A 72,089-nucleotide genomic window follows, 5' to 3' on the forward strand; every position below is an offset into this window, starting at 1 on the left:
TAATACATATGCTAAGTGCCGTAGGGAATTAAGCAAATTGACAATTTAGCCCATCGATTAAATTAAATCTTTAAAATCACCCGCCAACTAATTAATCATAGTTCTCGAATAGTCCAAAATTCTCAATTTAAATTTACGGAAAAAGTCTTTTATGAAAAAAAAAAAGAATAGTTCTCAAAATGACCTAACAGGTCATTACATTTTCATGAGCATTTTCATCAAAACACCATTGCTAATATGAAATTTCTAATAAAATTCGTCAAAAACAATTTATGACAAGCACATTTTTGTTAAAATTGAATTTCCGAAAGAAAATCGCTTATTTCTACAAGTGTATTTTTTTTAGTTACACATTATTGAGCGCAATTCGATCATGCCAGTCAGATTTTGTCTCAAATTATATATTATGTTTATCTTTTACAAGCACCTCAAAAAAATACTAAATCTTATGAAATCTGGAAAATATTGCAATGTCGACTCTGCAAAGATTTGAAAGCACTGGATTTGTCGAGAAAAACTTAAAGAATGTGCTTAATGATTTTCAATAATTTGCATATCAACAAATTACCTAAGATTACCATTGACCAATGGATTTTGTACACGTGTCCATGATTTAGCTTAAACTTGACACTTGTCATATTTTATTGGATAACACGTGTCGTATCCTAATTGAGTGACCATTTGTTCAAGCACAGCTTAACCATCAGTCTATAATATCTATCCTCTTTCTGATTTGTTGAATTTGTTATTCTATAGCCTCATTCGTGAAAAATAGATTTGTTTAAATTTCAAACACTTCACATTTGCTTAAATAAATTTCTTAAAAACGATGCTAACTCGACTAAAGTCAATTAGTGTATTTATTAATAAATAATATTTAGTGTTAAACTTTTATTTGTGTCCCAACAAATTTTACTTGTCCTTTATTAAACCAAAAAAGTTAATGTAAATAACTGCAGCAGAAAGGTTTTAATTATTAAAGTGCTAGTAATTAATAAACGCAGATGCTTCCAGAAAATCAAATTAAATATAATAAAAATATATATTAGTGCTTCATTTTGCCAGAAATGCACATGCAAGAATTACTAAAATATGATTCCTTAATTTGCTTCTGTTGATAAACTGTCTAATAGTTCCAAGACATTATAATTAAGCCCATATGAATACAGCTTGGTACCTATCCCTTATTAAGATTCCTGTTTGATATAAAAATCTTAAAATTGAAAAAAAAAAACGTTTAAAGATTAATCGAGACTGAACATCAATTAAGATTCTTGATTAAGCTAAATTAAAGTATAAGTAGAACTACTATATTATATTATTGCCAGCTAGCAGACAAAATTTAATTCATTAGTGAAATTGCTTTGTTAATCACAATACACATGCTTTAATCTTAAAAATTACCCAAACCTAGCGTTGCTATTAAGTATCCACATGTCAGATTTATGTAGCAAATTAAGCAAACACGTATTTAATCTACTTGCATCTCCAATTCAAAATAAATAAAATCTGAGGAAAAAGGATATGATTGCTTAATACATCGACAGTATCTCAAACTTATTACTAATAAATTTTATTAATTAGGCATTCAAATTTCAATTATAAGTATCGAAATGCACGATAAAGTGTATTTATTAGACATTTTTAATGACTCCGAAAAACATATTCCAATTTTAAATTTATGAAGCAACACATATTTGATTAAATTAATAAATGAGAATAGCCTCGTGGAAAAAGCCATTTTTCAAGTTGATTAATTATGTGAGGGGTATAGAGTTTAGGCAATCACCAATTCCAAAGGGAGTTTCCTGATTATTTATTATAAAATTGGAATAGTACTGCTATGTACATAAATGTAAAGCAATGAAAATTCGATACAACTCAATCTCGAAAGTTAGTTTAAAAGTAGAATTATTAAGTAATATAGAAAGATCACTCATTTCATCATTGGGGAATGTAAAACTTCTTCAATAATAACATGCCTCCTAAGCTGAAACTTCAATAAATTTTCTTAATATAATATTTTTACTAAGATATTAAGATGGATAAACTATATTACAAATTAGAATTGAAGAAATACATTTCTTAAACTTCCATTCAAATTGGCATTAAGGAAAATCAGGGTGAAGTACATTTGCTCTATTAACATTACTAGATACAAGAGTTCGGGCAAGCACAGGTTCAATATATATTATTTTATTTATCTGAATTTATGTGACACGGATAAAATTTGAAAAGTCAATTAAATTCTTATTATTTTGTTGTTAATTATTGTGATTTACCTTGGTAGGAGTAAGGTGTGCGTACACTCTACCCTCCTCAGACTCCACGTTGTGGGATTTCACTGGGTTATTGTTGTTGTTGTTGTTAACATAATTTTCAAATAATATATGTTACTCACTCTGTCCCAATTATTTATGTAGCACGTATGAAATTTTCAGAGTCTCAAACTTTTAATATATTTTTAAATATATTTAAGTTGTTAAATTATTGTGATTTAAAATATTCTTAATTAACGTAATTTTTAAATATTTATGTGGCACATGTGAAATTTCGAGAGTTAACTCAAGTTTTATATTTTTAAAAATCTTAAGTCGTTGTTGATTATTGTAATTTGCAGTACTATTTTTTAAAAATTCTTAAATACATAACATACTAAAAAAAGTATGACAAATAAATTAAAACAAAAAAAATATTAAATATAAATAGAAAAAATTGAATGAGAAGGGCAAATCAGTCAATTGACCGACGGACCTTAAGCTCCTCTCATTCCCTCTTTTATTATATAGTAATATTATGTTTGTAGGATCAATGTGTATCATTACAAGAAAACAGGGAATTGGTGATTGATAAAATTTTACAGCTAAATTACAAAAAATTTCATACTAATTTTATATAACTATGAATTAGCAATAGAAAAATTCAATTAACTAAAAGCTTTTTAACAACGGATATATATACTAGTATATAAGATGTGGATGTTGGTGTTCATGAAAGCTATGTCTTTGGACATGAAAGGTGTGATACTCTCTCCGTTTCAATGTACGTGAACCTATTTTTTTTTAAGTTTGTTAAAAATAATAATTTGAAAATGGTTTAGTTTAAACTCTTTATTTTACCTTAATGACTTAGTTTACTTTAAAATTTATTTTACCTTAAAGAAATTTTTTATAGTCACATAAATGTTATGATATTTCTAAAATTACTAATTTTAAAAATCTTAAAATCATATAAATGTTATAATTTATTTAAAATTAAAAAAATTATATATATTTAAAATTTTGTCTCCACTTAAATAGATTTACATAAATTAGAACAGAGGATATATTATTTTATTATTTATAAACGGCCACTTCCAGGCCAGCTTAATATAATATTTTCAATATAACATTTTTTTTAAAAAGAAAAAATAGAGTTGCTTCGTTGTCTATTATTCTTTCGATCTCATTTTGGTTGTCATGATTTTTTTTTTGAGAATCAAACTAACATTTTAAGATATATTTTTTATCATATTGGTATAAAAAAATTATAACTTATAGTACTTTTCGTATAGTTTTTAAATATCTAATTTTTTTATTTTATAATATTGAGTTAAAGTAATATAATTTAACTTTAAAAATTAGTCAAATTGACTTTTGAAAATCACAACATGACAACTAAAATGGAACGGAGGAATACTACCTCATTAATTAATTATTAAAATATAAAAATGGAGTACATGTCATTGGAAGAAAATTACTCATTTAAAGGACCCCACATCATAGCATTGACTACATTGACAATTTTGACATGACAATATATTCTCTCTGTCCAATTTAAGTATCTTTTAGTTTAACTCGTCATGTAATTTTTTTTTAAAAAAAAATGAATGGTTTTTAAATTTTAGGACTTTAAATTAAAGAAGTATATAATTTATCGTTTTAAAAATTTTATGATCTAAACTTTTCATGTAAGTTATTAAAATCCAAAAAATTACTAAATCTAAAAAGAAATGTTTTGGGGGGATAAATCAAAAGAAAAAAGCAAGACACATAAATTACACACATACTATGTAAACGTGCCTTTTAACTTAGCTTCATCTGATATTTATGTTCTCCAACTTTGAGTGTGTCGAAATAGACACATAAAATTTGTATAAAATTGGACAAGTAGATACATGCATTCTACGTGGTGTAATACGTAGCGATTCACATCCTACATGTATTATGTCATGTAGAATTTATGTGTCTGCTTGATTATTTATATAAATTTAAGTGTCTAATTATATAAATTCAAAATTCAAAAACATAAATATCAGCCAGATCTAAATTAAAATACACATTTATATATTCTGTCTAAATTAAAACAGAATAAGTATGATTTAGTGAGTCTCTGACCCTCCTTGATTGGTACATACACAAGAATCTTGAGGATGGTGGGGCACAATATAATAGGATTTGGCTGTACATTTTATTGACCTTTGGGGATAGTCCCATATAGACTATACTTTTAAGGCAGAACATAAATAGGTCTTTTAACTTGGTTGAATTTTTCTCTCAGGCACCTCAACTATTCTTTCTTCTTATTAAATCTATGAACCATACATAATTTGTACCTTTTAAACATTTATAATTGACATGACATAAAACGTATTAATACGTTTTAAGAGTGCATGAGAGGATGAAGAAATACTGATGTGGAATCCATTTACACATTGCAACAGTCTTCTTCGTCTTTTTAACCTTAATTTTCCCCCTCTTTTTCTTATTTCTCCTCTTTTATTTTCCTTCTCTTTTCTTTCTCTTCTTCCTTACAATTACTCACGTATTTTCAACCATTTTCCCCCTCTTCTTCCATTTCACGGCGTTGCTCATCAAGTGAATGTCGAAGATATCTTGTTCATCGATTCCTTATTTTTCATCTGCAAATGTAATGTGTCACTGTGGGGTGATTGTGGAAATGAAGACATCATGGACGCAATTCAACATTGGACGTAGGTTTCTTTGTGGTAAAATTTTAAAGGTAATTAATATTTTTGTCCAATATATTAAAAATTTATTTTTCTGTAATCTAATTTAATTTTTTGTAGTCACAAGGTGGATGTGGATATTTCCGATGGTATGACGATGAAATGTCGGCTCAAGCTAAAAGGGTGATATGGGGTTTGTTGAATCGAGTCAAAACATATGAACTAGAAAAAAATCGATCAACAAAATATCGAATGATGTTTATTGTTGTAGGGGTGATCTTGGCTATTTGCATCTATGTTCATAAGTGATCGAATGTGTGTATGTTGCAGTATGTATGTTGGATTGTAGTCTACTCTCCGAGGATAATTTTGATGTCTTTGTCTTTTATATTGTAATTGCCTTCATTTATATTTTGTTGTACTGATTTTGGTTGAAGGATTTGAAGGAATGAAGACAATTTATATGTATCTCTTTTGTTTTCTTAAACACAATTCACTTCTACACAAAATGAAGTAAAGCACGATTATAAATGATGACTAACTTTCATTTTCAATTAGTGTAATGACAACACAAACATAACTAATCAATCATTCTATTAATTTGCTCTATTAGCTTCAAACAAACATACCAATTCATGACAACTAATCATCAAGACAAATCAGTTAATGTACTTAAAATACACAAAAAGACATTCAAAGCAGTCAATAGATTTTTTTGCTGCTGATTACATATCCAAAAAAATAAAGTTGGTGCTGAAATTAAGCATCCATAGGTGCACTAGATGTTGCACATTAATTTTTCCTTGATTGACTCAATATGCTGCAATTGTGAAGTTGTGACAGTATCTCCACCATTCCACTTCAATCCCCGAGGCTTATAATCAATATCAATATTTATTGAAGATGCATCCTTATAAGCTCCTCGAGTGATAACTCTTTCACTTGAAGTATCAGGCTGCATATAAATGTACTAAAATGAGCGTTATATAGTAGAGTAAGAAATGAATAAAAATATGTAGACACTTACATTAAAGGTTTGACTGTCATTTGTATCAGTGAAGATGCCAAATTCTACAGTCTTTGCCCTCTTTTGTCTTCCTGTTGATACACATCCTCTTCCTCTACTAGTACCTAGAGCGATGTTACTGACAGTGCCTCTATCAGTGCCTATACAAGTGCCTCTACTAGTGCTTTTACTAGATTGTTGCTCTCTTCTAACACCTGAAGTATCAAAGCATATAGAACTGTCATGCTGGCTTGAGCTTAATGGTTGTCTAGGCATTGTTGGCTGGCTACTGAACATTGGTGGCTGGCTTAAGCTTGATGGTTGGGTAGATATTGGTGGCTGGTTACTGAACATTGGTGGTTGGCTTGAGCTTGATATCCCATCCCATCCTGTCACTAGAGTAAAATTAGTCATTTACTGCAAATAAGTGAAGCTAATTATAGATGAATTTAAGTAACTTACCATGAGTTGAGAAATTTTTTTGTTGTAGCTTACTTGATGACACTTTGAGCAAGTCATTTTTACTCCCTTCTTGGATAGTTTTTCATACTTTTTGCTTGGCTCATTTTTTTCTTTTCTTCTGCACTTTCATGACCTATCAGGCATGACTTTTGGTTCAAGAGGCTCAATCACTATACCACTAGTGTGAGTCCACATTTTCAAGTTAGATATTGATTAGAGAAATTAGTCATAACTCTTCAAGAATGTCTCGTTCCTATACCAATGTACCACTTCATGTTAAGGTTCTATGCCTTGGTGCTGATATGCAAGCACTGCATGTTGACATGGTATGCCCCTCAATTGCCATGTTCTACATATACATGTCTTCCTCCTTATATCAACAATATGTCTATACTCAACATCTTTGATTTCATATCCAATATCACCATTGAATCTAATCTCACAAAATTTAGCAATATCTTTGTGCCCTTCAAGTACTAATCTAGCCATATGAGAGATACCTAACTCTATATTCACAAGAATAGAGTGCAAGAATTTTTCTAAATTGTTCAGCACTTTCAAATATCATACCAAGCTTAAAAATAGCTACAACACAATCAGGATCAAATCTTACCTTTTTACTCTTTCTTTTTGCTGGTAAATCAACTCCACTTACAACATTTGGATCTAACTCATCCCTATTGTCATCATTGTCCAGTTCTGACCTATCTATATTCTGTTCATCACCTCCTAATCTTTTACTATATCTAGTAGTTTTTCTCCTTCATATATCTTCAAATCCTCTATCAATACCAGCAGTTCTAAGCCTTATTTCCTCCATTTAAACAGATTTGTCCTTCCTTTTCACTTTGTTTCTCCTTTCATTTCTAAGAGATCTCAAACTCTTCATCAACCTCAGAGTCATCCTCATCAAGAATAGCATCCTCTTGAGAGTCAGTACTGTTTTCTTGATTTGATTCAGCCCCTTCACATTCAAGATTTGATATATTTTCTAGCCTAACTTCAATATTGACATTTTCAGATTCAACCTCATCAAACAATGCTTCACTTTCAGTCGCATTTATATCTTGTAAGTGTTCTTCACCAACCACATTACTATTTTCCTCAACTTCAGGCCCACAAAGAAAATCAATTGGGGCCTCTTTTGGAACTTGAACTTCATCCATCACATGCTTCACATAAATGTCTAAATAGTCACCATCATTTAGGTCTTCTAAAAGTTATAGTAACTTGAAATCATTTTTCACCTCAATAAAGTCATTTTTGGTGGAGTCTTTAACATAGAAGCCACCAACAGATACCCTAATTCTTTAATATGATAAAGTAATTCGATTAATGAGAAGTGGTCTTTGTCGATATTAATATATTCGACCTTGTTTTTCCCAATATAAGTTACCCCTTTTTTTGTCTTGTTTAAAATCACTACCATGATGAAAACGAGTTATACTAATGCAATTCATAAGATTTTCTGACAATCAAGAGATACTTTATGAATAAAAATATCCTAATTTTTTTTTCCGGATTTTAATAATATATAATCACATTAATAAAATACTAAAATGCACTATATATCATGTTAAAACAATAAAAATGACATAGAAATTTAGGAAATAAACTTACCTCAGTAGATCAAACTCTAAAATAGTGATTGAACTCTAAAATCTTATGCAAACTTCGTGAGACCTTCGACAAACACCCAAAATCACTTTGAATTTTGAGGATTTTACTTCTAAAAAGCTTAAATATCAGTAGAATCACTAAATATAGGATCCATTTTTAGGGTTTTCTCCTCACACTATCGTTGATGAAATCAAGTTCAAAATTGTGTTTGGTGAATATGACTGTGTATTTTGAATTTTTATCTAAAATGAGCTGATGTGAAAAGGAGGTGTTTTTTGATTGGTTGCAAATTTCATGTGGGAAAGGTGGATTACACGCTTCATTTTTTTAAAAAATCGTGACGTTTCAGTCATAATTGTTTAAAAGGTACAAATTATATATGGATCAGGAGTTTAATAGGAAAAAAAATAGTTGAGATGACTGAAAGAAAAATTCAACCAAGTTAAAGAGTCTATCTATGCGTTCTGCCTACTTTTAATTTTTAATAATTAGAGGAGACAATAGAGGACCCTTTTCTGTAAATTCAGGAGCTTTTTTTTTCTAGCTGAATTTAGAATTATGATCAGTGGAAGACAAAGCACTTCCTGGAAGTTAAATGGGACCTAAAAATAAATAGAAAATTAAGTGCCCAATATTTTCCCTTTTAAGTTCCCTTTACAAACCCTAGACTTTCTCCTTTTATCTTAATCTCATGACACTATTTTATTTTTATTAATTCATCTAAAAAAGAATAATTCATTTTTGAATTTGAAAGTACTTTAACTTGAGTTGACATTCTCAGTATTTACCTTAATGAAAATTGTTTCTAATTACAAAAATAGTACAACATATTTAAAATCGTAGTTTCAAAAAAATTATAATTATATAAATTCTAAAATATATTTAAGATGATAAATTTTAAAAAAAATGATTGCAGTATACCGTAAGGTTGATAGACAAAAGATAGTGAATTTGATGTTTGAGTTATATTTGTCCTTTAAGCTTGAATTCCACCTGCCTATGTGGTCTACTGCTTTCCTGTCATATATTAGTTATCCACGCCATTAAAATAAATTATCTTAAATTATTTATCAATTTATAAAATCAAGATGGAATTAACACAATTTATATTATTTTATTTTAACAATAAGAAAAAAAAATCAAAGTTAAACAGGTTTGTAAAGTTTCAAAAATTATTGTAACAATAAATTAATAAAATTATCTTTTTTATTTGTAAATTTTTAAGAGACATATAAAAAACAAATGTACAACTAATATGGCACTGGAAAAATACTATCAACTCTGACTCTCTGAGCACTGTCCTTGAAACTTTTCTCCTGTCTTTTTTTTTTTAGTTCCCTTTTGGGCATATTTCTTGATTCTCTTTCCCCTTTTGGGTATTAGTTTCCTTATATTGTTATTTAATTGAGGATCTTTTCGCATTTAGCCGCAAAATGCTTTTTCTAAACAAGCTAAAGAAGTAACCATGTTTATTTGGTAACATAACTAAAATATTTTTCTGATACGTAAAGAAAAACTTTTTCTTCAAGAAAAAAAAACAAAGAATTTGTTTGTGTGCTTTGAATGAATAAAATTTTTTGTTTGTTCTATTTGATGAGAATTGTGAAAAAGAATTTTCTTTTACGAGGAATTCACGTTTTCAATGTATTTTTTGTAATTTTTTATATTTTGATCTATTTTCTTGAATATGACGTAATTTTGAAGGTATAATAAAACGTTGTTTTTTATATTTCACCCGGCGTTCAGTAACCGTATTTTGAAATTCGACGAAGGATTTGCGTTGGATAAGGCCCGAATGAGGGTAGCCCTTCCTACGAAGGATTTTTCTATACCAAAGCTTCAAATCCGAGACCTCTAGTTAAAGGAGGAGCAACCCCATCCCAGCAACACATCCTTTGGTGATAAATATGGTAGAATGTTTCTAGTATTTCTGGTTAAATTTTATTTTTCGTAGTTTCCTTTAGACGCAACAGATAGAAGTTAAACCGACTCAATTTTAATAACTTTAAAGGACCAAATTAAAATTGTTCACAAGTATATTTAAGCAACAACTTTAAACCATTCTTTGAAACATTTTTTGGAATCCAAACAAGTACTAGTATTAATTTTCTAAGAACTTTTCTTATTCCAAAACAGTCAGCAAAACACAAATTGCTTTTCAGATAGCATTAAGAAGACCTTTTCAAAAATATTCCTGAAATTCTTTTAGCAGGAATATATGTGCAAAAACCAAAGTCCTCACGTTAAACTTAAATATACCAAAAGAATTACAAATTTAACACCACAAACTCCTTGGCATAACTACAGAGAGTGACATAGAATACTCTTCATCAAAAATTTATATTAAATCTTAAACACACTTAATGTAATTTTAATTTCGCCCCTCACCGAACTAAAGGATTCATGTCACAAATATTTTTGAAAATTTTGACTTCACCAATCACCAATGAGCTAAATTAGGTAGGTTGATGTCAGGTAGAATTATTAGGAAACTATAAGATTATTCATGTATGATTGATGATGGAGTATCACTATTAACAAACTGATTGGTTGATTTTTATTTTTATTTTTTTTAAAAAAAAAAAGAAGCAAAGAGAGTTACTTCAAATACACGCCAGGGGGAAATAATTGGTGAATGGAAATGGACAAACAGCTACTATAACTGGAAAAATAAAACTGGAGAAATGATGCATTCAAGAGAACAAACTTATAAAACAAATATGCGACATAAAATGTACTCTACTGAATTGACAATCATCAATTGTCTTTATACGCCATCTAAAATGGTAACACTTTCCAATATAGTGAGGTCGGTAATAAGATATACGTATTAATAATCCATTGTCAAACCCCAAATGGCAATAAAAAGAACAAGTAAGAAGAGAAAAGAACAATTTCTTTTTTTCTTGGTATGGATAATTCACATTTTTATCTGTGCCTCGCATCACCATCACCTCCACCTCCGCCAGCTTCACGTGCCAAGGTTTCAGTAACGGAAGCCAATTTCTGAAGATTTAATTTCACAACTGTATCAGCGAAAAGGCGTGTATCTTCCTCCGTATTCCCTTCTGGTACATCCACCACGTACGATTCCAAAACAACAGTCCAGATCTCCCCATCGCGTTCGAATCCATGCACCGTCGTAACTGACCGGTAATTCCTCAACCGGTGTTCCCCGCCAATGATACTAAATCCGGTCACGTGCCGGTCATCGTCCAATATATCGAGCCGTTCGGTACTGGTAGCGGCCGGTAGACCGGAGATAACGGTGACGTCACGGGTGGATCCCACGGCCATACGGAAGTCTTCACCCACCGTACAGCTCTTGATGAAGTGCTTGTACGTTTGAGGCTTATCGAACCGGCGGACGACGGTCCAGACGATATCGGCCGGCGCTTGGATTCGCTGCGCGAGTAGGGTAGAGCATTGGCCCGGGTTGATTTGGTAAGAGTGGAACTCAGCGACGGATGAACTTAGCTCTTGGAATTCTTCCGGAGTTAAACCGGGTGGAACCGTTAAGTGGTGAGTTGTGATTGTTGATGAAGATGAACGGGTTTGGGATTCCAGTTCAGGTTGTTGATGAGCCGCGGTTTCTAATGACGTTTCCGGTTTATTATCCATTGAAGAAACAGAGAAAGGGAAGAAGATTGAAGAAATGGAGATGGAGAAAGAGAAAGGCAACGTGGACGAAAGGAGAAATATTATTTGCTTGTATTTATGGGTGACATAATGGGAAACATAAAGGGCAAAATGGGAAAATCAAGTTATTTTAGTATTTAAAATAAACAAATATAGATGCAATTTAGTTTTAAATGATTTGATAATACAAATTCTTTTTTCATTATTGGTTATAATTAAGATCTAATTGGTGGATTAAAATGTAATCATATTTTGAAGATGCAAATTGGATAATTTGTTTTTGTGTAATGTAGTATATTTCTATGTTCACATAGTAGCAGTTTTTTTTTCTTTTTTTTTTTGGGGGGGGGGGGGGAGGGAGGGGGAGGGGTGTTTAGATAGTAGCAGTTTTGATCCTTAGGGTGTGCATTCGGTTTTGTATTATTCGATCCCGGTTTTACGATTTTTTATTTTGAAAAAGTGTAATTCAATTTAAATAAAAAAAAATTGTGTTGGTTCGATTTTTCTCTTTTCGGTTTGGCTTTTTTCAGTTCGGCTATTCGGGTATTTCAATAATTAATAGCATAATCAAAGTTATATTTACATGCATTAAAACACAATAACTTAAATTAAAACTAACTCTAGTTTTAAAATGTTATAACCTATTACCTATAATTTAAGAAAATAAGAATGGCCAGTGAATTGGGCTTAGTCTTAGTGCGGTAAATTACTAATCCTACTAAAAATCATCTAACTAAAAAACTGGGGATGAAAGAGGTTAATTATAACTTTAATTCTTAACCTAAATATTATATATGTAATAATATACATATATAATTCAATTTTTTTGGTTTTACGATTTTTATTTTTTAAAATCCTAACCTAAATCAAAAAACCCAAAAAAGTAAAATTTTAAATCTGAAACCAAATTAAAAAATCAATTTAAATTAAAATTCGATTTAATTTGGTTTGATTTTTTGGTTTAATCCAAATAATGCACACCCCCACTTCAACCAGTAAATTTTGGTTCGTGATATCTAATCAAACATATGAAGTATTAAATTAGTTGAAGTAGGAGTATATTTATTTATTTTATCATTCTACTTACAATAACAATATATTCAATATAATTTTACATGTGGAATCAGAGAAAAATAATGCATATCTTATCTTGTGTATATAATTGAAGTTATTATTGCTAAACTCTCAACTTAAATAACACATATCAAAATCAAATATATATAAAAAATACAACGGTGAAGAAGAGAACAATAGCATCGTTCCGCTTGCAACTCTTTTCAAATTAACTAAATTATCAAACGTTGCACTATTTAGACCATCTCCAACCCACCTCTATTTTACTCTTTGTTTTCTATATTTGGAGAGTAAACTAGAGAATGGACACTCTAACCACCCTCTATTTCATTTTTTGAATAGTTTTTCATTATTATATTATCTTTTTACTTTCTATTATACAATATTTGTAATTAATATATTATAAATCATATAGTGCCATTAATTAAATCTTTAATTTTTGTAATTCTTTTTAATGTAATACAACATTTTAAAAAATATATTATTTAATATATACTACTATCATTCTAGATTAATAATATTTTTTAATTTTTTTTTTAAATTTTGTCAGTTTAATTTGAAAGTGCATTCGAAGTTTTGCCCTAAAAAATCGTGCCGAAAAGATGTTGAACATGCATTCGGAGTTTTGCAATCATCGCAGGAACGTTATGTTTTTGGAGAAAGAAAGTGCTACATAATATAACGACTACATGTATTATACTGTACAACATATTGAGGATGAACGTGATCTTAATGAACTAATTCAAGATGTCGTAGAGGCTCCAACTCCAACGATAAAAATGGTGATAGATGAAAATCTCCAGTTTGAACAATTTTTAGTTAGATATAAAAAAAATTAAAGATAAAAATGCTCATTTTGAACTCCATAATGCAGTAATAGAGCATTTATGGGAACAACGTAATAATCTTGAAAGTTGAGTATTTATGTAATATTTACGTAATTGTGTTTCATTAATGATATTACTTTTATTTTAATTGTCCATTAATATGTATATTATTTAATATTTCCTTGCAATTTATGTTATTTAGAAATTTAAAATAAAAAATTAATTTTATATTAAATATTAAGAATTTAAAAAATGATTTTTATATTACACATAAAAATTAAATATGGTGATTATTTGAAAAAAAGAAAAAAATGATTTATATTATGAAATAAGAAAATAAAAATGAAATAAAAATAATAATATAATATTGAAGAGGGAAGGAAATTCCTTTTTAGAGAGTAAAATAGAGAATTAGATTGAAGTTGATTATCTCTAAATACTCTCTATTCTTTATATTTGAAGAGTAAAATAGAGAGTGGATTGGAGATGCCCTTAATCGACCATACATAATGTTAAGGATGTGTTGTTATTCAATTTTCGAGGCTAATATAGTTTAATATTAAGAATCAAAATAAAAATTTACAAATAATTGAGAGATCAAAAAATATTATTCTTTCGGTCTCAAATTATATTTCGCTCTTTTCTTTTTTATTTGTCCTAATAAGAAGTTACCTTTTCTTATTTAGTGACTGTGTATCTAGTGGTATCATCATAATTTAATTTTATTTAAGTCTTACTTAATATTTTATTGTGAAGAAAAAGTTAACTTAAAGTAATCACTAAAATAGCTTTAATGTGTAGGGAATATCTAGTCTAGTCTTTAATGTGGTAGCCTCAAGTCAGAGTTGTAAATACTAATTGTGAGGTGCGGGAAAATTTGTTACATAACAAAATAGAAAATAATGAAAAGCCATGTGGGTTCCTGCCATTCTGTCTGAAACAAATTGATTGCCAGCTCAGCCAGTTGCAAAGTCAAGCCCAGAATTCATTCTCTTTTACGTTTTTGTTCAATTTTGCTTTTGCATAAGTCAATCGCATTAATTATCTTAGTTTACTTAGAGGGCATTGACTTATAAGTTATCTATAAATTATTTTTAATTTTTTTAAATATTTAATTAATTTATTTAAAGTTATTTTATATTTAAAATAAATTTAATAAATAATTGAATTTATTTAGATAAATTTATTTTAAGCAGCTTATAAATTAAAAATAATTTATAAATTAAAAAATTAAGTTGGGTTGCATCTATTTTTTTAAACTTATAAGCAATTTTTATTTTATAGTCTACTTAAAATAAATCTATCCAAACAGACTCTTATTTTCAATAATTATTTGCTTATTTCTTTTTTATTTTATTTATTTATATTTAGAAGACTTTTTTTTGAACATTGGCTTCAAATAATATTTTTTCTGTTTTATTTTATGTGACAACCTTTGATTCGGCATCGTATTTAAGGGGATTTTTTTTAAAAAAAACTTATAATCTAAAATGATTTTAGATAAAAATAAATTATATTGTTTTTAATTATAGTAGCACAACATTTTTTTTTTTGTAACCGATTAAAAAAAAAGACACATCAAATTAGACATAGGGAATACAAAGTTTCTCCATGACGAACTCCTTTTGACTTTTAGGAGATAAAACTCCACTTTCTCTGCTATTATCATAGAAGGGTTGTTCGGTAGTTGGTTAAAATATATATATATATATATATTAGTAATATAAGAATTAGTTATGAGAAAATTTATGTATTATTTATGCAGATATTAATCATGAAGAATTTAATTATTTATATATTAATTATTCTACTATTTATCCTGCATAAAATAATACATAAATTCTCTTATAATTTATGCATACTTTACTGATGTGTATTTCTAAATTATAAACTAAATACTGTATTAATTTTATATCTTTAAACTAGCTATCAAATATGATACTACTTATACAAAATTTAATACTTACATAACTCACCTCCAAATCAACTATCGAATATCCCGCCCATACTTGATAAAATAACTTTAAAATCATGAAGCTTATAATTCAATAAAAGTAAATGCTTTAAAGTAAGGTAGACATTCACCAATCAAACTATATCTATCAGTGTTTGCTAATAAGTATGCTCATCCATCGCTATTTATTTGGGGGTATGAATTTATATTTTTCATCGTGAAGTATAAATTTATATGTAAAATATTATTGAATTTTAAAAAATAGTACACATAAATTTATAACTATAAAATATAATGAGTTTAATATTAAAAATTTCAAAAAGTTAAACGTTAACTTATAAAATTTAGATCTTGAATTCGCCAATCCATTTATTTTAAAAGTCTATTTTTCTGTTTTCTCTTATCATGTAAATTGTAATCAGCTAATTTGAATCTAAATATACACGTAGGACCTATCTAACTCATCACTATGCTATGTTTCTTTTTTAAATAACTAAATAAAAAGAGATCATCCTCGCCAAACCCCTGACATACCCTCTTTAGCTTGGATTTAATTAATTTCCCTTTTTTGTAATCTATATAATTAATTATTTATGATTATCGCTACAAAAGAGGAAAAAAAACTAAAATCAATTGTGAACTTCGTCTTTAATTTCCTCATAGCTAATAGAAAATTTGATAATCTATCATTAAATACAATTGACGATGAATCTTAATATTTAACTACAAACTTAATCTGTCACTAATTTATGTATTTTTAGTGGTGCATTGTGAATGCACGTACCACTAAAAATCTGTACCACAATATAATGAGTTTAATATTAAAAGTTGGCATCCACGTCACTCCTCGAATGCTCCAGCTAGGCAAACCACCTTTAGCTTAATTCTCCAATCTCCAGTACTAAAATTGCACAGTAAATTCCAAATAATAATTAAAAAAGAAGAAGCATAAAAGCATTAAACTTTCTCCTTCATCCAAAAGCTAATTAATAAATTTATAATAAGCAAATAAAAAAATCAGACATTTGGAATTGTTTCCCCATAGTGATTGATTTATGCAATTAATTCAGCTTTGGCCGTAAATTTTAAGAAAGTGAGGAGAAAAGAATACAATATCTTCATCCATTAAAGTGTAATTGTCCAATGTTTGTTCTTTTTCTGTATTTATATAGTATTTCTTTCTTTGGCTTCGAATTGGTGTCCATTATTTTTTCTTAGACTATGTAAAAAGTGATGAACGGATATTGAATGTGGAGATGAATAAAATGGCCAGTTGATTGAAAAAAATAAATAAATATTGAATGTGGATGCAAAATGCAAAATATATGTCTTTCAATTACTCCCTTCAATTCATTTTACTCGTGATATTATATTTCGTACATGTTCTTTACAGAAATATTAATTACAAAAAGTAATTTAATTAAATTGTTCTTTCTTTTTTCTTTGTTACAATTTAGTTCTATTCTCTTTTTCATTGCATTCATTTCTTTCTATATTTATTAAGGGTAATGTATAAATTAAAATTTAATTATATCTTGATTTTAAAAATAACAACTATTTTGAATCAGTTATTTTTACTCTATTTGTTCATTACTTGCCCACAATAAACTTTGCATTTTCTTAAAGAAAATAATAAACAAAGTGAATATTTTACTATAACATCCATAACTATTCAAAAAGACTTTGGAAAATGATTTGAGAAATTAGTAGTATATATTATGGGTAAAACATAAATTTCTTTTGTCTTTCTCTTCATATGCTAAAGTGAACACTAAAAAATGATTATTTTTTTATAATATAATAGATGAATAAAAATATATCAAAAAAATAGTAAGTACGACAACTAAAATAGACTAGAGGAATAGCATTTAGGGCCTAATTTTATAATATACTTAATGTATTAGCATATGATGAAGATCAACTTCCAGATGCATTAGCCAAGTTAGATGGATTAAGCCGGCATGTATCGTTAATCATCTTAATTAGTCAAGTTATTTTCTCCTCCTTCCATTTATTTATTACGGTTTCTCTGCCAATTGCATGCTCTCCAATTTAATAGTGATAATAGATAATGAATTAATACATGCTTCATTTGCTGATAAAAAAATATGTGGTCATTGAAGTTAGACACGGAAATTATGTAGGTGTCGATTTATATTGAGACCTGATTAAATATAAAATTTATTTTAAAAAGTTTCAAATTAGAAAGTAAAGTGCTTTCAAACAAAAATAATTACATACCTAAATCTCACATTAAATCTAAAATAATTTAATTTAAAATAAAAAATTACTTTCCATGCAATCACAACTTTTATCCGTACCCAATTAGCTTTCTTACTATCACTTGGAGTGGATAAGGCTAGCTACCTAATACAGATAAATGATAAGCATTGACAATCACTTGTACTTCATTTTTTTACTTATATAATTATAAAACAAAGTCAAAGATTTTTTCTTCACTTCAGCTTAGAAAACTGTTTGACAAATAAAATAATCAAATCTTCATATATAATTTATTTTCTCGATTGGACGACTACTATAGAGAGATACAAATATTTTAACTCCCAACCCTCTTTTAAATTTTTAACGTACACTTTCCCTTTAACTAAAAATCTTTACTTAAAAACATTTGTCATGCATAAAAATAGCGTGAGTTTTTTTTTTAAATACACAATCAATATTAAAACTATTGAATTTTATCGAACCTTTAGGCGGAAGGCTAGCCCCTCGCCTCCTCCAACCCCTCAAGCAACTCATTTTGACGTTGTTGCCAAATAATGATATTGATCAAAATAGCGACTTATAATATTGAACAGAGTATGTAGTTGCTAGAACATATTATTGCCAATATATATATATAGTTAATATCAACATCAACATTAGTTTCTTACTTGTTTATTTTAGAAGGTGCGGTCATGCATGACAAAATATACATATATAATATAGACTTAATTAAATGAAATTGGTCCACGGAGATTAATTAATATAAACAGAATATTCCACGATGACTGTTTAAAGTTCTATTTGGTTTTAAATAAATATATAGTTTAACCCCCAAATATAAAAAATAAAAAAAAAGGAACTTAGGAACTACAATAACGTAAAACTGTGACATTCATAATGGAGGGCAGACTAACGAAGGCGGGTCACAATGAAGGACGACAAACTTCTAATCTAGCACCATATACTAGAATTTCCTTCATGAATTGCCAACCAATGTGATTTTCAGTTTTTTTTCTCTAATTTGAAGGATGTTCTTTCAGGAGTGGAAATTGCTAGAAGCCCAATTTTACATACATGCAGGATGAGCCCTTACAAAATACTTTTATTGTATGATTTAGAAATATGGCCCAGAGGAATGAAATGTTATTATAATCTCCTAAAAATCCTCCAGCTAAGAATATTTTCTTAAAAAAAATATCAATATGCCAAAGATAGATTGTTAAGAAAAGTTTTTCTTGATATGAATTCCTAATAATATGCCAATTGCCAAGCACTACTGGATGAGTATCTTTTTTGGAAAAACTATCTAATTACATAAATATTTCTACCATATTTAATTACTAATTCTTCTCATAGTCTGAAATAATTACACATTGTCTCACTAATTAATAATTTCATACCAAATTTCAAATCAGATACACCTAGATACATGTATGTGGAATATCATATACATTCTAAAATACGGAGATACATAGGAAGAGAGGCAAGGGAGATATGAGAGAGACGGGCGAGAAAGTCTGAGCATCCCATATACATGCAAACCCACTTGAATATAATATATCTTAAATAAATTACACTTAATTTTGATTCATGTATCCGAGATACATATATCTGGACGCGCCAGATACATGTATCTCTGGGGACCAAAATCTGACACAAATGGTAATTTTAAAAACTGACAAAAAAAACACATAATTAAGTCCTAAACAAGTAAACTTTATGTTGTTTGCCCTATTTTTTGATCGTGGACAACCCATTTTCACTAACAAGGAAGCATTAATTTTGCATACCCTTAGACATGATCCGCGTCACCAGCGTGAACAAACTGCAACTTAGTTAGATGCAGTGGCGGAGCCAAAAAATTCATTAAGGAATGTCAAAATATAAATTAAAAAAAAATGTTGCTAGCAGGGATAGAATAACACATAACTTCAAGCAATTTTTGCAACCCCTTAATCACTACACTAAAACTTCAACTTGTGTTAAGAGGTGTCAATACTTATGTATGTATTTATTAAACTAAATTTTGACCTATATATATAATGTAATTTTCCGACGAAGGGGTGTCGCTTGACACCCCTCGGGCAAGGATAGCTCCGCCTATGGTTAGATGAGTATAATATAATATAGTAATGAAGAAATTTTGTGTACCCTTAAACCCTTGAATTTGACCGAATCTGTATCAAAATGCTAGCTAAGTAGCTATCTTCACCCTTGGCGCATTTGTAAAAATAAGGTTTGGTTTAAAAAGCCATCTAATAATTGAAATTTGTGTAATTACAATGATCTGTTTGTTTGTCAGAATGTAATTACAAGTGTAGTATTTGATTGCATAAGTGCAATCATAAGGTTATATTAAATTTTAAAAATAAAAGTTAATAATTTAAAATTTAAAATTTATATTAGATAAATAAAGACCTTTATAAATGATATTAAATTAAATATTAATTGATAAACATATATATTCTTAACTAATATTATACAAAATAATCTATTTATATTTTATAAATTAGTATATTTTAATTAATTTAATCAAAAAACCAAAAGTATAAGATTTTTATGAACATCATGAAATATATATTTGAAAAAAATGTTAATATTACAAATATAATGTCATAAAATTATTAAAACATTTGACAAAAAAATAATCTATCAGTTTAACTAAAAAATAAATGGTTTGCAATGTGAAATATCAAGTCAATACGACCAAAACAAATAAAATTGAAAATATGACATAAATTCTAAATCCAAAACAAAAAATTTAACATAAAACTCTTATATCAAATTTTAACACAACGTACATAAATATGATTTAAAAAATTAGAATACTAACAAAATTATACAAATAAAAAAATAGAATAATAAATAAATAAATAATATGAAAATTGCATGAAATCACGTGAAAAAGTAAAGGTTGAGAATGAGAAGAAAATGAAATATAAATAATAAAAAATAAAAAATATTTTTTTAGAAAATATTAGATATAAAAATATAGTCACTTTATATAAATGAGTTAAAACCTATAATGACAATATAACACTCTTTGTAGATGTGTATAAGCGAATCTCTGCTGAAACAATGTCTAGAAGCAACTCGACATTGTTAAAAGCAAATTGGATGCTCAAGGAGAGAATAGAGCAAACTATTTTCACAAATCCTGAGAGCGCAATACTCCAACCTCGGTGACTATAGGAAGACTAATGACAAACAAATGATACCATAATGCTGGGGATTTACTTTTAACAAGCTAAAATTGACTTCAAATATAAGTACAAACGTCATCTCAAGTAGTTAGATTAGTCACAGATTCAACATAGAACTAGCACTATTATAGCAGGAGTCATCAGCGAGAGCTACTTTTCATGTATTATATCAAGAACCTTATTCTGTCAACCAGTCTCTGATTATCAATCTTCCAACTGTGAGATGACGCTTGCAAAGACCCGGTAACCTTGACACATGTCAGACAGTAGACAATATTCATTCTTTGCATGGTATGTAGCCATTAAGCCTGCATTTCATTATTATCAAAAAGTTCACATTGGAACAAAAATTTATTAGACTCAATTAATAACAAGAAAGAAGAATCAGACAATATTAACAAGGAAATGAATTACAATCTATGAAGGGTCTTAGCTATAGGCTGAACAGAGCTCTACGAATGAGTTGGAGCAGGGGTTTTGTAGTTGGAAATGATGTGCAGGGTACACACATACTCATGCTAGTGATACCTCGATTCTATGAGCTAAAGATACCTTGGTTCTTTGTGATGAAGTTCAGAACACATAAGGCACTGGAGGGTGATTTTTGAAGCTATATCTAGTCTATAAAAATACGGTAAAAAGTCATATCTTCCCAATCAATAATATTCTGGATGTACAAGGGAGCTTGCCAAGCATATATATATTTGGAATATCCATCAGCAGCTGAATCTAAATCTGAAGGGATATGAAAGAGATGGTGTTAATTTTAAGAAGCTCTCCAGGTGGGAAAACGACTTCTGGTAATTTCTCTTTTGAGGAAAGGGAAACTTTGATTAAGAATAGGCCCTGCATCATCAATTCAGGATATCCTTATATCCAACGCTAAAAAAGGTGAAGAGAAAGGTCAAACCAGACCAAAGGGAAAACGAATGTGGTAAAATGCATCCGTATCCTGCGTAGAGTTAGGCATGCAGTTCAATCAATATTTGCAACCATTGCTAATTTACTCCTCAAGCTTGTCAGCACCAACTACTTGGAAGTTTGAAACTGTGCTTCCAAACAGAAAAAGTCAGAAGGATTGGTCACACAAGCTTGCGTCCAAGTTGATAATTGCGAGTAACGTTTTCATTGTATACCAGGAAACTTACCCAGTCCTGATAGTATTTGTCTTATTCATTCAGAAAATCACTAAATTTCCGTCTAACAAAGGGAAAGAGAATGATGAAAATACAAAAACGGAAATTGTACCGTAGCCAGAAGTTTGAACATCAAAACCCTCGTCCTGCAACAAATAATGAATAAGATATTGCAAATTCGAGTTTTGAGAGCCCAAACAAGTAAATTAGAAAGAAGTTACGCACCTGCAGATCTCTTATCAATGGCAAAGTACCGGTTATAGAATATGGTTTTACATGCCCAACTTCCTCTTTGGTAGCTTTGCATAGTACATGAAACCCCCGAGAATTGAGATCACAAGCAACTCCAGAAGAAGCTTCGTCGAAACTTATAGTGATTCTGGTGGGGATTAAAGTGGAACATTAATTATTAATGAATAGTTAGAAGAAAAAAAAAAGGTAAGATGAACTACGGAAGAAATTTATGGAAAATTCCAAGTAATCGTATGATTTCTCATCTTTCCAAAGAGGACTATAGCATACCTGCCCCTTAGGTTCTCATCCGGCAGAACATATTTTGAAACTGGACCTCGACAATCAAGTTTTTCAATGTTGGCATTCAAATCATCAACATATTCTTGTAATTTCTTCATAGCATCTGATACACTGAACAAGGATGCATTGTTAGAATCCTACTATTTTCAAGAGATTCAGCTGTTTTGAAACAGAAGCTCAATTTTTTTTGATTTTGCAGAGATTGAAAAAAGCCACATCTTCCTCATAAAAAAAGAGGAACTGATGTGCAATAACGTATGAGACCACTATGATACTTCCTATTAAATTTATCATCTTTATGAAGAACAGAAAAGGAATAATATAGATCAAAACACATACCTGTAAAATGGAGTCAACCTGCAAAGAAACAGATATGATTAGATATCATCATTTGATGAAAGATCTCAAGGAGTCTTTGAAGAAGATACTTACCTAACATCTCCAGAAACCGTGCACTCACCAGGAATTTGGTTGATTCCACCCCCAGGATCTGCATGAGCAAATAATTTTAGCACATAAAAACAACTGGAGAAGATAAGCTCAAAATTTTCAAATTCATCTTACAAAGACTTGACAACTTACAAAACCACTGAGTTGGTTTCATGGTCGATGGTGTAGCAAATTCATAGACTTGTTCTTTAGGATGGGCAGGGAAATCTCTATAGAAGCGGGACTGAATTTCTTTGAGTGCTTCCATAGCAAGCTCCAGAGGATTGATAGCCTAACCATTTGCCATAAAGGTCGAACAAAGTTACAAACACATTGGAGTATTAAAAGGCTTCTACAAAGAGAAAAGGTATCAATGTTTACTGTATTCCAGAACATAAAGTTGTATTGAAACAAATGGTTTCGCGAGTAAAGTAGATAGGCTAGAGAGAGAAGAGTAGCTCTCCCTTCTCTCTAGTTCAAACTCAACCGAAGAGCCTCTATTTTTGGTCAATTATTCAACTCTAGTGATTGAGTAAATAATACTTAGTCGCTGCATTAATGGATAGCAGAATTTATTTTCATTGCAGGTTACAAGTCTTATGACATCACAGAGAGCCAGTCCAAGTCAGAATTCAGAAAGTTGGTATGAGCAGGTGGAGCACGGGTATAAACTCAATTAGCAGATTGAATATTACCAGAAACTTGATTCTCTGGTTTTGTCAATTACTCCACTTGGCTTCCGTAGGCCATGGCAACATACTCAGAAAATGGAAGTTCAAGGAACAAGCATACGTATATTTCTGCTCCTAAAAGTTTAACAAATATAGGAGCTTCCTTAATTTTGTGGCATTACAAGGGTCTAGATGATCATCCCTCTTACTTCAAGAAAATGATAGCAGATGGGATGACCTAGCCAACAAAACTGAAAAATTCATGGATTACAAGCTAATCACTTCCATCAGAGCCTGATTTCCCAAATTGTAGAGCACATATGCTGATGCTGTAAGTGGCTATGTACAGGAGGACAACATAACAAAAATCAGAGAATCATTGATCCATGAGAGGGAGGACCTTCTGGGAAGATGCATTGGAGGTAGATTTGATGGTGAGGATAACATAGGTACCAACCAGTTCAGATGTGAGCAGACGGATACATAACAATTGGTACTCTCCAACAGGGATTCAAGTTTATGGAAGGAGTGGATGTCAATTTCTATTTCTTCCGGAACAGTGTTGTGAAAGGCGATCATCTCGTTGCCAATGGCGAGAGGCGAGGCGACCCTTCATCGCCTATTAGCTTTGTGGCAAGGCAATCTTCAAAAGGCGACGGCATGGCGACAATGGTTTTCTTTCCAAATTCGCACAGTTGCACTCTTAGACTGTGACTGCAACTCCAACCAGTCGACTCGACTATACTTGTCCGGCGACCAACCAGACTTTTCTGGCGACTCCAAATTCCAACCAATACGTATTTTTTCTTCTAATTTCTTCTACCTTTGATCCTTTCTTCTTCTTCAGACTTCAGACTTATTTCTACCTCTGTTTATTTCTCACTGTTTTGACTTTTATTCTGTTCTTTTCTCATTCAAGTTCTAGACTTTTAGTATGTACTATCTATTTTCAGTTTTTGAATTGAAATATTTGCCAATATGTTATTGCTATTGAGATTTTGATTATTTATATATGCAATTAAATGTTTTAATTTTTTTGTACTAATTGGCGCCGCACTTCAAAAAGGTGAGCGCCTTGCCGCTCGCCTCACCACAAGCCCTTGTCGCCTTTCGCCGTCCAAAACAATGTTTCAGAAAGAGAAGCTGATCACTTCTATAGGAAATGGGGAAAAACTCATTCGAAACTCAAGTTTTAGACATCTGGGTGTGCTCCGGTAGAATTTGAACCTGAATGGGTGTAGAAGGCCTTTTCTTATTGGTGGATTAGAGTACACGGACTTCCACTCCATTTATCTTCAAATGATATTATGAAGGCAAGTGGGGACATATGGAGAGGATGGCTAGAAACAACAAAGTCCGATGGGCCCGAATCAGAGTGAGAGAATGCAAAAATTATTCACTCAATTCCTTTTTTGGGACTTCAAAAGTTGATTTGAATGCAAAAACTAAATGTGGGGGAGCAATTGTTAAAGAAAGGTGAAAACGCGATTGTTGAGCTTATTGTTTTCTACAGAATGTTGTCAAGTGAGTTAAAGAACAAAATTGTTGTCTTGAGGTCTGAAAAACAAGAGAAAAGCAGCAAAGAAAAAGTTGACACACACATTTTGAAATCAAACACGGAAAATTGTGAAAAGGGTTAGAGAAAGGTTGTTGTGCTTAAGCGTTAAAGTACTTGAGTCACTCTTATCTATATGTATCTCTAAGCCAACATTACAACCTTAAAAAATTCCTACATGATTCTCATTTAAAGACTTCTACATTAGTGGAGAGCCACATTATATATAAGCTTATAAAACATTTCAGCAACATGAGGTACTTCTTATTTGAGAATGAGTATATTTTCTTTCGACACCTTTCTTTGTTATATATACATACAATATATATATATATATGCGCGCACGCGCGCGCGTGCACACACATAAAAAAATTGTGGGCATCTCTCTTCATGTGAGACAAACTTGGGATAAGAAAACATTGTGATTTCAGTTTTTAATAGGTGAACATGAGTACATTTAGAGGGTGTTTAGATTTGTGGGTTGTCTTAGTTGATTCTTGTTTACTTAAAGTTGCATAATTTTGATTAAAGTGTTCCTCTAGTATGTTTTTTGTTTCCTTTGCTCGAGAACAAGCAAATATTTAAGTGTTGGAGAATTTGATGCATATAAAGTATTCATAATAATTAATAATATAATGTTTTCATATAAATCAATGCTCAAATACCACATTTTCTAATAAAACTTCCTGGAAAATTGTAAGAGAAGACAAAAAGAAGGAAAAGTAGAGAGAATAATGAAGTGAATCAATAAAAGAAGGAAAAACCAGATGCGTCGGAGGAAAGCCTTTATGCATCTAGCTTCTACCCCACAGATTCTTCTAAAAGAACAAGAGCCTGATGCATCTAACCTTCTATTCCCTGATGCATCTAGGAGAACAAGAGCCTGGTGGATCTACGCATTTACCCACAAATGCATTTGGGCAGTTACCAACGAATGCATTTGGACTTTCAGTTCTATAAATAGGGTAGTATGTCGGGCAGAATAATCATAAAAACTCTGAATCTTCAGTCAACATTCTTTTAAGGAAAAACATTCCTCTAATTAATTAGTACTTCAAAATGGTGGATTGCTATTCATAACAGTGGAGATAAAAGGAGCTGATGAAATTAATACCAGCATATGCAATAATGTTTCTATTGTTTTTCCAAAAGAAATTTGTAAAAAAGAGAATGCCAGGATTTATCACACAGATACAAGTCAACATAATACTATAATCTTGTGCAAACAAATTCCTGTATGGATAAATACTTTTTCTTTTCCAATTTCATCATCTTTTATACTGCAATGGAATCTCTTGTTAAAACAACAAGATGGGGTATTAAGTTTAAAAATAAGTTCAAAGAGCTTAGATGTCAAGCAGTAGAAAGAAAAAAGAGTACCTTGTGGGGCAGACCACTGTGGAAAAGCTTTCCGGTTACATGAAGTTTCCACGGTATACTGCCACCAGTACCAATGCATGGTTGTTTATCTGCTGTGTCAATCCAGAATCTATGTAGAGGAATAAACTATACAAATAAATTCGCTATGTCTCTGCAATGTAACTTGATACCATAGCATACAGTTACTTACAGAGGGCCTTGCTTTAACTTATCAAGCAATCCATCCTTCACTAATGCATCCACCCCAACCCCAGGGATAGATGAGTTCTCTTCACTGGCTATGAATACAGCAACTACTGTGGATTTCAACTGTGGCTTTGTCTCTCCCAGGTGCTTCATAAGCTCGGAGACAAGAGCCACGTGACCTAAACAATCAGTAGTTCCACGTCCTCGAAGTTTATCACCATCGATGCTCAATGAGAAGGGGTCAAATTCCTGAATACAGAATTGTTTTACCGTTATATGAGAGATCATTATCATTGCCAACTTATAAAGGAACATAATTTACAAAAAAATGTTAAGTCAAGCAAAGGCAATGGTTATCAAGTCATTCAAATTTAAACTAGCCCATTGAATACGCACCCATCAGTCATAGTAATTGAACAGGAGAAGTGTGTCATGTGCTCCACCTACTGAAATTATGGTTACTTTAGAGTAGTACAATCTAAGAGATGATGACATTATACGAATGAAATAAGCTACAAGCAACTGGTCTCAATCAGCATCAACAATGACAGAAATCATTTTCCTGCTCTCAACCACACGCATAAAATCCCCTCCCCGCACCCTCAACTTCCCAAAGCAAATCTGAAGCAATATATGTAATTATGCAGCACAGGCACATTCAAAATGGATCTGGTTGTGAATCTTTTTAATAAACATGTCATGGTGAAATTATTAATGGAGGAAACAGGATAATCTAATTGTTCATCTTTCTAGATGACTTTACATTCCTCATACAACCTAAATTCAAAAATCTCCAACCTCTAAAGGAAACAAATACAAAAGAAAATGGTAACAATAACTAACCATTCATGTAAATTCAATATCACTTTTGTTTTTCTCTTTTCTTGCATCTGGTACAGTTTTAAATTACGTACAAGGATGTAACTTTAGTGTCTGATTAAAAAACTGGGAATGCTGCTAAGAGTATTTGGATTATCTGTGTTGAAATGCAGAAACTGCCATGTCATCTTTCCATCTTCCATGTTCCTTTCCTAAGTTTGACAACTTGAGTTTTTCTTCAAACCTTTCTGTTTCAGCCATCATATTGAAATTCCACGCAGAAAATTTTCTGAGCTATGAAGATCCACATGGTTAGATAAAGGGTCACTCGCTGGCTATTTTACTTAATGAAGATTCACCTTAATGTCTCTGTGCCAAGAAAAGGAAGAGAGTATTATCTAATACCTTTCTCAGCCATTTTGTTAACATCTTACAGTTACAATATTTCAGCTAATTCGTTAAGGGGGAGTCATTACGGAGAAAATTCTCAAACATAATAGCAGTTCAAGTGAAGGGGAGCCTCGGAGTAACTGGCAAAGTTGCTGCCATATGACCAGGAGGTCACGGGTTCAAGCCTTGGAAACAGCCTCTGGCAGAAATGCAAGGTAAGACTACGTACAATAGACCCTTGTGGTCAGGCCCTTCCCCGGACCCCGCGCATAGTGGGAGCTTTAGTGCACCCGGCTGACCTTTTAATAGCAGTTCAAGATGCAAATCTGTGAATTAATTATCCTAACTTGTCACTTACTCTGAATAGTACAATGAAAATATTGAGCTCACTTAAGTCTTTACTACATTTCTAACTTGTGATGGCAACACTTTAGCACTCAAATGGCAATCATATGGAATGCGGTTGCTGGAGAGGCACAATAAAGCAACATATGATTAGAACAACACTCATGAAGATTACCCTGAAGATGTATAGTTCCAGACTGCAAAATCATCATGCTAAAAAGAGCGAGCTCCAGCTAAAATTTATTTGTGGGATGAAAATCATGGGAGACCGTACGTAAACTACAACAAAAACAAAAAATAGGTGATTTTTCCCCATCTACACAAGCCTTGATGGGCCAAGTTACACGACACTTGTGTACGTGGGAGATAGCAAGCACCTAGTAGAATAGATGAGGTGTGGGAAAGCTGGTCCAGACACCAAAGATATTTTGAAAAACAATGTAATAGACAGAAAGAGATGTGTGGCAGAACAAATGCCGTACATGCACAATATAAAGCCCCTCCACACCAATATTGTCTTTATATCATATGGACAACCTATAGTCTTGATGCATTGCCTGTTTCATTTTTTTATATAAATTCAAATAATTAGCCAAAAAGGTTTAAAAAAATAAAGACTATCTCCCTCACAAAAGAGAGAGAGACTTCCAAAATGATTCACACTATTACACTAATAATATTATTTATTTATACAATTTTCAAAAAATTTAATTAATTTAACTGCTCAAATTTTGAACTTTGATGTTATGTCAATCTACTCTTCAGCCAAAATTCTAATACTTTCTTCCACCACTATATACATAAGCCAAATCAACATCTATAAACTTTAAAACCATAAGCAAAAAAAGCAACCAACTTTACACAATACAATAAAAAGGGGTAGCAAAATTTGTATTTACATACCCAATCATCAGGATTGGCAGTGACAACATCCATATGCATTCCAACAAAAGACAAGATTTTTCCGGGCTGAGTACCAGGATACTCCACAATTAGGTTACCCCTATTAGGCTTGTAAGTAACATGATTGATAACCAGTGGTCCGCCGCCTGTGGTGGTGCTATATGGAAGTAGGGTATCAAGAACGTGATTCACAATCCTGTCTTCCTCCGGGATAAGCTCCGGCGGGTTGTTCTGTACATATTTGGACTCCCCGATCAGTTTCCCCAAAAGGCTTACGAATGAATCTTTGTTTAGATCGCCCAAAATCTGCTTTACAGAAGCTGAAGTAGCCATTGTAGCAATAAGCTGATGCCTTTTTTCCGGAGCAGAGCAAACCTAGGGACGAATTTTGACAAGTTTGAGGTTTTAACAACTGTTCGCTTCAGATTACAGCACATTTTAAACTTGGATTATACCTTTTTAAAATTTTAATTATGTCTGCAAATTGAAAGTTATTTTCAATAACATTGTTTCAATTGACTTATTTGAAGTGTTTTTAAGCTAAAATAGTTTTTAAAATATTTTTAAAGTGTTTGGATAAATTAAAAAGATGATTATAAGCATTTGATTTTAAATTAAAATGTTAAAAATAAGTCAATCCAAACAGGATCTAAATCGTGTTTATATATTTCTTTTACAAAATATGAGTAAGACCTTATTTGTTTTCATTTAAGATTAAGAGAAATGAATATAAATGCATATTTGAATACTAATATTGACATTACAACAACAACAACAACAAGCCCAGTATAGTTTCATCATGTGAGGTCTGGGGAGGGTAGAGTGTACGCAAACCTAACTCCCACTTTAAAAGGTAGGGCGGCTGTTTCCGAAAGACCCTCGGCTTAAGAAAGAAGAACAAGAGAGGAGAAACAAGGAAAACAAGACATAGGTTTAAAAATCTGAATATTAAGATGTTGCATTAATATTTGAATATTAAATAGTTAATACTATTTATTTTCTTAGCATCTGAATGTATAAAATCGTCTTTGTTTAACATACATACATATATATTCAAATAAAATACTAAATTGATCTAATATTATATCATAATGGTGATGCCTAATAATTGTGTGCCAATTTATGATGATATTTAACTAATAATGATGGTTATGAGTAGTATCTTATGGTATAGTGGTCGGTAATCGTGGTTGTTGTTGGTGGCGACTAATAACTAGTAGTGAAATTATACTAACAGCTAATGTCAATGGTGAATAATGGTGGCGATTAACAATATATAATATTGACTAATGATGATAATTATCAATAGTAGATGCGAAGCCAAAATTATGAGTTGGGGGTATGATCAACTACTCCCCTAACTTGTATTTTGATTCTCAGACATTGGCTCTGCTGAAATAATGTCTAGAAACTACTCGACATTGTTAGAAGCAAATTGGATGTCAAGGACAAAATAGAGCAACTATTTCCCAAATCATAAGCGCACAATACTCCCACCTCGGCGGCTATAAGAAGACTAATGACAAATAAATGATCCTTGTAATGCTGGAAATTTACTTTTAACAAGCTAAAATTGACTTCAAATATAAGTAAAAACGTCATCTCAAGTACATTGATTACAGATTCAACATAGAACCAGCATTATTATAGAGTGCATTGTTAGGTTTTAAATGTGTGAATACAAAATGAAAGGTTGTGACCATTCTGAAAGGTTGTGACTTTTTCAAAGGGTTGTGACCGTTCCAAAAGTTTGTGTGACTTTTTCAAAAAAAAGTTGTGACTTTTTTGAAGAGTTGCGACTTTTCCGAAAGGTTGTGACTTCTGTGAAGGGTTGTGATTTTTCCGATAAGCCACAATAAACACATGTTCACACTATCCTTTGTTGTCTATAAATAGAGGATTTTCCTCTCATTTTTAAACATCGAATTTTTCCCTCTTCTGCATATATATTTTCTTACAAATAAAGTTGAGTCTTTGTGTGAATATGTTGTTGGCTTTTAAGTTTGCTGAAATTATTGAAATTTGAGGTACCGCTACTTCTTTAATAGTTTATCCGTTTTATTTTGGGAGGAAATAATCTATAACCTCGGATACAGTGAGGGGATTAAATCCTTAAGGACACACAATGAATTCTGTGGACTTGGATACTGTTTTTTATTTTCATCTTTATTGTTTATGGTTTGCTAACTTTGATACAGGAATAACAAGCTTAAGAAATTTAATATTTTTTTTTTGGTATCTGAGATTTTTGGATAGGGGTACGAAAGATCTTAGAAGTCATTGTCATGCTATTTATATGATTCTTCTATGTCTAAGTAAGTATATTATGAAGGAATCTTAGACTTGATACTACAAAGTAGTATTTTTTGCTTTACTATAACCTTGATCAAATTAAAGATGATTAAGTTAAATAATGTGTTATTGTCTTAATAGTTTTCACAAATTATTTTCAAAGGTTTATTATATGTTGTGATAAAATTGAGAAATACTTTAATGTGTATTACATCCAATATTAAAGGCATATTTCAAGAATCTTAATCCAAGAACGTAGATGGCACGACATTTTTTTTTCAGAAAAGAAAAGGAAAAGAAATGTTTAATATTCGATTTGAAGAATATAAAAACTTCATCGAATATTAAATTTGTTTCAGAAAAGAAAACATTATTTGGTCTGACTATGTGGAAGCTCCATAGAATTTATCATTCATAGATTTGAAGTCAGTCCAACAAACTTGGTAATGAAGGAATTTTTTTTAAAAGAAAATCATATCCTTATGATTTTCTAATTCTGTTTTGGAGACTAAAATTTGTGTAGTTTTCTACTCTGTGTGGAATTTGATTGTGTCTGATGTTTGAAAATCAGAGTGTGCATTTGGTTTGAAGAATATAAAAACTTCATCAATTTATTAAACACTGTGTTTAAATGAATATTCCAACTTGAAGAATATAAAAACTTCGTCAAGAATATCAAGGGTAAATGATTTGAAGAATATAAAAACTTCATCGTTAACTAGAAACGGTATTTTATTTTTGATTTATGGAGATTAAAACCTCTTGATTTTCTGTTCTGTCTGAATTTGAAATTGATTTGAAGTCATAAAAAGTTCATCTAAGTGGTTTGTCTAATTGTGACAGAAAGAAAAAAAATACTAATGGCATAAAATTAATGATTTTGTGCTTGCAATGAATGCCTCTATGAATTAAACTTTAATAATATGTAAAGATTGTTAGAGAAAATGGAAGCACTACAATTCTTTTGTAGAATATTATCTTTAAAAGAGGTTTATGCTGCCAATATATATTTTGATGGTATACATTTGAAAGCATGAGAATATAAATATGTGGAAAAATTATTTTCAAATACTTAAAAAATATTTTTGAGATCATATTTAAAATGTGGGGTTCTTTGCTTGTGATAAACATAAAATTAGACTTGGTGTCTAATTTAAATATGGAAGCACGAGATATGAATTCAATAACATTCTTGTATAATGTTAGACCCACAAAATTCTTGGAGTATATTTTGGTCGTTGAGTTTCTCTTATACTAGTATATAATATGATATGACTAGTATGAAACTACCAAATTAAATATATATACTTGTTCAAAAGAGTTATGTTCTCTTATAAAAAAGTGTCACTTAAAATGTTGTGATCTTTCATTAAAATACATGTCTATTAAAAATATAATTATTTGTATAGCCATGAATGTGGGATTTCACTGGGTTGTTGTTGTTGTTGTTGTTGTTGTTGTTGTTGTTGTTGTATAGCCATGAATATTGGTTAAAAAAAAACCACCTGTCATGTTTTCTATTATAAAGAAGCATTTGGTTCATATGTTCTTACTGGACCCAGTGAGACTATGTTCATGGGTAATTCTACAACAACCAAAATTGAAGGATATGGAAAGGTCCTCTGGAAAAGGACATATAACAAGGTATTGACTTTAAACAATATTTGTATTTGACAAAGTTGTAATAAGTAAGAACAAAATATTTGTAGGAAAATATTAACCTCACAGAGGGTCTTTTCAAACTCAATATTGTTGGTCCTTCTTACTTTTTTGTATCAAATTATTTATGGCATGAACGTTTGGGACATGTCAATTACAAAACCTTGTGAGAACTGATCAACATAGAAGTTTTACCTAATTTTGAGTGCAATAAATCAAAATGTCAAGTTTGTGTTGAATCTAAGTATGCTAAGCATTCTTATAAATCTATTGAAAGGAATGATCCCTTTGAGTTGATTCACATTGACATTAGTGATATGAAGTCAATACCATCTCGTGGTGGGAAAAAAATATTTCATAACTTTTATTGATGATTTCACTATTGTTATGCCTATTTGCTGAATGGTAATAATGAAACAATAAAAGTATTTAGGCAATATAAAACTGAATCAGTTGGGTAAAAAGATAAAAAAGATAAGAAGTGAAGAGTTGGAGAGTATGAATCTCTTTTTGCAGAAATATGTTTGGAAAATGGAATCATCCATCAAACTACTGCCCCTTACTCACCTCAATCTAATGGAATTATAGAAAGGAAAAATCGAACTTTAAAGAAAATGATGAATGTCTTACTTATAAGTTTAGGTTTTACCACAAAATTTGTGGGGAAGTCATCCTCACAGCAAAACACAGTTTATTCCATATGAGAAATGAAAAGGAAGAAAGCCCAACTTTAAATATTTTAAAGTGTGGGGGTGTCTAAGTTCCTATACATAAAAGGGTCACAATAGGACCTAAGACTGTAGATTATGTTTTCATTAGTTATGCTACAAACTGTAAAACATGTCGATTTTTGGTTCGTAAGTCCAAACATCCGAATATTCATGACAATACGGAAATTAAATCAGATAACATTGAGTTCTTTGAACATATCTATCCGTATAAAACTAGACTTGAATTATCTAGTGAAGGGCCTAAACGACCTCGAAAAGAACCAAAGGAGAATGTACCTAATAAAGAGATTCCAAGGCCTAGTAAACGTCAAAGGACATCTACTTCATTTGGATATGATTTTAAAACATTTCTTCTTGAACATGAGCCTCAAATATTCAAAGAAGCTATGTCCACTACAGACTTATCCTTTTGGAAAGAGGCAATCAGTAGTGAGATTTGTTCAATATTGAGCAACCATACTAAGGAGTTGGTTGATCTTCCTCCAGAAAATAAAACTTTGTATTCAAAATGGATCTTCAAAAGGAAAATGAAAGTTGATGGAACTATTGATAATTATAAAGCAAGACTTATTGTCAAAGGCTTTAGACAAAAAGAAGGTCTTGATTTTGTCAACATATACCCGACAGTAATTAGGATTACATCCATTCAGATGTTAATTGCATTAGCTGTGGTATATGACCTTTAAATTCATCAAATGAATGTGAAAATAACTTTCTTATATGAAAAATTGGAGGAAGAAATTTACATGGAATAACTCGAGGGTTTTGTGGTTTCTGGTAAAGAAACGAAAGTGTGCAAACTTGTTAAGTCACTTTATGGACTAAAACAAGCACCCAAACAATTGCATGCAAAGTTTGACCAAACCATGTTGGCGAATGGATTTAAGATTAATGAGTGTGATAAATGTGTTTACATTAAAGACACTCCAAACAAAGTTTTCATTGTTTGTTTATATGTGGATGATATGCTAATAATGAGTAACAACATTGCAAACATAAATGCGACTAAGCGTACGCTTTTTAGTAAGTTTGATATGAAAGATCTAGGAGTTGCCAATTTGATAATGAGAATTAAGATTCACAAAACTCCTCAAGGTCTAGCATTGTCTCAAACTCATTATATCCAAAAGGTACTTGAAAAGTACAAGTACTTAATCTTCAAAAGTGCAAAAACAACAATTGATGTGAACCTTGATCTTGCTAAGAATAAAGGTGAAAGTCAGGCCTAATTGGATTATGTAAGAGTATTGGAAAGTTTGATGTACATCATGATCTGTACATGACCAGGCATAGATTGTGCTATAAGTAAATTGAGTCGATACATAAGTAATCCCAACCAAGATCATTGGATGGCAATGAAATGAGTTTTGGTGTAGTTAAATCATACTCAAAACTATATTTTGCATTATAACAAATATCCAGTAGTACTAAAAGTATATAGTGATGCAAATTAGATCACCGAGTCAAATAAAGTAAAATCCACGAATGGAAATGTATTTACTCTTGGTGGAGGAACAGTCTCTTGAAAATCTTTCAAACAGACATGTATCACTCGCTCTATAATGAAATCTGATCTTATCGCTCTAAATAAGACCGGTGAAGAATCTCAATGGCTCCGAAATTTCTTAAAAGATATTTTTTTTTGTCCCAAGTCTTTGGCACTAGTATGCACTGTGATAGTTAAATTGCAATATGTAGGGCAGAGAGTATGATATATAACGGAAAGTCTCATCATATACGACGAAGACACAATATCGTTAGACAACTACTCTATAGTGGAATTATCACAATTGACTATGTAAAGTCAAAGGATAATGTGTCGGATCCACTTACAAAAGGTCTAACTAAAGAGGGAGTTGGAGAGATCATCAACGAGAATAGGACTATGGCTGAGGATAAATCATCGTGATGGTAACTCTACCTAGAAAATTGGAGATCCCAAGATCTAGGTTCAAGGAAATGAAACAAAGTCATTGATAATGGTTCAACATTGTCAAAATAATTTCTAATGATCCATTCTCATGATGAGACAATGTTCAGTAACAAGGATAAGGTATTAAGACTTTTTAATGATTTTTAAGTTTGATACGGGGTATATCAAATGGTGTATTACGGGATAACACATTTAGAAATCACCTATGTAAGTGTGAAGTGTAAGACGCTTCAAAGATAATCCAGTAAGGCCAGTTCTCTACGCTCTTATGAACCAAGAAATGTTCATGGCTAAAACGAATAAAATAATGAGAACCAAAACCAGTTAAAGGGTTGATTGTGTGACTTATGTTGTCTAGGTATACACCAAAGCTCGATGGTTCAAAAATATCAAATCTATCGATTGACCAAGTATATCCGATATATGTTCACTACGAAAAGTTCGAAAGGAAACCTACTTATCCAGATGCAATTAATTCTTACTTACAAATCACACAGTTTTTCATGCATATGTTTTAACAATAGCCATTCCCTATTCATGTGGGGGATTGTTGGGTTTTAAATGTGTGAATAGGAAATGAAAGGTTGTGACCTTTACAAAAGGTTGTGCCTTTTCTAAAGAGTTGTGACCGTTCCGAAAGGTTGTAACTTTTCAAAAGGTTGTAACTTTTCCAAAAGGTTGTGACCGTTCCAAAAGGTTGTGACTTTCTAAAGGTTGTGAATTTTTCAAAAAAAGTTGTGACTTTTTTGAAGAGTTGCGACTTTTTTGAAGAGTTGCGACTTTTCTAAAAGGTTGTGACTTTTGTGAAGGATTGTGATTTTTTCGATAAGCCACAATAAGCACCTGTTCACACTACCCTTTGTTATCTATAAATAGAAGATTTTTCTCTCATTTTTAAACATCTAATTTCTCCCTCTTCTACATATATATTTTTCTTACAAACAAAGTTCAGTTTTTGTGTGAATTTGTTGTTGACTTTTGAGTTCGCTGAAATTATTGAAGTTTGAGGTACCGCTACTTCATTAATAGTTTATCCATTTTATTTTAGAAGGAAATAATCCATAACCTCGGGTACAGTAAGAAGATTAAATTTCTTAAGGACACACAATGAATTGTGTGGACTCGGATAATGTTTTTTATTTTCATCTTTATTGTTTCTAGTTTGCTAACTTTGATATAAGAATAACATGCATAAATTACAGATTCAACATAGAACCATCATTATTATAGAGTATTTAGATTACAGATTCAACATAGAACCAGCATTATTATAGAGTGCATAAATTACAGATTCAACATAGAACCATCATTATTATAGAGTACTTAGATTACAGATTCAACATAGAACCAACATTATTATAGAGTGCATAAATTACAGATTCAACATAGAACCATCATTATTATAGAGTACTTAGATTACAGATTCAACATAGAACCAGCATTATTATAGCAGGAGTCATCCGAAAGAGATGTAATTTTCATGGATTACAACATCAAAATCCTTATTCTGTCGACCACTCTGAATTGTGATGTAAACAAACCTCATATCAACCTTCCAACTGTGCGATGATGCTTGCAAAGACCAGGTAACCTTGGCCCATGTCAGACAGTAGACAATGTTCATTATTTGCATGGTATGTAGCCATTATGCCTGCATTTCATTATTATCAAAAAGTACATCACATTGGAACAAAAGTTTATTAGACTCAATTAATAACAAGAAAGAAGAATCAGACAATATTAACAAAGAAATGAATTACACAGAACAATTTTAAGCAAATGCAATTGTGTCAAAGTAAGAGAAATTGTACCGTAGCCAGTAGTTTGAACATCATAACCCTTATCCTGTCAACAAATAATTAATGAATAAGCTACTGCAAATTCGAGTTTGTAGAAGACCAAACAAGTAGATTTGAAAGAAGTTAACACACCTGCAGATCTCTTACCAATGGCAAAGAACCGGTTATAGAATATGGTTTTAAATACCCAACTACCTCTTTTGTAGCTTTGGCTAGTACACGATACCCCAGAGAATTGAGATCACAAGCAATGCCAGACGAAGTTTGGTCGAAACTTATATCCAATCTGGTGGGGATTAAAGTGGAACATTAATTACTAATGAAAAGTTAGAAGAAAAAAATAACTAATTACTTGAGCTCTAGCTTTTATGAAAAAAATCGTATAGCATACCTGCCCCTTAGGTTCTCATTTGGGAGAACATATTTTGAAACAGGGCCTCGAGTATCAAGTTTTTCAATGTTGGCATTTAAGTAATCAACATATTCTTGTAATTTCTTCATACAATCTGATACACTGTACAAGGATGCATTGTTAGAATTTCTACTGTTTTCAAGAGATTCAGCTGAAAGGAATAATAGATACCTGTAAAATGGAGTCAACCTGCAATAAAACAGAGATGTGATTAGATATCATGATTTGATGAAAGATGTCAAGGATAGGAAGAAACTTACCTAACATCTCCAGCAATAGTGCACTCACCAGGAATTTGGTTGATTCCACCCCCAGGATCTGCGTGAGCAAATAATTTAACAACTGGAGTAACGCTCAAAATTCATCCTACCAAGATTTGAAAACAAACTTACAAGACCACTGAGTTGGTTTCATGGTCGATGGTGTCTCGAATTTATACACTTTTTCTTTAGGATGGGGAGGGAAATCTTTATAGAAGCGAGTCTGAATTTCTCTCAGTGCTTCCATACCAAGCTCCAGAGCATTGATAGCCTAACCATTTGCCATAAATGGAGTTGGAGTACAAAGTTACAAACACACTCCACTATTAATTAAAAGGTAAAATTTGAAACTACCAATATCATGCAAGAATATTTGTTTACATTCCAAATCATACCTACACGAAAGGTTTCAACTCTACAGTTGTAATGATAATTTTCAAAGACCAACGTATCAATGATCTCAATTCATACAGTTTAAAAAATCTTGTACGCTCGACTTTTGACCCAAACTCACTCATTTGTCACTCCAATCTAGAACTTGCATGGTTTGAAGCAAAACCATAGGAAGATTTTTTAGTAATGAAAATAAGCCTTCCTTGTTATACTGGCCTTGATGATTTTTTATCTAAGTTAGACATGCTGAGCCTAAATAAATTCTCTATTATTTTGCTGGTAGCCAAGCTTTAACCCTTAGGAGCCGTTTGGTGGGAAGGATGACATCAAATAATTATGAGATTAAATTATGGTGCCACTTAATTTGTTGTTTGGTTGGCAAGTTCGGAATAACTTATCATGAGATTAACAATTAGTGACGGGATAAGTTATTCCTCCCCTTGAGTGGTTCCTGTATAAAATAGGTAAAAAGACAAACATATTTCTTTAAACTCTTTTTATACCTCACTTTTCACATTCATGTATATTCACATTATTTTCAATACCGTGTATAATATCATCCACAACCTTACTACTTTTTTTTTTAATGATAATTCATATTTTTCTATTAAAAAAATTACACTATATAAATATAATTTTTATTTATGAATTTATTTGACTAATTCTTATGTTTATTTATATTTTGATTTTTCTACTACTAAATTATATTTTTAATTATATATTCTTTTAGTCACTTGAAAGCTTGTATTTTATATATCAATTAAAATGAAAACTTTATATTTTTTTACCATTTAAGAGTGATATGTGTTTAAATAAAGTGATATAAATATTAAATCCTCCTTTACTTTAACAAACTTAAGATGAAAGTTCTATTTTTAAGTTAAATAAGATGAAAGTTTTTTTTAAAAAAATACATATGGTACCATAATGGGAATGCACACACAAAAATATTTTAGCTAAATAAGTTGAAAGTTTAATTTTAAGAATGAATAATTAAAGTTTGGAAAGAAAATATATATAAAAACTAAATAAAATGAAGGGTAACAACTTGTTTATTAAATTTATGCAATACATTATACATATATTATTTTGAATACAACAATCACATTACCGTCAATAAAAAATATTCTCAGCATAATTTATCCTATCATAACTTATCATATTATAACTTATATTCTAACGAAACGACCCCTTAGTCTATTTGTTATCTTGAGGTCTAAAAAAACAAAGGAAAAGCAACATAGAAAATATTGACACGCACATTTTGAAATCAAACAAGGAAAACTGTGAAAGGGTTAGAGAAAGGTTGTGCTTGAGCGTTAAAGTACTTCAAGTCACTTTTATCTATATGTATCTCTAACTCTAAGCCAACATTACAATATTGAAAAAGTCCTACATTATTCCAATTTAAAGACTTGTACGTTTGTGGAGAGCCAGCCACATTATAAATAAGCTTATATATTAAAAGAAAAAGAGTACGTACCTTGTTGGGCAGACCACTGTGGAAAAGCTTTCCGGTTACCTTAAGTTTCCAGGGTATAGTTCCACCAGTACCAATGCATGGTTGTTTATCAGCTGCGTCAATCCAATATCTATATATATAGAGGAAATAAATAAATATATGTCTCTGCAACAAACGAAACTTGATATCATAGCATAGAGTTACTTACAGAGGGCCTTGGTTTAACTTATCAAACCATCCATCCCCCCATAACTCATCCACACCAATCCCAGGGATAGATGAGTTCTCTTCACTGGCTATGAAAATAGCAACCACCGTCGATTTCAACTTTGGCTTTGTCTCTCCCAACCGCTTCATAAGCTCAGTCACAAGAGCCACGTGACCTAAGCAATCAGTAGTTCCACGTCCTCGAAGTTCATCACCATTGATGCTCAATGAAAATGGATCAAATTCCTGATCATACAGCAGCATCGTGTCACTCAAATACCAACATATTATATGAAAAATAGTACTCCCCCGTCTCATTTTAGTTGTTAGGATAAGGTCTTGCACAATCCTTAAGAAAAATTAATAAGGAATGCAATTTGACTAATATAACCCTACTATAAATATTCTTCAATCATTATGAGAATTAATCTCTATTAATACTCCCATATTAGATGGACACTTCTAACTTTACACGGTGATTAAGAAATCATTAATTTATTGGAAGACTTTACCATTTTGCCCTTTGTTTATATCAATGTAATATACATAGAGTAGAGAAATAGCTAGTATTGAGAATTACTTATATTGAAAAGGTCATATTAATTGTATGGGTAAAATAGGAAAAAATTAATTAATTCTATCTTAATTTAGCAAGTGATCAAGTAGTCTTATAATTTTAAAATAACCTTTTTGAAAACTGTAGTAATAAAATAGAATTATAGTAATAACTTTTTTCACATTTCAAAATTACTTAATTACTAAGGGTAGAGTTAAAAAAACGTGACTAATTATTTCTTGATTGTTTAAATTAACAACTAATTTGAATAAACTATTTTTAGTATATCTAATAACTAAAATGGGACGGAGGGAGTACCCTAGTAGAATAATTTACATACCCAAGCATCAGGGTTGGCAGTGACAACATCCATATGCATTCCAACAAAAGACACAACTTTGTCTGACTCAGTACCAGGGTACTCCACAATAAGATTACCCCTTTTAGGCGTATAACTAATATGATTGATGACCAGTGGACCGCCGACGGTGGTGCCATAAGGATTAAGGATATCAAGAACGTGTTTCACAACCCTGTCTTCCTCCGGAATAAGATCCGGCGGGTTGTTCTGTACATATTTGGACTCACCGATCAGTTTCTCCATAAGGGTTACGAATGAATCCTTGTCTAGTTCCCCCAAGATCTGTTTTACATTAGCCATTGTATGCCTGCTAATTCCTCACTACCTTTTCAATCTAGCCACCAATTTTCATATGGGAGTGCAAATATGTTTACCTTGGATATTCTTATAAAGATCCATGTCCATGTCCACGTACACAATATATTATATTGTGTAAAACGTGTTGTATAATGAAAGTACACAATATCTTTTTAATTTGTATATTGTGGTAAAATTTTATGCCTCCGCCATCCATCTTATCATGTGATGGGCAATCATGTTCACAAATAATATATTTTGTGTAAAATGTGTTGTATCATGAAGATACACAATATCTTTTTAATTTGGATGTTTTCGTAGAATTCGCTATCCATCTTTATCATGGAATAGCAATATATTTTGTGTGAAACGTGTTGTACAGTGAATGTATACAATATATTTTTAGCTTGGATATTCTTGTAAAATCCTAGGCTTCCGCCGTCCATCTTGTCATCGTGCAATAGGCAATCATGTCCATAAACAATATATTTTGTGTAAAACGTGTTGTATAATAAATGTATATAATATTTTTTATCTTGGATATTCTTGTAAAATTCATGTCCACACAACAAGAAAATAAAGTATCAAATCAAGATAAAGAGAAAGAACATGATTTTTCTTCGTCATCATCTTCGTAAAAAATTAAAAAATAAATATTTAATTATAAAAGACTCTCTTGAATTATGAATTAGTTTGAACGATCGATATGACTACTTAAAACTTATGGTATTACAGAAAACTCAATATGAGTGGATACACCTTCGATTTCAAGATTTTATAATTATACCTGAGTATAATTGAGTTATTCACGAAGTAAGATCCATATTAAAATTATGTGATAATACTATCACTTATGATGACTTACTTAAATTATTTTTTTTACTTTTAACGCTTGAAAAACCTTTTTTCAAAATTTAATTATCTTTTTATTTTCACTAAGAGGGTGTGATTGGTATGGAGAAAAATATTTTTTAATTTTTTTATATTTGATTGATCAAAAATATTTGAAAAATATTTTTGCTAGCAAGAGCGGACCTATGTGTTAGGATGAGGGTGCACAGCAGCCGGTGCTCGGCTAAACTTTTCTTTATATATATATATATATATGAGTTTTAGTGCCACGGCATCCGGTGTCACTTACTAGCTAATTGCATACGATAAACTAATTTCTTGCAATTTCTCATCAAGTTTTAGTATCATGTATTATTGTTGTTTTTATGGTTACATTAATGAGTGACCAACTTATTCTTATATGAATATATCTTAAGGATCTATTTAAATTTATTTGTTTCAGAAATTTAGTTTTAGTTATTTTTTAAGTTTTCTTCATACCACTCATTTATATTTTTTAAGTAATAATTTTATTAAAATTAATTATTTATATTTATAATTTTAATTTGAGTTATTTATATTTTCAAGGGTCGCCACACATTCCATTGATTATTGTGTCTCCTTTCACATCGTTTTCATAAACCTGTCAAATGGGCCGATTGGCCTCTTAACCGGCACTCTAAGAACGGCCCATTAAGGGTTCGACACGGGGGAGATCGGATCGAGAATCGGCCCAACATAAAAAAAAATGGGTCGGTCCGATCTATATTTGGCCTCGGACCGATAAGACCGCTCTGGTAAGGTGATCGATACCGGCCCAGGACTGGCCTGGTTTAGATTTTTTTTTCTTCCAAAAATTGCAGATTTGGGCCAGATTTCAAAAAGAGCCCCAAATCTGAATTTTTGCCTTTTTTAAAAAACAAACAAACTAATTAATCAAAAAAAAATCTATAAATACCTACAATATTTAATTATTTTTTTCACCAACAATCATCTAATTCTCTCAATTCTCTCTTAAAGTGATCAATCATTTATTATTTTTTGCAATTAACAACATCAAGTGGAAGTTTTCAACTTTCAAGTGTTCAACATTTCATCAATTTTACAACTCTTTGTTTGATTCCGGCAATTTGGTATAATCGTTCATTCTCTTGCTTTTATTTAGTAAATTAATTCTAGTATATTTAAATATTTAATTTTTGTGTTTATAATTTTTATTAGTTTAATTTGCATAATGGATAGATTAAAAAATATAGGTAAAAGTGTTAAAAATTTATGTTCCGGTGGAAGTAGTGGTAGTAAGAAAAAAAGTGTCTCCGATAGTGGTAGTACAAGTAGAAATTATTCTCGTATACCTGAAGCACCACCTAGTCAATTTGGAGAAATAGGTATATGTGCACATGATATGACTGAAAATGAATATCAAGAAACATACGGTATAGAAGAACCAAATGAATTTGAAGTAGAAATAGAACAAGATGATAATGATGATGTGGATGTTACACCAACTAGTTCTGATGTAGATTTAGGTAATGCTCAATCTAGAAATATTAATCTTTCTCCACGAAAAGAAAAAAACTAATTTAGTATGGCATTATTTTGAACACATAGCCGGAACAACTAAAGTTCAATGTAAAGAGTGTCAAAAAAAATCGAGCATAAGACCGTGGGTAATAGAGGTGGAACGGGTCAATTGACTAGACATCTAGACAATGAGCATTCTGGTTGAAAAAAACGAATAGAGGGTGCTACTGGGCCAGTGCAAGGTAGAATAAACCCACAAATTAAAAAATTAACAGGGACGTATAATAAAATGAGGGACCGTGAAGAGATAGCGAAAATAATAGTTGTGGGTTGTCTACCTTTTTCATTTGCTTTTTCTAATGTTTTTATTCATTATATACAATCAATTTATAATCTCATGTTTAACGGTATTCCTAGAAGTACTTGTAGATTAGATATTTTTAGACTTCATGAACAATATGCATATTATTTACGTTGATTATTAACAAATCTTCCATGTAGAGTTTCACTTACTTCTGATCTTGGTTGTGCTATAAATAAAAATGATTATTTAACCATTACTTGTCATTAGATCGATAGTGATTTTATTATGCAAAAACGTATTTTAGTATTTCAATATAATGAAGACCGAAGGCATAATGCACAATCTATTTCTGATTCTATATCAATGGTTGCAAAATATTATGGTCTTGAACACGTTTTATGTATTTCTTTTGATAATGAATCTATCAACACCGCTGCTATTAATTTATTGAAAAATGAGCTTCCTCCCCCCCTCCCCCTCCTTTAAATGATATTTTCATGTTAGATGTGCTTGTCATATATATAATTTAATTGTAAAAAATGGACTTTATTTTTTTGAGCCAACAATTGAAAAAATTATGCACAAAGTTGATTTTATTCAAGGAAATAATAGAAAAGCTAGACTTAAATAATTTAAAAGAAAATGCGAGGAAAATAATCTTAGACCTAGATTAATGCCCGAAGAAATTGAGACTAGGTGGAATTCGACTTATGATTTTTTATAAAGACTTGTAATATTTATAAAACCCCTATAACTACAACTTTTAATCAATATGCATATAAATTTTCCGAAGTCATGTTGGAAGAATCTGATTGGACTAAAATTGATGATGTTGTTTTGTTTTTAGAAAAATTTTATTTGGCTACGCTTGAATTTTTTGGTGCTTATTATCCTAATGTTTCTAATATTTTAGCTTATTTAGCCGAAATTTCTGTATTACTTATGGAATATAAAAGGAAAGATGATTACAAAGAAGTTGTCGCTGGAATGATAGAAAAATTTGAAAGATATTTTTTTCGTATTTCTCCTATTTATTTAATTGGTGCTATGTTAAATCCGTATATGAAATTTAATATTATGTCTTAATGTGTTCGCCTTATATATCCTTCTATAGAAATTGAAAAAGATGAAAATCTTAATATGTTTAAGGCGATGAGTGATACAAATTATTATATTCAAACATTATATAATCATTATATCGATTTACTTGATAATGCTACCCCTAGTCATAATGTTCCTCTATCTCTTCCTTCTGACGAACCATCATCTTCTGAAAGACAGACACGTGGTATGCCTGTCCATAATTTTTTTAATTTATCTATTTGGAATAGAATACAAACTACATCACAACGGAACATAAATCGGGATGAACTTAATTATTATATGAGACAGACTGTAGAGACCTATGATGAAAATTGTGTCACTATACTGAACTGGTGGAAGAACAATCAAAAATAATTTCTAGTGTTATCAATCGTGGCTTGGGATATGCAAAATGTTCCAATGTCAACTGTTGCATCGGAGAGCGCATTTAGTCAAGAAAGGCAGTAGATTGGAGACAATTGACACTCTTTGAAGAGCAATGCCATGGAAATTGGATTAGATCAGAGCGTAAGAAAAAGGAAGAGCAGAAGACAAGAAGACGAAGAACTTGAAGAAATAATGTCAATTGGAGATCCTTCGGCACAAGTTAGTCCAAATCACGGATTTGTTGATTTTGAAAATTATGAGTCAATTTCTATTAATGTTAATACAGATGAATTGGAGAAAATAATTCGAAATATGTAGAAGTTATAATTTATTATATACATCTAATTGTAAGTTTGTAACTTGTATGTTTTGAATTTTATCAATATATTAATAAAGTCAAAGTCTTTGCATTTCTTAATTTTTTTCACTACAAATTTTGTATGATTCAATTAAATAATTATTTTTACATTACATAATCAACTAAGAAAAATTAAATTTGTAGTCACTATAAGATTTCAATACTTGAAAAAATATTATTATAATAAATAGTATATTATGAGTATATATTTGTTATACATTGTAAGTATATACAAATATATAATGTAAGTAATAGATAGTATATTGTGACTATATTAGATATACATTGTAAGTATATATAATATATAATGTAAGTATATCATTATCATAGATAGTATATTGTGAGTATATAAATTGTTATAATTACTTTTAAATTAAATAGATAATGATACACTATACTCAACTTTTCGAATAGATAAACGCCGCAAAAAAAAAATCAAGTCCGAATTTTTCATGAATTTTTTATTGTTAAAATCGGCCCGGCCCAATCCAACTTAGTAAAAATCCAATCTGACCGGCCCGAGCCGATACTCCAGTGATCCAAAAAAAAGATGGACCAATCTAACCCGATCCAGCCCACTTAACACCCTTACGTTTTCATCGTACCGAGGAAAACGTGATTTTTCCTTCTCGTGGCCACAACAACTGTCATCTTCATTGTGATAAACAATTGAATGACAAATGTAGTGTTTTCAACCATAAAAAAACATCATATGGAACGTTTTCAACCATAAAAAAATCAAAGGATTAGTATGGTGTTATGAACGAGACTGTTCTTTTATTAATTAGAGATCTCATATTTGAGCTCTAAATATAAAAAAGTCTTGATATGAAATATTTTTTTGTGAATGAGGTCCTACATGGCACAATTTTTAATTAGCTAGACTTTAATATAAATATCAAACACAGAATAAACCCCCCCCCCCCCCAAAAAAAAATAAAAATAAATCCCTTTCATAATCTCATTAGGTTGAACAGTTGAAGGCTTGAAGCATCAGATATTACCACCCCCTTTCTGTTCATTTTAATCGTCAATTATAATAAAAATAGATTTTTATTTTTATTTTTTCACTTAAGGTGCTTCTTAAGAAATGTGTCAAATCAATACAAGTAAAAATTAAAGGAGCTATACTGTTGCTGTGGTAATGAATAAAACGTTTAGCACAAAAGAAAAATTATTAAAGGGAAGATAAGCAATTGCTCTTGATTAAATAATGAGGAAAACTACACAAAATGGACTCTTTAAACAAATTATTTACCACCCCATACCCCACCCAAAATAGTTCTTTTTAGTATCCATTCGACCCAAATTAATTACCCCTGTACCCCCTTTAATTATTTTAAAATTCTCACTCTGACGTCAACGCCCACCCTAGATGATACCGATAGGTTATCAATATACCGATGGAGTATCACAGAGGATTAAGCTCAGTCCTATATAATACCGATATGGTATCAACATACCGACGGATAATTAGTTTAATAATAAAATTGTGATTTTAATAATTTTCTTTTAATTATTTTATTTTTATTTCTTAAAAAAGAACTCAATCCTATATGATACCGATAAGGTATCAATATATTGTTATGGTATCATTGGGGATTTTAAAAGTGTCTCATTAAAGATTTTCAATATCATGATAATATACGAATATACTGTGGTAGTACCATTCACGTAATATCGAATGACTTAGGAAAACCTTTATGATACCATCATAGTATATATATACTATGATGGTATCATTCAATATTTGTATGAAACGATCCTTAGTGGTTATATGAAACGATTCTTAAGGATATCATGTCAGTATATGATAGTTTCATGGAGATGTAGCTAAAGGATTGAAGTAGACATCAATGATACCATGGGAGTATATATAGATATACAATGGTGGTATCATTAAGGACTGAAACAACTTCAATGGTACCATATCAGTATATTGATACTGTGATGGTATCTTGATCGCGAATCTCATGCTTTGAATGATTGTAATTATTTTGCTTTTAGACATAGTATGTGCTAAGAAAATAACTATTGAACATACAAACCTATCAAATAGACTTTCTTTCTTTTTCCCAAGAAGTTAATAATATTATATTATAGTGCAAATACTTGCGTGCATATAGAATTAAAGAATGTAAAACATCTTTTTCAGTAGATTTTTTTGAACAGCTGATTCTAACTATATCCCATTTGTATATAATTATATATATATGATCTATTTAGTAACCAACTTATTCTTATATGAGTTAATTACATCTTATTTCTATTCTTTTTTAAATTATAAAAATCTTTTAAATTTGGTGGAATCCGGATGCATCCCAAAACGTCCTGATACATCACTTTAACATCACTTAAAGTGATGTATCCGACGTCCTGATATATCAGATAAATTGATGTATCCGATCGATATATCGCGTAAAGTGATGTATCCGACCGATACATCGAGTAAAGTGATGTATCCGAGAATAGAAGAGAGTAGGAATTTTTGTATTTTTTTCAAATGGTCAGAAATTTTAGAGAATATGGTAAAATAAGTTGTGTATTTAAATAATTTTTCCTTATATTAAACATATGAGAATTGTATATTAGGCTTGGGCCAAATGAGAGTAATGGGCCTAAAAAATATATCTGGAATAATGGGTTTAGCCTTTAGAATGAGTAAAAAGTTTGCAAAATAGCATAGTGCTAGAGTACTAGAGGTATGTGAATATTGTTTTAAAGAAATCTGTTTTCTCTCATCTCCATTATTAATGTCTGTATAATGTATCTCCTCATCCCCTTCTATTTTGTGTTACAAGTCCCCTATTACTTTTTCTATTGCCGTAATTTATTTTTAAGATTTTCATATTTGTAATTGTTAATTTTAGAATTGAAGCGTTCACTACAAAAATTAATTGAATTAACATATTCGTAGAATTGTCTTACGCATCATTTAGTTAATAATATCAATCCGCCCATTTAACCCTCCTAATTAATAGCTCATCATCCTCTGCTTCAACAACAACAACAAAAAAAAAAAAATCACAAGCCCACACCAAAAAGGGGGGGGGGAAAAAAACAACTAACGCATTTAAAATTATTTAAAAATTTCACACATTGGTTAAAATATATTTTTCATGCCTTTTTCTTAGTTTCAAGCAAATGAAGCCAAATAATATGGATAGCAAAGCTTTTAAGTCTATCTTGAAGCAACAGAGCGTCATTTATTACTGTTAATCTTTTGTTGAATTTTAACTGCATTTCAATCCTTACGTTTTAACTTATATGACAATTTAATTAGACAATAAAAAATATTTTAATTTTTTTTTTGAAACTTATAATATTAAATGTCAGATAATCGTCTGATCTTATATTTGAAGCACACACAACCACGTGTAAACCAAGCTAGTAGTCATTCAACATTATTTTAGGGAAGGCCACTAGATATATATATATATATATGCTGCAGAATATGCCTTGACAAATGGAAATTAAAGTTAATATAAAGGGAACTACAACCATACACCACGATTAAGAAAAAAAGTCATAATAAGATTTTGAAATTCATAATTCAGAACATATAATAATATTTGTATGATAATTATAAAATTAAAGTTTGTCATAAGGGGTAAAATGTATAAATCAAGTTAAATAATTTTCAAATTTAAAATTATTTATATTAATATTATTTTTTTTAACAAATTGGAGTAAATTTATGTGCATGTTTATGTTATGTAGCGTTTGGTCATGAGTCAAAGTTCTAACAACGTCTAGTACCCCTCCTTATCTTCTCTCTTTTCCTACCGTAAAATTTACTGACGTAGCTAATTCAAATTCTAAATATCCCATGCATATTTTGCATGAGATGATTATTTGTCCGCACTTCTAAATGAGGCTAAAAAAACTAGTATATAGTAGTACAGTTCAATTATTTGTCATAGAAATTTTAATTAATATACCATTATCAACAATTAAAAAAAAAAAGGAAATGCAGTTACCATATTCTGTTTGGAAGAAGTGTCTCTGTTCCAGACTTGTAACATTCAAAAAAGAAAAAGATTTAAAAATAATAATAATTAAATAAATAGATAAATAAATAAAAAAAAAAAAAGGTGTTTACTAGTGTCCAATATGCAGCAGGCAGGGTATCGGATAAGTGATGATCAAGAAGGGTGGCCATATTTGCAATGATTACTAATCTTTTAATAATTGATATCCCAGCCCATACATTTGAACACGACTTCACCTTCATTACCCACTTTTCAATTTATGTAAATTATGTGTGTACCGTTGTAATTTATAAAGTTTTAAAAAGGAATGAAAATTGTTGAAATTTGTGATCTAATGAAATTTAGATATTTTTATGATTATAAATAATTTTATTAAGATTAAAAGAAAAAAAAATAAAATTAATTTTTTTTCTAATTATAAAAAAGGTATCATTCTTTCAATTCGAACTGGCAACCATATGCAAAATGGTCTGAGTGAGTCTAACAATATCATCAGCCACGAAATGAGCTACATCTATTAGTGCCGTTTAATTCATTATATACGTAATTACATCGGTTCTAGTGAATGTTAAATAAAACTTTCGGCTAGACTGTGTTGCGTGACGTTGCTTAATTCTGACATATGTGCTTTGTCCTTGCTTGTGCCTGTAACGACATGTTCCGTCGTTATGAATAGGCCAATTTGAAAGGATTTCGGACCAAAAATTTTTGGATAATAACTTGGAAAAAATTTAACCTAATGGTGGGGGATCTATTCTATCATGCTGTCGTGGACTCTCTCATTTATTCTAGTCCTTCTTTAGGGGCTTAGATATTCAGACAATTTGTTAACACTTAATGATTTTTTTTGGGAATTGCATTTTCCTTTCTCGACTTGTTTACTTTTAGAGTTTTGGTACGATGACTTTCAGTTCCTGGAGTGTTTTTACTTTCGCATTTTTGGGATTGATAACTAGATGGTTTCTGAGTTTATAGGAACTCAGTAGTTATTTTTTGATTTAAACTTGCTTCCGCATCTTTAAACTTTTGTATACATTGCGATTTTTGTTAGTTAGGCTGAAATGATGGTTCTCCCACTGGAGGGCTAATGTGGGTGCCAATCACGATGGATCGGGATCGTGACAGTGCCCCATCATCTTCAAATTATGGCTCCGTCTCCGATCCTAAACGATACATTTGCCCCTGAATATTCAAAATATAATTTACTATGTATGAATAAAGATCAATATTATTAATATTTACCTTATATAAATAGTATATTTTTGTAATAATAGTCAAAAACACTTCTAAATTATATCACTTTTTTGCTTGTTTCACATCCTAATTATCAATTGTTCTTTTTTCCTACCTAAACGATCGCCATCTATGTATTAAATCACACCTAGTTGAGTAAATGATGATAGTTCAGGAAGAAAAAGGGAATAACTGATAGTTGATCTTGTTAGCTTCAACATCATGGTATGTTTTAATGTATAGATGATGATGTTGGGTATTTACCCTGAGTTTCTTACCATAATTGAGTTTTTCTTTTCCTAAAAGGAAAATACAAGGTCTCCATATTTGGCTAGTCTTTTTTTTTTAGGAAAAAGTTTATAACTCTATAAATAGAGGCTCATTCCTTCTAACTTGGTATCATTCACAATGTAGTCCTAGGGGGCTTTGAGAGTTTTGTATAGCAGGAGAATTTGTGAGAAACAAGTAATACGTCATCATTTGTGTGAACCTCTTTGAGGTTATTTTTCTCGATATTTTGTACTCTCATATTTATATAGTGAAATGCTCATCTCCTCTTGTGTATGTAGGTCGAATAACCGAACCATGTTAAATATTTTTGTCTCTTTTAGTATATTTCTCGTTTGTCTTTTTACTCATGGTCTTTCAAGATTTGTTTTACTAGCTTCCGCATGAACCTGATTATTTTGATCCTAACAAATGATAGTTCAAGTAAAAAATTAAATAGGAACAACTGATTAAAATTCGCAAAAAAAAGGATAGTTGGATTGTGTTTTTGAATATTAACTCTATATTTTTTGGACGAACACTAACTACTCTTGAGTTTCTCTACCCACCCCCTACTCCCCTCTCCCCACCTCACCCACAAACTAAAACTAAACCAAAACCTAGCTGTTCTCTTTCTGAAGTAACTAGCTAGATCTGTCAATTTACAGTACAGTCTCTCTGGGACCAAACTTATCTTCTTTTTTTTACTCACAAAGATACTCCTTATAAGCTCTTTTTACGTTTCCGAATCTTTGTCGTATATTTGTCCGTTTAAAAAAAGAAGTAAAAAAGAAGAAAGAAGGCACTAGGGTTTTGTATTGTGGAGTTATTTTCTAAGATTATTGTGTTATCTTTCTTTCTTTTTATCTTCCAAAGTTTTGTACGTGTCAAATTAAAGCATATGGTGGACATGCGCGCACTGAATTCAATAATATTTTCTAAGCTGAATGAACCATCTCATTCATGTTAGAAGAAATTAATTAATGAGAGGTTGATGAGAAATTGATATTGATAGTGGAGGAAAAATATTAATCAGAGGGGACCAAATTAAAACATGCATGTAAATGTTCTGTCCTGCAAAAGTACTTATTAAAATCATGCAGTGCAGGCCCTATACATATATATGTTTGTGATCAGTGATATCTATCTAGCTGGTCCTCAATGGCTCAGAATACTCAGTTGATTTTTGCTTACAGAGATTTGTGTTTGTGGGGGTCCAAGCCAATGGTGAGTTGCTACTTTTTTTTTTCAACACACAAACTAGAAAGTACTGAACTACTAGATGAATGAGGCAGTTCGTAAGAAATTTATGGACCACCTAAGCTATTAGTTGATTGTGTAGATAAGTTTTTGAGATACATCTACTGTATATTTTCTCAATTGTAAACCTAAAAGAAAACAATTTGGTATCTAATTTAAGCTAGCGTTTGACCTATATTTCCAAATATTTTTGGAAAGTCAATTTTGAGTAAAGTTTCAACAAGTGTTTGATCATAACTTTGGAAAATATATTTTACTCTTTACCAGAAATGAAATATGATTTATATTCGTTAGTTTTAAAAACTTTTAAAAATATTCATAGGTTTGACACAAAATTATTATTTTTATAATGAACTAGATAATACATTATTCAATAATCATAACACAATATTTTAATGAAACTACTAATAATACAATTATCAACAATCACAATTTGTCAAACAATTTGTTACTATGATCCATCGGGTGCAAACAAACAAATAATAACAATAGTAATAACTAGTTAATATTTAATACTCCTTCATTTCAAAAGAATGCCATCCTTTCCTTTTTAATCTATTTAAAAAAAAATAACCCCTTTTCTTTTTTGATAAAATTTTAATTTCAACTTTCCACGTGTCATGTTTAATGCCACAAGATTAAAGGATATTTTGGTATATTTGATATACCTTTAATTTAGGGTCACAGGATGGAAAAGTCTTTTTTATTTTCTTAAATTTCTTGTTAAGTCAAACTAGGTCATTCTTTTTTAAATGGAAGGAGTATAATCTTATCATATTCTAGGAGCAATCTCTTTAATAAGAATGCATTTAATGAGAGGTTGGGCAAATAGTATTCGGCTACTTGATATATATATATGAGCAAACGGGTCCTAATTAATTTCATGATAAATCTACTCGGCTATCGGCCATCGGGTACCCTAATACAACCATCATGTGGTTACTATGTGTGTATTTAAAGTGATAATCTACCTAGGGTCTGTTTGAAAAGCCACCTAGTGTTTTGATTTAGCATTTTTATACTTTTTATTTGTGTGATATATATATAGTATGATTAGGGGTGTCAAATAGGTGGATTGAATTGAATTTAAGTGAATTAATAGACGATTGAGCTATTAACACATCCAAAGATTTCTTGGGTTGAAATGAGTTGTATCAAAATGGGTTAAATAATAGGTTGTAATTCAACCCATACAATTTTCACTATCCTAATCATAATTAATTTGTACATATATCATATTTTCATAGGCTACTTTTATCACCCTAATCATAATTAATTTATTTTTCACACTTTTTATTTTGTATTGGTGGTCATAACTCTAAAAGCAGAATAGGAGGACGTACAACTACCTCGGTTTTTAATGAATCTACTACTAAGATATTGACTTTCAAAGCAAAAAGAGTCTATTGTCAACAAGGCAACTTGACAAGTTGTGCGATATTAGAAAGCCCCAAACTAATTTATTCGTGATTTTTCACATAACAACTTTACAAATGCCTATACATCTTACAATCATCATGAACATCCACTTCCACTTATAGAGGTGCACCCACCTGATCAATGTACCATAAGAATGTCAGCATGTACCAAATTCAACGTTCAAGAGATTGCCTTCACATCAAGAATGCCAGCATGTACCAAATAAGCCCCTAGTGATTTGATCTAGTGTTAAAAATGTATAGTGTAATGTGTGGATCAGGTGCACATTATAATTTTACTCTAGCATAGACAGAAGTTGATATTGAATGGACAAAAATAGAGAGATGAATCTTTTATTCACTGAGTTTCGAACCGTGCACCATTTACCTGTCATGAATTTTTTGTTTAAAAAGAATTAGACACATAAAAAGTTACCTTTTGATTTATAGATCAATCAAACATGACAAAAGTAGTTTATTCAGAAAATGTTGAAAGATGAAAAAGTTTCACATTGGTGGTTAATGAGATGAGTGGTCTCCTTATAAGATTTCGGCAATGCTCCTCCCTTAAAACTAACTTTTGGGGCGTAAGTTAGGTCAAAAACCTAATTTTACACCAAAGCCTTTGTTACTAAACCATTATTATGATTTTCTTTGTTTCATACTTTCATTTGATTAAAAAAAAAAGAACAGAAAAATTTAAAATGCAAACTTAAGTTAATAAAAGGTTCTTATGATTATTCATTGCAAACAAAAACACAAGGGGATGAAAGTAAGGCCAAACACATAAGAGGAAAAGAAACAAATGGAATATACTACCAAAAAAGGTAAAAGAAGAAAGAAACATACATTTAAAATCTTCCTTTTCATGTATAGATAATTCGAATGTCTCAAGAATCCCTTTTTAAGTAGGTACTATATTAATCTTTTTTTTTCTTTTAACTAAAGGTATATACTCTTTATTCCTTCGCCTCATTTTAATTGTTGCTTTAATGCAAAAATATTGTCTCAAAATAATTATTACTTTTGCGGTTCAAATATATATATATATATATATATATATATATATATATATATATATATATATATAGAAATGAGTCTTTTTAATACTACTCAATTCTCAAAAAAACATATACTAGTAATAAATACTCTCATGACCGTTTCAAAATAAATGGTGTTTTTATCTTTTCATTTTATTTTATGGTGTTTCAGATAACCAAGAAGACAATAATGATGTTATTCCAATTTCACACTCCTTTAAATAAAGAGAGTTTTACATAATCAAAAAATTACTAACGAACTACATTTTTTTTCAAGGTATTTATCAAGGATAAGTTAGTAAAATACATTTTACTTTTTCTAGGTATGAGTAGTTTTCTTAAGAGGTATATATGTTCAAACTAAAAATATCACTTATTTTAGAACTGAGAAAATTGTAACTTAATAAACTACGCCATATATTATTTACTCCTTGTGTTTTAAAAAGGATGACCTACTTTGACTTGACACAAAGTTTAAGAAAAATAAAGAAGACATTTCAATTTTATGGTCTTAAATTTAAGTTTTGTCAAATGTACAAAAATATTCTTTAATTTTATGATCTTAAACAAATCATGTGGAAAAATGAAATTAAAATACTGCTAAAAAAAGAGTCAATTTTTTAAAACAAACTAAAAAGGAAGGTAAAATATTATTATTTTTAAACAAATGGAGTATTATTTATAGACGTGAAAAAGTTTTAAAACGATAGTTAAAATAGGAGGGAGAGAGGATATATTGATGAGAGACAACATAAATGCAGCAATAAAGAGTGGCAACATGACAGATATAATAATCCCCACGGAAATATATGTTGCCTTTAGAAATGAGCAAACTAGAAAATGACACTGCACTGCTAACCTCCTTTTTTTTACAGGCTAGCTCGCACTCCAACCCTACCCAAATAGGAGTGACTTTTCTTTGATTAATTAATAGTATGATACATTCATTTATTATTATATCACACTCAACCCTTCATTTCTTTTAAATTTACAACTTGCTCTCTTCTTCTTCTTCTTGCCTTTTATCTCAATTGCTTCAATTAATAGAGTATATTGCAATTCACACAAAACAAATTAATCAATCCATATATAAATTTAAAAAGGAAATTAAGTCTAGGAAAATTAATTAATTAACCACAACATGTTGTATATGATCGATCGACTTGGGTGTTCATGGTGAGGATGCTGTTGTTGTTGTTGATGATGATCTCCATCCTAGTCGAAGCTCGAGATCAAGCTCATCTTCAATGACTAAATCCCTCTTGTTGCTACCATCATCATCATTACTAGTGTTAGATGATGTGTTGATGCTTGGATTAGGCCTATTTATTGGGAAGTTTAGACATGGAGGAGGAGGGGTTGGAGTTGGAGACATCAAATTATTATTTGTTGGATATGGTGAGATGGAGAGATTAAGGGTAGAAGATGATGAATTGTTATTCTTAGTACAAGATTTTCTTGATGTGGGGTTATTGAAGACATGAGTACTACTAGGGTTAGGCAAGGAGTATAGAAGACAAAGTCCATCATCTGTAACAAATTCTTGAGTTGGAATTAAGAGGGTGGAATTAGAATTTGGGGAAGAAATGTGGTTGTGGTTGTTATTTGAACCATATTGTGGTAGAGCTTGATGGAGCCTAGCACGGTCACGACGATGCACATTCATGTGTCCACCTAGGGCTTGGGCTGATCGAAATTCTCTCCGACAAAAGGTGCAAGTATAGGACCTTGGTGGCCAAGTGGTGCCCATGGCATTGCCTGTGTCTTCCTCAAATGCTCTAACTTCCCACGAATCATCGTCATCCTGAGTTGCTTGCTTAGCGTTCCACATCCAATAGTCAGTGGCAGAGCCAGCATTCAATGGTGCTTGTGCCGGTGATGATTGTTGTTGGTTTTGTTGTTTTTGGGATTGAGCCAGTTTTTGAAATTGAGTCGAGGACAAAATCCCAAGTTGAGCAGCCATAATACACAAATAATATTTTTATATATGGGGTGATAAGAGTTATGATGTGGAAGAAATTATGAAAAGGGTTAAATAGAGGATGGGCTCATGAATGGGAGAAATGGAGACAAAATAACCCTAGCTACACTGAAGATATCTACAATGTTTCCAAGTATATAGTTGGAATTTAGTAATTAAGACAGATTGAAAATAAAATAAATTTGTGCAGTTGATTAATTAATAATTAGTAACTCTAATCTTTAATTTGTAGAATACTTGGTCCTTAACGTCCTTCATATTTTAAGACATTCATGTCTATATCTATCTGGAAATCTTTTCTCTGCTGCTTCTGGAAGGGCTAAGTTCACACCAAACAATAAAAGAATAGAAGGTGATAATAATATGTACATCCAAACAAGCTATATATGGATGCACCTAAGAGTTAATTTACTCAAAGACGAGTTCAGAATTTGAAGTTTATGAATTCCTACTAATAACTGGCTTCAGTTAAATATTTATAGACGTTTAGTAAATTTTAAAAAAATATATAACGAGTTTGGACAATGTAAAATAGTAAGCAGGCTTCTAGATCCGCACGGATAGTTTACTTGACTCTTGACTCATGTACTATTGGATTAACCGAAGTGATGTTAATTAAATTGTAATTAAGTATTTGTCATGGAATGAAATCTCTACACATTTTATGATGTGACTTGGTCTAAATTATTAGGACAAGATACATAGGGGTTGTTTTAGAAACAACTCACTTTGCTTTATTTGTCTACTGCCATTTAACTGTCATTAGTTACTTCATTTTGCACGAACCAATTATATAGTATTTGTCAATTTCTTTTTCAAACAAAAATAGACAACCCCCAAAATAAATAAAAATAAATGCTTCCTTCTCTTGTTTCACTTGCACTTTCTTATGAAATGTTATTTATTGGTAAATTAGTTAGAGATATGAATTATATTCCTTAAAAATTAATATATGGTGTCGATCGCTCTCTTGTTATTAATTAAAACAGAGAAAGATGTCTCATTCCTTTTGATTTGAAGTTCAAAATATATTAGATCAAATGACTGAGGAACTTTAGTAGGTGTTACGTGCAAAAATTAGGACCATCAAATGGTTTTTTTTTGGACATGTAGGATAAGACTAATATCTGAGTTCATCGGTCCATAAATCTTTTGAAAAATAGTCTAGCAAATATATTGTGTCTATATCGCAATATACCTTGGAAAATCTCACATCGAAAAGGAAGAGGGGAGTGAAACGTATAATGTTGGTTTCAGTATAGGCAGAATGTTGGTGTTACACAACATGCTATTCATGGGAATCGAATCCATCACATTGGTTCTGATACCACTTGTTAGTATAAAATTCTTATATCATCATACCAAAAGCTATAGTAGACAGCAAAGACACAACTTTAATTTATTACTCCCTCCGTCCAACAATACTTGTCCACTATTGACTTTGCACAATTCTTAAGAAATTATAAATAGAAGGATAATTTTAACATATCACCATTTGAATATAATAAATACAATGTCTTGAAAAATGTAATAGGAAAATAACATTAATGATAAGGGTAAATTAGGAACTAAGTTAAAATTATCTCTTGATTTCATAAATTGAACAAGTATTGTTGGACATCTATTTTTAGTATAATGGACAAGTAAAGATGGACAGAGGGAGTATTAACTGAATTCATCAAGCAAATGTCATGTTTGACCATGGCTTTTAGACCCGGGTCATCCCTGATCCATTACCAGGGTCTCGCCATTGACAGCATGTTGGTGTTACCCGACATGTTATTCATGGAATAGAACCCACGACATTGGTTCTAAACCATCTAAAGGGCAGTCCGATGCACTTAAACTCCCGCTATTCGTATATCATCATACTAAAAGTTATAGTTGATAGCAAAGACGCAACTTTTTTACTAACTAAATTCATCAAACAAATGTCATGTTCGACCATGGCTACCCTGGTCATCCCTGACCCATTACCTGGACCTCGTCAAAAACAGAATGATTGCATTATCCAACACTTCTCATCATTCGAACACTAAAATTAAATCGTAGTTAAGAGTGATGGATCTCATCCATCAAACCAGAATTCTCTGTGGTACAATTTCTAGTTTTCTAAAATCAAAAGTGTGTTAAATTTAATTTTCTTTTCTGATTAAATTTGATAGATAAAAATAGCAATAAGTAATTAATAATCACACATTTTTTGTCTTTTGTAGTTGAAATGGTACCAAATCGAACGCTAATAGTAAGTTAGCAGCTTTGATATTGTCGTTTTACATGTACGTACTTAAAACCGCCCACTATTTATTGTCTTGTTTTATTCCTTTCATATCGTAAACTTTTTCTTTCTTATTTTAGCCCTTACGTTGTTTGCTTCCCAATTGTCCATATTGTGTGCTTTCTCGTAGAAAATGAGAAGAATAACATTTTTTGTAAATTACAGTATTTCTAAAATATTTCTACTAGCAATTAAAAAATAGAAAAATAACCCCTACTTCATTAGCTAGCTGTCCACTTCGATGAAATGTAAAAGATAATATAAGATATTAAATTAATCGCTGTCTTAATTCATGAAATTTCATAGATATTTACATCTTCTGTTTGGCATAGGAGGAATAAATTAAATAATACTCCAATAATCTTACTTAGATACTTCTTAATTCCCTTGTTTACATCGTTTCAACATGCTGCCAGGTTCCTAGGTTGCAGCTAGCTAAGTAATTTTTTTAATCAATTATCATCACGTACTGTTTGTTGTGTACCAATTTTATTTTATTTTATTTTATTTTCGAAGACGAAATATTTTACACATGCACAATTTAATCCTCGAGTTGAACAAATTTAATGTTTAATTTATTGTACTTACAATTTACTTCAACACAAATACGTACTTCCTTTTTAGCCTATAGCTTCTACTAAGTACCAAAGTTTCCTTATTAGTACTAATATACTGTATATAAATTGTGATTGATTTCTATTATATATTGGGATTGATTTCAATAATTAATTTTCACCAACGCCGAATATTTACACTACTAGAAATTGACGGTCTTTTCACCGTGAATCAATAAAAAATTTGTACTGTTAAATATAATTTTTCCACCCAATTCTTACTGAATCAGCTCAATGCGACAACACATGGTGGAAAATAAATTCCATTAAAATATTAAAAATAGTCACTGAACATTTTTTCTTTTCTCACCAACTCAATTGAAATATCTATAAAAATAGCTATTGAATATTTTTTATTCAGTGCATTTAGAATAGCAATAGTAATACATATGTAAGAAGTATAACGAAATTAACATGATTATATGATAGACAATTAGTTGGATCTTGATATTATCGATTCAACTATGGAATCATGAATTATATATTCTACGAAATTCCAAGAGTGGGAATCGCTCGAATTTTAGGTGGAATTCGAGGCCCTAATAGACTGGATTAATATGTAAATTTAGGGATAGCAAAATTAGCCCCAAAAGTGTGACCCGCTTATTTATTGGTTTAGGCAATTTAATTTTAATACGTCTAATTCAGCTCATTTTAATATTGAGCTATGTAGTCTGAATTGACTCATCAGATTTTCTGTTAAAATATTTTCAAAAAGTTTTTTATTGTTTGATATGTACAGTCAAACCTTGTTGTAGTAACGACGTTGGTCTGAAAATTTCTTAATTGTTGTAGAGGGCTATGTAGTATAAATTGACCAATGAGAATCTTCTCGAAATATTTTTATTTATGTACAAAAAGCAGTAATTTTATAGAAAATGTATTACTATAGTGAATGTTATTATAACTAATGATTGTTAAAACGAAATTTGACTATATCTAGATATAATAAAGAAAAAGTTATTAGATAATCAAAATAAATTATAAAACTTTAAGAAATAAATTAAAATTTAATAAGAATCATACGAGTTGAATTATGACTCATTTGTTAGTCCATTTCAACCTCAATAAGTTTTGAACGGGTTATTTATTAACTTAACTTATTTAAGCCCACCTATACCAACTCAACTCATTCATTTGAAATACCTAGTCGGAAGCGTGAGGCATGGACGGCTCATTCATACAATCTGGTTTTATCTATTTATCTGGTGTAAGTCTTCATGTATCTAAAGATATACACATATGTATGAGTAAGAGTTTATAAATAGGGCAAATAGTAATCTTAGTTGTGTATTTGAGTTGTGTCCCTCAAGTAATGGATCATTTGAACATGTATAAGTATCTGCCATTAAATTTCAGATATATGATTCTTGTATCTTGACATGTATATGTATAAGTTGTATTATAAATTATACGTATATTCCAGATAAATGATTCTTAAAAACACAATGATAGTCATTGTTGAATTAAAAAAAACTTGAAATTATTGGAGACGAATTCTGGGAGATAAGAAGTGTAAAGTTTGTTAATTCTCTAAAATTTTTTGGAAGGAATTCAAATTTTAAAATTTTTAGGAGTTGTGATACCGTAAGATACTCCAAATTTGTTACGTGTGCGATTTCCTCCTTAAATCACGCATTTCAGTTACATTCCTTATTTAAATACACTTAATTAATTATATGTATATGGCTAACATGTATCTTCGATACATGTAACTGGATGCGCCATAAATATACTATCAAAGGTGGGAATTGTTCGTAATATCGCAAAGTCATAAAAAGAAAAATCATTAGCTATTAAATTAGTAGGATTTATGTTGTTTACTCATATACATAATATGACATTTGGTTTGGGCTTTAGTTGATGCCCAATAAGTTACTTGGTGTAGATGAATGACTATTATATTATAGGAAAAACTAACTTATTAGATATACATTCATATCATATATGTTAATTCTATCTATATTTTTAAATAATTACATATGTGCGCACTAATTAAAATTTTGTACCATAGTCTAAGATAGATACATTTCCCATTCCCTAAAAATTAGAGTAAATTAGGGCAATTGAGTATATGTTGATATTAATTTTTTTCTTTTTAGTCAAAATATTTTACCTTTTTATAATAGGAGTACTTCCTTTGTTTTAATTTATTTATTTGACTAATTTTAATTTGACATCGAGTTTGGAGTTGAAAAAGTAAATAAGATTTTTGAATATGAAAACCTTAAATTAAAGTTAGGTAAAATACACCAAAATCTTAAACATAACATGTGAAAAATTACAATTAAACAATTGACAAAACGAAGACTTCCTTTTTAAAATAGACTAAAAAAATATAAGACAAATAAATTAAATAAATATTATAAAATATTTTTTTAAAAAAACTTAATAGTTTTATTATTGCTAAAAATGGACCCCTCAAATTTAAGAGCATAAGGCAAGTGTCTTGGGACATTTAATTAAGGGTGACAAAAATGTGTTGGAATTTAAAAAGAGTGACAAGAGTTTTAAAAATTGAGAGTTGGTGACAATTTTATGGTTAGTAATTAATGAGCTTTGACCCAAGTCCTCAAGTTTTTTTTTAACATTTTGACCCATTCTCATAAAAACCCTAACCTAAAAAAAAGGTGCAGCTTTTTCCCTTTCTCATTCACACATTTTTTTCTCTTCTGCTTCATCCTCCTCGCCTCTTCTTTCTTCTTCTTCTTCTTCTTCTTTCTCCTTGTGTTGGTATTACTATGCCTGAAAGAAGAGAGAGAGAGCAGAGCACCTCTTTTATTTTTTTTATTTTTTTTTAATTTGGAAATTATTTTAAAATTTCTTCAATTTGGGTGGGCATTGCTTGAGAGGTGACTTTCGATCATTTTTGTAAGTAAATATTGTTGGTTTGTGTCTATTGCTCATTTGAGTTTTTTCAGTCATAGCTGAATTCGTTTAAGCAACTGTTGGATATGTTTCAGCAACTACTTCGTCATCAGTTGAATCAAATGTAGCAAATGATGAAACAAATGCAACTATTGTATATGTTACAACAATTGTTGCATCTATTAAGCAGTTGTTGCACTAATTGTTGCTTATATTTTTTATTAGTTGTTAAAACACATTCAACAATTGTTACTGTAGGTTCTGCAACAATTGCTGAATATATTTAAGCAATTGCTACATCAATTACTAAAATAAATACGACAAACTTAAACAAGTTCGGCAACTGTTGTTTTAGATGCTTTAGGTGCTACAACAATTAATGCAGCAATTGCTGAAACTTTTTCAATAATTGTTGCATCAATTACTAAACAGATACAGCAACAACTACTGAATAAACTGAAGACAAAATCAGAAGAAAATTATGACAATTTTTTTTGAATCATAATATAGGTACCTACATTTAACTCCATCAATGAAGAACAAAATATATGTTGGAATGGATTGCAATGGTGAATGGGTTAAGTCCAACAATTGTTATATTTGGCGTTGGAAAAATATAGAAATAATAGAGACGATGGCGATAATTGTGGATCGAGATATCACATATGATGATTTTGCAAACAAAATCATTTTCTGCTGTGATCTGAATAGTGAGTTGAAAGATCTTGTTATCACTTACATGCATTATAGTGGTGAAAAGAAAAAGGTAGCTCCTTTAAGGATAAAAGATCAATCTAGTTTGCGTACTCATTTAGATTATGAAGGTAAACTCGTTTTAAGGGTATATGTGCGTGAAACATTGATTGAGAATAGTCAAGATAAAGAAATGTTAAATGATCTTCAAGAAAAAGAAAGTATAGATGAGCATATTCCTTCTATTCATATTCCTACTCCTACTCCTGCTCTTGCTCTTGGTTTTGCTCCTGGTCTTGAATTTGACCATAATACTCCGAAAATTACACAGTCATCTAATCATCTTCAATATGATGAAAATGATTTTTACATCAGTATGTCATTCAAGAATAAGCAAGAGCTAAATACTACCTTAAAAATTTCTTGTGTGAAAAAAGATTTTAGAATGAAAAAGGTGATCAACTCGCGTATCATGTATTGTGTCAAATGTGTATATTCCGAATGTAAGTGGTAGGTAAGAGCTATAAAGCTTGAAAGTTCTAATAGATTTTATATCAAAAAATATGAAATTTTATTCACCGCCTTCAATAGATATTCAACTGTTAGCTTATAGGATTCACGATCCCATGGATAGGCACACAATGCCTTTCTATCTACTAAAAGTAAAATTATTTCAGTCGGAGTCTTTATGTTTGAATCTCTACCAAGAAGAATACAATGCACAAAATAAATCAAGCACAAAGATTTTTTTGCATCTCTTGAAACAGTATCAGATTTGAGATGCTCAATCAGATCATCCTTTTTGAAGGTCCTCCCGCTGAATTAATAATATCTTATCGCATATCAATAACCTTAGACAATATTTTTTCATCATCATATTTTTTTGCCAAGTGACAATTTAAATCAGTCATAATGGCAAATTCTTTCATGCCAAAACGAGCTGGAATGCCACAAAAATTTATCCAGGCCTCTGTTGATCGTTGAGAATTAATTTAACGTCGGAGAAGTTGATACACCAACTTCATTTGAAATTGATGAGTCATTTTCTCAGGTAGGTCCAGATAGCTGCCAAATATGGAAGACCTAAAGAATTTTTTCAATTTTTGTTGCTTTAAATTTTTTCTAAAATCACTAAAAGATTTCACCAAATCGGACTTAACAGTAACAGAACCAGGCAAATTTGGATATTCATTCATCTTGGTCACAATTTGTAATCTGTATATCGGACAAGTTTGATATGTGAGGTGTCATCACCTGAAGATTTGACTAGAGAGAATTTGGCAGAATCTGATGTTCCCCTCTCCTCTAGAACAGGTATATAATGCCGGAACTTTGTTATCTCTTCATATCTAGCTTTTTCATCCTCATCACCATCTTCTACATCTTGACCACCTTTATCCTCTACATTCTTAGAAGAAGCATCCCTTTCACCTTTTTCTTGTTCTATAGATTTTTCTGATCTTAATGTTTCTTCTTCTTGTGACATGAATTTTTCTTTTTCTTGAGATTTTGGAGTTGCCTCACTCTCACCAAGGGCATGAGCATGTTCAACAAGTGCGGACAATCTATTGGTGTTATTTTTGGAGGCTTCTTCTGCTTCTTTTTGCCTCTGTGTCATAAGTCTCCTCCTTCTAGTATATCTATTAGGAGTAGTAGAAGCAGTAGCATCATCAGTTGTCTTTCTTTTTTTGTGAGCCATTTATCTACACCAGATGAAATAAAAAAAGGCATCAATTAATTTAACCAATCATTCAAAATAAATATGAAAAGCAAACTACTGTAGTTGTTCAAACAAATACATAAAATAATTTTTTTATTTAATCCTAAATCACCATTTTTACAATTTAAAGATGGTTGAAATTTTTGTTGAGTTACTGAAGTAACTGCTGAAGTTGAGAAGCAACAATTGTTGCTTCAGCAGTTGCTGCAAAAAACTTCAGCTGTTTATAGACTTGTTACAGGAAACCTAGCAACTGTGTGTTTTAATCACACAAGTTCTTAAGTTGTTGCAACAACAACGTATTTTTTAAGGACAACAACCAAGCACCCCACCAAACAACAACAAAAATATGTGAAATTCAAAACAATAACAACACATACACTATTTATTAGGACATGCAACAATAAAATATGTGAGATTCGGGCTCTTATTCTTCTATTTAATCCTAAATCGTCACTTTCACAATTTAAAGATGGTTGAAATTTTTGTTGAGTTACTGAAGCAACTGCTGAAGTTGAGAAGCAGCAACTTCAGCAATTGTTGTGTGAAACTTCAATTGTTGCTTCAGCAGTTGCTTCAAAAAACTTCAGTTGTTCATAAACTTATTACAACAAACTCAGCAACTGTGTGTTTTAATCACACAAGTTCTTAAGTTGCTGCAACAACAATATTTTTTAAGTACAACAACCAAGCAACCCACCAAGCAACAACAAAAATATGTAAAATCACAACAATAACAACAAAAATATTTGAAATTCAGGCTCTTCTTCTTCTATTTAAACCTAAATAACCATTTTCACTTTAAAAATAAAAAGCCCTAACAATGAAGTAAAAAGAAGAGAATTTACCTTTAAAAATTGAAATCCTAACAGTGACAAGAGAAGATAATGACGGCGACAAAGTTGACAGAGATGAAAGGAGAAGAAAAACTAGAAAGAAATAGAGATTAAGAAGAGAAAATAGTTTTGGAAGAGATTTGAGAGAGTGCGAAGATGAAGAAGATCGAAAAAATTGGAGAAGAGAAGTTGAAAAGTTCAACTGACCATAATTTGAATATATTTGAAAAAAGAATTTGAGATATTATTATATTTTAAAAAAGATTAATAAGTTTAAAAAATTACATTTTACCCTTATTTAACCTAATTACCTAATTAAAAATATTTTGATTTAGACTTGATCAATTTAACACTTTTTATTAATTAAAGACTTAATTATCACCTACAACTCAATTTTCTCAAGTGTCTTATTTTGCAAAGCTAAGAGCCAGCCCTGGTTATTAACCCAACACATTGCATATCAATATTACGTGAAAAGCTCGTATGTACTACAACAAACAGATCACGTGCAAGTTTTACTCACTTTAGGAATTCAAAATTACAAGGGTTCACTTTGAAATTCAAAATTATAATTGATAATTATTTTAAATTATATTTTTAATATTAAAAAATAGTTATTTTTAATATTGCTTAATTTTAAAAAATCTAATTTAATATTAAACCTTATATTTATTACTTTCTTTGCTTCATATTACTTGTTTATTTTTCCTTTACATATTTCTTAAAAAATGATAAATAAAGAAGATATTTCTTAAGAAATCATAAATAAAAAAACTATTTCTATAAATTTACCTTTAATTTTTTTTCACGTTCAGCTATTAAAACTTCTTCAAAGCTCGATTTAAATTTTGACGTGTCGTAAACATGAATCGTTTCATGTAAATAGTATATCAAAAGACTCAAAATATTGAAAGGAACTCGTATTTAAATTTTGGGATTCGTTAGAGGAGATTGAATTAATCAGGATTGAAAGACTCCATGTGCCACCATTAAAGTTTCTTTGAAACTCGATTTTAAAATTCGACGAACCGCAAACTTAAATTATTTTGAGTGAGTACTATACCAAAAGACTCACAATATCGAGAAGAGCACATATCTACATTTTGAAACTGTTTAGAGTAGATTTTAAATTGATAGGGATTGAAAGACTTCATTAGCCATTAAAGCTTCTTCAAAGCTTAATTTTAAAATTTGAAGTACCACAAATGAATTTATTTCGAGTGAATAATATATCAAAAGACAGGAAACATAAGAGGAACTCATATCTAAAATTTGGGTTGTTTAGAGGAGATCTAAGTTGGTCGGAATTGAAAAAATAAAATTAGCCTGCAATGTGTAATATTGTTTAAATAATGTATTTAAATGTATATACATCGTTAATACATAGTTATAATTTATATATACACGATATATATTATTTATACAATATCAATACATTTCTGTACAGTTAGTAAGAATCCCAAATTCAGTAGTTCTTCGGAAAGTATTTATGTTCAGCCCAGGCCCATTATGAGCCACGGGCTTTGGATTGGAAACTTTATTCTTTCACCTCACAAATACTACAAAATACTTGAGCAATTTCTGTAAAAAAAGACATACCAGATTATAGGGTAAAACAAAATATTTTTTTCTGAAATGATTTTTTTTAGTTACCAAATTTGAAGTTGTGACAGCATCATTAGCATATCTTGTGCTGTTTATTTTCATTAATTTGTAGCTCCTCCTCTGTGCTAATGGATCAGGAGACAGTGATTAATCGAACTAGTGTTTTCGACATGAGAAAATGATGTCCTATGTCCTAACCACCGGATGAAAGGGACCAAAAAAGAAACAATCCAGCCCATTAATTTATCATAATATAACGACAATGTGGTCCTAATAAACATGTGCTCCTCATTATCGTTGCCTCAGCATAATTTATTTTCCATTTAGTAGTAGTACCTTTTAAGAACAAAATCGAAAAATTAACTTAAACAGTTGCTTAACTGTAATTAAAAATAGCGTATGAATATATAGTATATGTATAATATATGTATACTATTTATATAACTATGTGTAATTGGTATATAATCTATATATACCTATTAAGAAAAGTTAAAACATTGAATCCAACCGGCTATTTGAGTAAGGATCCATTTAAGATTAGACTCCTATGAAATATATAGGGGAACTTACATAAATTCATTAGTTTAGAAGCTAATTACTTAGATACACTCTAGTTTACAATATTACGCATCTTACCAGATTTTGGTGCATCCAAATACGTTCAGATACGTTCATATATATGTATCTCGGGATACATGGTCAAAATTAAGTGTAATTTGTTCTAGATATATTGTATTCAAGTCGATTCGCATGTATCTGGGATACATAACAATTCCTGCTCGCCTTTCTCCCATCTTGCTCACCACTCTCCTATGTATCCGGTATCCCAGATATATGCGAATCATAACAGATACATACAGATACATGTATTTAGTGTGTATCTAGTATCATTCACATGTATCTAGGACACATGACTATCTCGCTAGCCTCCCTCCCCATCTCGCTCGCCTCTCTCATATTTTTAGTGTATCTGATAGCAAAAATACATATATCTAAGTGTATCTTCCTCAATATTGTTACAACCCAACCCACCGGACCGTGCGGGCACCTACTCTAACACCCAGATAGGAGAAACCTTACAGAAATATCATGCAAAAGTTTAATAAATACCAAAATAACAGCCTGAAAAGTCAAGAATACACTATAATTGAATTTTTAAAATCCTAAGATTTATTATCCGAAACATATTAACACCCCAAGGATACTAGTCTAAACAGGTACAAGAGCGTCTCAAGATATTGAGTATAAATAAAGTAATGACACAACTCCCACCATAAGGAAGAAAGAATAGAAGTTGTTGGAGAATCATCTTCGTCTTCACCTAAGAAACATCACTGACCCTGCAATCAAACTATGCTAAGTGACATAGCAAGAGTAATATCAGTACAAACAACACGTACTGGTAGGCGTCATCGATCAACCCGATACCCACCGCATAATTTTAAAAAATCAACAAGAAGAAAATATGTTCTTAAGAAAATACATCGCTAAACCTTTATGCACAACTCTTACCATTTCCAATAACCTCATTAAATTCATTCAAACCTAACTCTCATCCCTTCTAGTTGGTCCGCTATCAACTCTAATACAAATCAAGACCTAGCCTTTCTTTCACATAGAAGAGTTTTCAAACTACAGGCCACTACTAATTTTGTCTAACAAGTCTACTATCTTTAGCTTTCACTCCAACACCTGCCTTAGAATAATTAACATCTCACTTGAAAGAGGTAAACATTTAAGGGACCTAAGCTCTTTTCTGGTCCGTACTGGCTCTTTGTGGTGGGACCTAACCTATTGTGGCAGCCTCGCCATAACGGAATTCCTTCCGCCAGAGCGGCCTGGCTAGAGGCAGTAACTCTGACTTCTCCCCCAATACCCTTTTTCACATATACCAACATAACACCACTAATATCTGACTCTAAGTCACTAATATTGCTAAACCACACATCAACTGCTCTCCACTTATTTACCACAGCCTCATACCAACGATACAGATGCATCTAACAATCATAACATAATCTGAACAAACATATATATAGAAGCACATTACCAATCTACTATTGTAAGAGCAATATACAGTTTCACAATGCAAATCTAAAATACAACCGTCAACATGATAACACTTGGACCTTCGGTCCTTTCATATCAATTATTACACAAGATAGACATGCTCAATTATAATCCGGTCAGTTTCTCTATCTTCACACATATATTCAACATCAATTAACAGATGACAGTCACATAATGGTTCTTTCATGGAATCCATACCCAAAATGCTAGTGTGTCAGTATGACACCCGATCCAATAGTTAGTATCTATCGGAACGTAACACCAATCAAATATATACATCGGAATGTGTCACTAGATCCAATATATATCGGAATGTGACACCCGATCCAATATATGTGTCAAAACGTGACACCCGATCCAATATCACAATCATAGTCCACAATAAATAGTTCACATACTTTCACAATCAAGTAACATGTTCATTGCATGCAATTGTTCATAATTAATCATTTCATTAGTTTCATTCTACCTTTCCCTTCATTAACAATATTTCATCAAGTCTTCCTTAATCAAGGCATCACTTTAGGTAGAACAAGTTCAAGATTATGAATTTCGCTGTTTTGAGATTGTAGACCAATCACACCACATATCAATCACACAACCACAATAATTAAATGCATAGAAAACTTTACAACATTACTCAATCACTATCGTGTACTATTAAGAGTCTCTTTATAATATAGATTAAATCATAACCTACAACCACATGATATCAAATAGGTTCATGGCATGAGATTTATCAACACTAGTTCATATTCGCCCTTTATTTTATGATATGCATCGCTCAAGTATTTCACAGGGAATAGCAAGAATAAACACACATAATTATTTGTATAAACACATCCCTCTATATACATTAATAGCCATAACCCATAAGTCTCAAGATCTCTTAATAACCCAACAATTGTCTATATTTTTAATCCCATAAGGGTCATTGACCTTCTAAACAGTTTTCACCAAGGTTAACATTCAAATATTAGATCTTTACAACTAGTTACATAATAATCATTACCCACTCTAAACCACAATTGGCAACCATTTAACAATCCAAACTCTGTGTCTGAAGGCCTAAGCATGAAATCTCCCTCAATCTACATTATATTAAGCCATGGGAACGAATTTACAACTATTCAATTGAGAAAACCTAACCTACATGGGCGCCAAGCGGTTGTAGAAGGATTCAAGAATGATCATTGACTTCTGAAGGGAAAAACTATGGAGGCGGGTCTAAAATCTGTGGGCTGTGGCCTTTCTTGCGCTAAGAATCTCTTCTTCCCTTCTCTCAAAGCCTAGAACAGTTTGTTGGGAGTTTCTAAGGTAATCCTCATATATTTTGTCACTTAGGAGAAGAATGAGATAATAAAAAGATGCCTTTTTTAGCTTATGGCCCGTCGGATCTTGTTCTGGCGTCCTAAATCTCGCTTTGTCAGCCCAACATAGATAATGCTCAGTAAAACGGACATAACTTTTTACTCCAAAATCTTAATGAGGCAAATTTAGTGGCGTTGAAAAGAAGACTCAAAGTCCTTTAATTTGATAGGTCATGGTCCACCTAATTGATTATAGGCTGAGAGATATGGTCGTTTGAAGTTGATCTTAGTTTAAACTCGAGTCCAAAACTAAATCGGAAAGACACTTTCAACTTAACTTAGAGATAGGAGCATAATACGACCTTAATTCATTGTTAATTCACTCACATATCAAGGAATTGGTCTTGATCTTATGACGAATGAGATTCGTATACCTTTATATTTTTAATAACGACAGAATAGGTCGTTACAAACATATGGTAGGAAACTCTTAATTAGTGTTAAGATACGTAATTATTTGAAAGTATAGGTAGACTTAGTATATATGGTATGAATATATGTCTCATAAGGTTATTTCTCAACCCCGACCTAATTCATGATAAACCCACCAACTTACTGATAAAATGACTATGGTTAAAAATCATCGATATGTCAAGATCCAAATTCGAATTGGTCCCTAGTCTTGGTCAAAGACCGTTGTGTTCCCGCCGGCGGTCCAACAAAGAGTGTGAAGTAGTGGTATCTTTCTTTC

At 30.8% G+C, this 72,089-nt stretch overlaps 4 protein-coding genes and 1 pseudogene across 4 annotated transcripts; all 5 read right to left on the minus strand.

Annotated features, from left to right (window-relative positions):
• Window positions 1-5,590: 5,590 nt before the first annotated feature.
• LOC129890755 (uncharacterized) lies at window positions 5,591-7,582 on the minus strand (annotated as a pseudogene).
• A 3,116-nt stretch (window positions 7,583-10,698) lies between these two features.
• On the minus strand, window positions 10,699-11,793 carry LOC129888474 (abscisic acid receptor PYR1-like). The gene has a single exon (XM_055963445.1). It carries the CDS (start codon window positions 11,655-11,657, stop codon window positions 10,965-10,967), a length of 693 nt encoding a protein of 230 aa, XP_055819420.1. The 5' UTR covers window positions 11,658-11,793; the 3' UTR covers window positions 10,699-10,964.
• Window positions 11,794-20,979: 9,186 nt separating this feature from the next.
• Window positions 20,980-29,737, minus strand: LOC129889702 (acetylornithine deacetylase-like). Its single transcript, XM_055965110.1, has 10 exons — window positions 29,305-29,737; window positions 26,852-27,096; window positions 26,662-26,770; window positions 23,209-23,347; window positions 23,059-23,116; window positions 22,966-22,983; window positions 22,615-22,737; window positions 22,318-22,471; window positions 22,205-22,238; window positions 20,980-21,264 (listed from the first exon to the last, which is right to left on the minus strand). Exons 1-10 carry the CDS (start codon window positions 29,635-29,637, stop codon window positions 21,161-21,163), a joined length of 1,317 nt encoding a protein of 438 aa, XP_055821085.1. The 5' UTR covers window positions 29,638-29,737; the 3' UTR covers window positions 20,980-21,160.
• A 7,473-nt stretch (window positions 29,738-37,210) lies between these two features.
• Window positions 37,211-41,744, minus strand: LOC129889703 (acetylornithine deacetylase-like). The gene is made up of 10 exons (XM_055965111.1): window positions 41,349-41,744; window positions 40,454-40,698; window positions 40,267-40,375; window positions 38,523-38,661; window positions 38,391-38,448; window positions 38,302-38,319; window positions 38,110-38,232; window positions 37,851-38,004; window positions 37,731-37,764; window positions 37,211-37,570 (listed from the first exon to the last, which is right to left on the minus strand). The coding sequence occupies exons 1-10, from the start codon at window positions 41,667-41,669 to the stop codon at window positions 37,467-37,469; spliced, it is 1,305 nt and encodes a 434-aa protein (XP_055821086.1). The 5' UTR covers window positions 41,670-41,744; the 3' UTR covers window positions 37,211-37,466.
• Window positions 41,745-56,106: 14,362 nt separating this feature from the next.
• LOC129888475 (transcriptional regulator SUPERMAN-like) lies at window positions 56,107-57,451 on the minus strand. Its single transcript, XM_055963446.1, has one exon. The coding sequence runs from the start codon at window positions 57,324-57,326 to the stop codon at window positions 56,535-56,537; it is 792 nt and encodes a 263-aa protein (XP_055819421.1). The 5' UTR covers window positions 57,327-57,451; the 3' UTR covers window positions 56,107-56,534.
• Between the last annotated feature and the right edge of the window lie 14,638 nt (window positions 57,452-72,089).

This window comes from Solanum dulcamara, chromosome 5, assembly GCF_947179165.1.
Source record: "Solanum dulcamara chromosome 5, daSolDulc1.2, whole genome shotgun sequence".
Classification (NCBI taxonomy): domain Eukaryota; kingdom Viridiplantae; phylum Streptophyta; class Magnoliopsida; order Solanales; family Solanaceae; genus Solanum; species Solanum dulcamara.

Bases quoted from the DNA above. Each gene is read 5' to 3' on its own strand.
- LOC129889702 (XM_055965110.1), bottom strand. From the start codon at position 29,637: ATGGCTACTTCAGCTTCTGTAAAGCAGATTTTGGGCGATCTAAACAAA. The intron at 27,097-29,304 runs GTATGTAAATAC...TTCTGTATTCAG, and splicing joins CTGCCAATCCTGATGATTGG to GAATTTGACCCCTTCTCATT. The intron at 22,472-22,614 runs GTATGCTATAGT...AATCCCCACCAG, and splicing joins GATGAGAACCTAAGGGGCAG to AATCACTATAAGTTTCGACG.
- LOC129888475 (XM_055963446.1), bottom strand. From the start codon at position 57,326: ATGGCTGCTCAACTTGGGATTTTGTCCTCGACTCAATTTCAAAAACTG.
- LOC129889703 (XM_055965111.1), bottom strand. From the start codon at position 41,669: ATGGCTAATGTAAAACAGATCTTGGGGGAACTAGACAAGGATTCATTC. The intron at 40,376-40,453 runs GTAAGTAACTCT...CTATATATATAG, and splicing joins AAGTTAAACCAAGGCCCTCT to ATATTGGATTGACGCAGCTG. The intron at 37,765-37,850 runs GTGTGTTAACTT...ATTTGTTGACAG, and splicing joins CATTGGTAAGAGATCTGCAG to GATAAGGGTTATGATGTTCA.
- LOC129888474 (XM_055963445.1), bottom strand. From the start codon at position 11,657: ATGGATAATAAACCGGAAACGTCATTAGAAACCGCGGCTCATCAACAA.